General features: G+C 45.7%; 1 protein-coding gene across 5 annotated transcripts; it reads right to left on the reverse strand.

Annotated features, from left to right (window-relative positions):
* Positions 1 to 1438: 1438 nt before the first annotated feature.
* Positions 1439 to 55617, reverse strand: LOC121587897 (mucin-5AC-like). Of its 5 annotated transcripts, none has more exons than XM_041905210.1 (5): positions 54995 to 55616; positions 24184 to 24317; positions 8396 to 10669; positions 2586 to 8248; positions 1439 to 2518 (listed from the first exon to the last, which is right to left on the reverse strand). In XM_041905210.1, the coding sequence occupies exons 2-5, from the start codon at positions 24251 to 24253 to the stop codon at positions 2240 to 2242; spliced, it is 8286 nt and encodes a 2761-aa protein (XP_041761144.1). In that variant the 5' UTR covers positions 24254 to 24317; positions 54995 to 55616; the 3' UTR covers positions 1439 to 2239. The 5 variants fall into 5 exon arrangements, with proteins under 5 accessions (XP_041761144.1, XP_041761145.1, XP_041761142.1 ...); XM_041905211.1 differs by having other exon boundaries at positions 2586 to 3511; positions 4133 to 10669; XM_041905208.1 differs by having other exon boundaries at positions 2586 to 10669; positions 55064 to 55617.
* Between the last annotated feature and the right edge of the window lie 16472 nt (positions 55618 to 72089).

Genomic DNA, 72089 nt, shown 5'->3' on the forward strand with positions numbered 1-72089 from the left:
TCAGTGATAGTCCTGGTGTAGGTATGGGACCAGTGTGGGATAAGGTCCATGGGAGGTATGGGATGGCATATGTAACATATTGACCAACTCTAAAGGTCAGGTCATCAATAACTCGCTGAACATGCCAATATAATCCTCGAAAACCCTGTAATCATTCCCCAAGCTGTTTCATACAATAATTAGTTGAAAAAAACATATTTTTTTGAAAACCGTTTGTTTACCTTCTGATGAGAATGATCCAAGCTGCAGTCCAAGTGGTACGAAAGTGACAGCTCTACAGTATAACCGAACATGTCAACGCCTACTCCCGAACAATTCTATATCTCGCTGAAAGAGTCAATTATATGCTCGAACGAATCAACAACTCGCTGAACATGTCAATAATATCATTGAAAACCCTGTAATGAATGATGATTTGTCCAACAACAACAATTAACGGCCTACTTTGTTGCAGTTTATGGACGTTAATAAATATTTCAAACGGCGACCACGTAAACATGATGCACTGCTAAATGTCATAAAATTCAAACTAGATTTTATTTATCTACGGAATCCATGCCTACAATACCTTTAAGTAGTAAAATTACATCATCTTTCAACTGCTTGTTTATCATGAAACCGTTAAGTGTGTACGAATACGAATACGAATACGAATGAAGAAATTTATGAAGACATAAAACGATCATTTTGCGTGTTCAAAGTTACCTCCATGGCAATAAATTTTTTATCCAAAAATAATGTTGTGTTGTACCGGGGATACCCATTATCCTTCTTGAAAAATGCAACATTTCAAATGAAATTTTGTTACTGCCGGGGGGGGGGGGGAAGGGGTGGTTAGGGTTCGACTAGCACGGGATCCCAACGTCCATCGTCCACGGGGCCCTCCTTGCTAATACCATATTCCATACTGCCATATTCTATCAACTGTTATAGATAATGAACTAAAGATTCGCGGGGTCCCTCATTGACGGGGCTCCCGCAATTGCTTTCATTGCTTACCGTTAAAATCGCCACTGGTCTGCAGGAAATGTGAACGCTTCCTTTTTTCTTTTAAAGGTTATTCATGAAGTTTAAACAACATTTTTTTTGGTGAAATATTTCAATACACTTTCCCAACTAAGAAAATCGACATTCTTTCTCATTCTACCCAATTAATCAGTAAAACTGAGAGAGCGAGAAAGCATGTTAGTTTTGTCGCTTGGGTTGCTGAATACGAATTAAATTGACTGCCCCTGTATAAAGTGCGCATATGTGTATCGGCAGAAATATTTCATAATACCGTTAATGAAATATTTCAATTTAAATGTGAAGAATAGTGAAACAAAGACAAACCATTCACTGCTTTTATTAAAACAATAACAAAAACGACTGTAACATTGTTGTTTTATAGTTTCTTTCCAACTAGAAGTAATTTTGTAAAAAAGAAACGATACACAGATTACAATAAATTACAGCAGCTTTATTTCGATGTACCTGTTTCATTTGGGCTTGCATTGCTGTAAAAGCGCACTCGTCATATGCTAGTACAATCTTATTGGTCGTATGTGATTAAAAGAAAGTAGCTCACAAAAGCTCGATTGCTCAATGGTTCACCGTCATTTGCTTTGCGAAAACAATGGTACAAAATGTCAGTACAAACTCACGTGAAAGCTCATTTTCGCAAAGCGCTTGAAAGCTCAGCAGTTAGAACAGCATGAAATCGATTCTAGCTACACTCGCTCTCATGAACGACAGTGAACCGGAGAGAAATCCGGAGGCAAACAATTTTCTTGTCGGTTTTGTTTATCATCGAAATCGATCTTCATGCAAAATCCCCAAGCAAACGGTGAATTTTACGGAAGAAGGAATTATTTACACTTTCGTGCTGCATCCGACGCTCACTTAAAGCTAGACGTTAAATACTAGTTTTCCTAGCGTAGTTTGTATATCGTAGTTGGCGATCGAGACACCAAACTGCGCTCGATCGACGGCAGCTAGCTGTGGAGTGCTTTATGCCGCTCGCTCAGGGACATTTCTTGCTGACTAGAACTGGTTGTCGCAGCAGTGCAGTGAGTGAGCGGTATAGGTTTGTCCGAAAGAACCTGCACCAAGCGCAGTCCACACTGGCACCAGTTCACGTTGAGTAGGTTCAGTTGCGTTTCGGGAAAGAAAGGACAGCTGAAAGGGTTGTGCCGAAACACGATGAAGAACTATGGCAGATGGGGCTCGTTTGCTCCTTGGAGACGAATAGCAATCGTCTCTAGAACAAACTTCGGCGACGGTTACCGATGTTAATCCACTCGACCGGAAGTTCCGAGCGTTCTTGCATCGGTGTCGATTGGCACTCTGGGATCTTCTGAACACGCTCACAGCGGCGACTGACTCGCCAGTAAACGTAACCCTTCGGGCAACGGAACATGTTCGGCTGTAGACCTGATCGTCCTTGTGTACAGCGCAAGAAGGTAGAGCTGCATTTTTGATCGTCGATCGCGAAGTGACCATCAGTCGGGCAAAGTGGTTCCATCGAGCCAAGCTGCATCTGTAAGGGGAGATAATGTCATCAGCAAAGGAGACGGAATTTTTGTTTAAAGTATTAAGAAACTTACAACCGGCAGCTGCCGTGTACTACGTAGTTGCGATCGTAATTTAGCTGCCGTGCAGCGGTCATCACCCTCAGCAGGTGCTGTGCACTGTGTTCGGTCCTCCTGGTAGACGGTGTCGTTGGGACAGCTAAACACGACGATGCTGTAATCGTAGCTGTTGGGTTTCTCCGTACACTGATAGAATAGATTGCAGTTCTTGGGATGACGCTTGAAGCCGGTTGGACATACGAACCGATCCTGATCTTCGTCAACTGGTGGGCATGAGCTCATGCAACCGGCTGGACACTCCTGAGTAGCCGGTTCCGTGCTTGATTCCATACCTTCGGTTGTTTGCTCCTGACCGGCAGCTTCGGTGGTCATCTCGGACTGACCCATAGTGGTCATCTCCTGCTCTTCACTAGAAGACGTTGTGGTTTCCTGTTGAGAGGCTGTAGTTGTCTCCTGTTGGTTACTGCCGGTGGTAGATTCCTGAGCAGCCATAGTCGTTGTTTCCTGTGCGGCCATGGTTGTTGTTTCCTGTGCAGCCATGGTAGTTGTTTCCTGTGCAGCCATCGTGGTTGTCTCCTGAGCTGCCATCGTGGTCGATTCCTGAGCACCTATCGTCGTTGTCTCCTGTGCCGCCGTCGTGGTGGATTCCTGTGCAGCCATCGTTGTCGTTTCTTGGGCGGACATTGTTGTCGTTTCTTGAGATCCTTCAGTCGTAGCAGCAGCTTGGGTAGTTTCCTGACCAGCCATGGTGGTTGTTTCTTGAGCCGCTGTGGTCGTCATCATTTGCTGCTGTGTCGTGGTTTCTTCCTTCGGGGCAGCTGTTGTTTCGGTGCTCATCGAATCGGTAGTCGTTTCCTGCTGCCCACTGGCGGCAGTGGTCGCTTCTGTTTGCTGTGCAGTCGTCGTCATTTGTGCGCCTTCAGTCGTAGAACCTGGTTCTTCTGTAACAGAGGTGGTGGATTCAGCGTTCGATTCAGTAGTTTCCGGTGGGGCAGATTTGGAACAATTGCGGGGTGGTTGGACGCTGTCCTCATGATTGCAGGTATTTACAGCGGGATCCCATATGGTACCCTCGGGGCAGTCGAAGTGAAAGACGGAAAAGTTTTCACCCATACCGTCCCAGTCAACGCAACGGTAGAACTTGGTACAGTCGTCCGGATTCGGAAAGAAGCCAGCCTCCGTGCAGTTTACTGGCGTCGAGGAGGAGGAAGAAGCTTTCATGCGCTCAGTGGTGGTGGGTTCGGACGAGGATTGCATGCTTTGGGTAGTTGCGGATGATGATGATGACGATGATGTTGTTGATGGTTGTGCGGAGGAGGTGGTAGTGGAGGTTGTGCTTTGTGTAGTGGTGGATGGGGGTTGTGTTTGGGTAGTGGTAGTAGAAGCAGTTGTGGAGGGAGCTTTTGTGGTAGTAGTGGTAGTAGTAGATGTTGTGGAAGGTGCTTTAGTAGTAGTTGAAGTAGTAGTAGTAGTAGTGGTGGTACTTGAAGCAGTAGTAGATGTAGTTGTTGTTGATGATGTTGATGATGATTGTGTTTGGTTAGTGTTATTGCTAGTGTTACCTGTCTGTCCGCCGCACATTTCAACAACATTCTCATGATTGCACGTTTGAAGCGCTTGATCCCATGCGGTACCTTCGCCGCAAGTGAAATCATACTTATTGAATCCACCCTTGCCGTTGTCTACACATCGGTAGAACTTGCGGCAATCGTCTGGACTTCCCATGAAACCCTCTTCAGTACATTCACCCGACGAAGAACCCATTGCAGTTGTCTGTTGAGAGCTTTCTGTGGTCATTTCACTACCTGCTGCGGTCGTCTCACTACCAGTTGTGGTCGTTTCACCCCCAGCTGTGGTCATTTCCTGTCCCTGTACGGTCGTCATTTCGGATGCCATTTCATTGGAGGTGGTCTCCTGTGCTGTAGCACCAGTCGTAGTCGTTTCTTGGGCCGACGACGAGGCACTTGTAGTTGAATCGCTAGGAGCCGTTGTCGTTTCCTGGTTAGCTTGGTCCGTTGTAGTAGTTTGCTGATTCGCAGAGGTAGTGGTAGCTTCCTGTGCTGCTGTGGTTGTCGTCTCTTGTTTGGCGGTGGTAGTCTCCTGAGTGGAGGTTGTACCATCGGTGGCTGCATCGGTTGTTGCGGTACCTTCACTTGTTCCCGTCGTCATGTCCGTGCCGCTCGGCTCTGGTTCAGGCTCTGGTGGACGATCGGCGCCGCAGTTGGGAATCTCGTACTCGTAGTTACAGGCCTGCTTGCTTTCGTCCCAGCCAGTGCCTTCTGAGCACGTAAACTCGTACTTCGTGTATCCTCCCTTACCGTTATCGACACAGCGATAGAACATCTTGCAGTTGGTGGGATGGGGTTTGAATCCTTCGGAATCGCATCCTTCGGATGAAGGCATTGTCGAAGTTTCGGTAGCTCCTTCAGGAGTTGTTGACGAATATCCCGCCTCCGTAGTGGATGTCTGACTATGCGATTCAGTAGTCTGCTCCTGGGCATTAGAAGTTGCATCTTCTTTGGAAGCTTCAGTGGTTTGATTTTGAGTTTCGGTAGTTTGTTCTTGAGCGCTGGAAGAAGTTTCTGGTTTTGCTGCTTCAGTAGTTGATTGCTCCGTTTCTGGTTGGGCCGTTGTGCTAGTGCCGCTGGTCGTTTCCTGACTAGCAGCATCCGTGGCACCAGTGGTTAGAGACTCTGGTTCCAAGCTGCTCATTGTTTGCTCCGTCGTACTTGGCATGGATTCGGTAGACGATTGTGCCGGGGGCAAATATGTGTTGCCGGGGCCTGACGAACTTCCCGGATACTGGGAGGATGCAGTTTCACCTCCTGTGCCACACTTGGAATTTTGAACCGACGTCGGATGGTTACAGGCAAGAATGTCATTGTCCCAAACTGTTCCGGGCCCACAAGTAAACTCGTACCGATCATATCCACCGTTACCATTGTCGACGCATCGGTAGAATTTCTTGCAGTTTGAGGGATGTTCCATGAACCCTTCCTGTTCACATACACCATTACTTCCAGCGGGTACTGCGGGTGATTGTGTGGTGGTCGTAGTTTGCTGCTGACATGGGGGAACTGTGGTGGACTGTTGTCCAGGAGCAGTGGAATCTTCGGTTCCGTTCGAGCTGTTTGACTCATTTGGTCCTTCAGGTCCATTCGGCCCATTAGGTCCGTTAGGTCCGTTGGATCCTTCTGGTCCGTTGGGTCCGTTGGATCCTTCTGGTCCGTTAGGTCCGTTTGGTCCTTCAGGTCCACCAGGGCCATTTGGTCCATTAGGCCCGCTAGGTCCATTTGGTCCTTCTGGTCCGTTAGGTCCGTTTGGTCCTTCAGGTCCACCGGGTCCGTTTGGTCCATCCGGTCCGTTAGGTCCATTAGGTCCATTAGAAGACTCATTGGGTCCGTCAGGTCCATTTGGTCCATTGGGTCCATTGTTTGGTCCATCAGGCCCACTTGGTCCGTTGTTTGATCCGTTTGGTCCATTTGGTCCATTACTTGATCCATCAGGTCCATTAGGCCCATTGCTTGATCCATCAGGTCCATCAGGTCCATTTGGACCACTAGGTCCATTTGGACCACTAGGTCCATTTGGTCCGCTACCGTTACCTTCTGGTCGGTTGGGTCCACTACCGGTTGCATCAGGGCCATGCTGACCATTTGAAGACCCTTGTCCATTTGGTTTACCACATCGTCCATCCTGTACCGCCCAATCGTGGTTACAGCTACCGGCATTATCGTCCCATACCGTACCATCGCCGCAGCGGAATTCGTATCGCGTAAACTGTCCATTGCCATTCGAAACACAGCGATAGAACTTCTTACAATCATTTGGATCACCCATAAATCCATCCTCCGTACAGGCCGGGGCCATTCCCGATCCAGCTGGTTGACTAGTGCTGGAGCCGGAGCTGCCGCTACTTCCGGTAGTGGCCGCTGAGGTTGGTCGCTGTGTCGTACTTGATGGTTGTGCTGAAGGAGAAAGAGTGGTAGACTGAGTACTTTGCATAACAATCGTTGTGAGCATGGTGGTTGTTTGTGTGTTTGGAGTTGGTGTTGTGTTTGTGGTTGATGTTGGTGCGGTTGTTGTTTCTGTAGACGCAGATGGCGGCGCTGATTGTGTAGTGTGTACTGTTTGTGTAGTTGATGCATGTGAAACGGTTTGTTCCGAGCTAGAAATAGAAGCGGAGGACTCCGTTGTCTGTGGTGTTATGGGTTCGAGTGTAGTGGTGTGCTGTTGTGTAGTAGTGCTTGCTTCCGTAGAGGCTGGTTGTGTTGTGTTGGATTCCTCTGCCACAGGTGCCGGAGTAGTTGTTTCTTGTGTTGGTGTGTTAGGGGTGGTTGATTCTTCCGGCATCGTGGATTTTTCAGTGACTGTAGGTTCTTGTGTACTTGGTTCAATAGACGTTGTTACCTGCTGCTCAGTGCTTGAATGTGCCTGTGTACTAGATGATTGAGTAGTGAATTGTTGTGTAGTGGTTTCTTCTGTAGTGTGTTCACTGTGCGGTGTTGTTTCGGATGAAAGTGTGCTGGGTAGTGTTGTCGACTCATCGACCGTGGTTGTGGTTTGAACGGGTGCAGCGTTTGAGGGCGTAGGTTCACTCTCAGTAGAAGGTGTTTGTTGAGGTGTGGTAGATTGTGTGGGTAAGGGTGATGCGGTAGTTTCAACCGAGGAAGGTTGTGTACTAGTTTCTGTAGATGTGTTTATGGGAGATTGTGTGACGGATGGTTGTGATACTTGTGTTTGTGTGGTGTGTGAGGATGTGGTAGGTTCACCGGTGGTAGGTGACTGTGTGTTTTGTGCTTCCGTAGAAGTAGTTGGTAGTGTAGTAGAGCTTGCAGTAGCTGTTGTCACAGTTTCCTCCTTATTCAAACTCTGTGTAGTGGAAGGTTCCGCAGCGATGCTACTAGGTGTGAGTGTTGTTTGTGTAGTAGTGGTAAGTGTACTAATTGTAACGGTGCTTTGGCTAGTAGTGGACAATTCAGTGACTGGTAAAGCACTCGGGGAAGCCATTTCACTAGCAGGAGATTGTGTTGAGGATACAACCGCAGTAGACGATTGAGTACTGGCGGAAGAGGACGTTGTTGGTTCAGGTGAAGGCGTTTGTACGCTAGAGCTAGTAGTAGCAACAGTAGTAGTAGACGTAGTTGTTGTTGGCATGGTTGATGGTATGGTTGTTGTTTGTTCGACAGTCGTCGATGCTGTGGATGGAATTTCTGGAGCCATGGTTGTTGTTGTCGTACCGGAAGTTGTTTGTGGAGCAACAGTGGAAGTAGTAGTAGAGCTTTGATTGTCAATATTTTGACTCCCTGAAGATGGTTGGTTGCCTCCTGCATTCTGTTGGTTATTTTCATGGCTTTGGCTGGAACCAATAGATCCTGACTGATTGTTCTGATTGTTTTCATTATTGTTGGAGCTTTGATTTGAATTGTTATTGTTTGATTGATTATTTTGGCCATTGTTACTAGACCCTTGGTTTTCATTATTGCTGCTAGATCCTTGATTTTGATTAGTATTACCCTGCTGTTGGTTTGATTGATTTTGATTAGTGTTGGAGCTTTGGTTATTGCTGTTATTCTGATTATTGTTGCTAAATCCTTGGCCCTGGCTATTCGAGTGTTGACTTTCACCTTGATTATTGTTGCTCGATTGGTTGCTGCTGCTGCTGCTACTACTCTGACCTTGATTCTGATTGTTTGTTTGCTGATTTTGACCTTGGTTCTGATTGCTCCATTGGTTAGTACTACTTGAACCTTGATTCTGATTAGAAGATTGCTGACTTTGGCCTTGATTATTGTTACTTGATTGGTTGCTGCTGCTACTCTGACCTTGATTCTGATTGTTTGTTTGCTGATTTTGACCTTGGTTCTGATTGCTCCATTGGTTAGTACTACTTGAACCTTGACTCTGATTAGACGATTGCTGACTTTGGCCTTGATTATTGTTACTTGATTGGTTGCTACTATTTTGTCCTTGATTTTGATTGCTCGATTGATGACTTTGACCTTGATTCTGATTATTCGATTGATTGTTATTGTTTTGACCCTGATTTTGATTGCTCCACTGGTTGTTTTGTCCTTGGCCCTGATTGTTAAACTGATTATTACTGGTTGAATTGTGAGTTTGCATACTCGATTGCTGACTTTCACTGTGACTTTGGTTATTCCACTGAGTATTACTGTTAGATTGCTGATTCTGATTGTTCCACTGGTTATTTTGACCCTGGTTATTGCTATTCCACTGGTTATTGTTATTTTGCCCTTGTGATTGACTGCTTTGACCCTGATTTTGGTTGTTCCATTGGTTGTTAGTATTTTGAGCTTGGTTCTGATTGTTCCATTGATTATTTTGACCCTGATTCTGGTTGTTCCACTGGTTGTTATTATTTTGACCTTGATTTTGATTACTCCATTGGCTATTCTGACCCTGGTTGTTGTTATTCCATTGGTTATTACTACTCTGACCTTGATTCTGATTGCCCCATTGATTATTTTGTCCTTGATTTTCGTTACTCCATTGGTTGTTACTGTTTTGGCCCTGATTTTGATTGTTCCACTGGTTGTTTTGGCCTTGGTTTTGATTGTTCCATTGATTGTTACTGTTTTGACCTTGGTTCTGATTGTTCCATTGATTGTTTTGGCCTTGGTTGTTGTTATTCCATTGGTTATTACTACTCTGACCTTGATTCTGATTGCTCCATTGATTATTCTGACCTTGGCTCTGACCATTCCATTGGTTGTTACTACTCTGACCTTGATTGTTGTTGTTCCATTGCTGATTCTGACCTTGATTCTGATTGTTCCATTGATTGCTTCCTTCTGATCCTTGATTTTGATTTTGCCACTGGCCGTTAGACCCCTGATTTTGATTACTCCACTGATTGTTATTGTTTTGGCCCTGGTTCTGATTGTTCCACTGGTTATTTTGACCTTGGTTTTGGTTATTCCATTGACTGTTGCTGTTTTGTCCTTGATTATTGTTGTTCCACTGACTATTTTGCCCTTGATTCTGATTATTCCACTGATTACTACCGGATGAACCTTGATTTTGGTTTTGCCACTGGTTATTAGAGCCTTGATTGTTCCATTGATTATTACCATTCGAACCTTGGTTCTGGTTGCTCCACTGTCCACCTGATCCTTGATTATTCCATTGATTACTACCACCAGAACTGCTTGAACTGGAGCTGCTGCTACTACTACTACTGCTACTACTGCTGCTGCTGGAGCTGCTAGAGCTGCTAGAACTGCTCGAGCTGCTTGAACCCTGACCATTGTTTCCTTGTGTAAAAGTTGTCATGTTATTGTAGTTGCTCATCTGACTTGCTGCTGCCGTCTGGGAGCTAGTCGTGTTAGTTGTGATACCATTCTGCGTCATTGAACTACTGGCCTGGGTCATGTTTCTGTCCATCGAGGCATTCGATTGACTGAACGATTCTTGGTTCACAATGTAGTCGCTTTGCGATAACTGTGTACAGCGTTCGACGGCACTCGCATGGTTGCAGGAACTGATTCGATCATCCCATACCGTTCCATCACCGCAACGGAATGGAAGTTTATCAAAACTACCGTCCGCTCGAGCAATGCACCGGTAGAACACCTGACAATCATTCCTGTCGCCAACGAAACCGTCCTCTTCGCACGGCACTCCATCGTCTATGATTGGCTTTTTGTCCTCTTTTTCCGAATCCCCAGTACCTGGCTGTTCCTGTCCCGTTCCGGTGGGTGCATTACCTTCCGGATTTACACTGTTTTCAGCATCGCCATTCTGTTCGAGTTCTCCATTACCCATCGCCATCGGTTCCTGCTCGTTCTGCTCCATGGTTTGTGGTTCGGGTTCCGGCGCGGCAGGTTCCGGCTCTGGTGCCGCCGGTTCGGGTTCCGGCGCTGGTCCGTCGATTTCGTTACCAGTCTCCCGGCACTCCTCTCGCTCCGAGTCACGTGGATGTACACACACATTTTCGTTCATCGAAAAAACGGTTCCTGGTCCACAGCGGAACTTGTACGCCGTCAAACTATCACCTTCCTGAACGCAGCGATAGAACACGGCACAGTCGTTGGGATCGACGGCAAAGCCTTCCTCTTGACATTGGAATTTGGCAGCTGTAAGGAAAGAAAAATACAAAAAAATGTTAATTTCAAAATATAACAGCATTGCATTATTTTTCAAAAACTATCTTAAGCTGATAGTAAATCATTTACCATGCGTTAAATCATCCTTTAATGTCGCAGTGCAGTCAAGTGAACTACTCTCAGCACCACCACAAATAAACATGTTTAACGGATGAGTGAGTGTCCGTCATAAGTAATCATTTGCAATGCAATACACAGCACCTCATTGCATTAAAAGCTTGTGGCTTTGGGAAAATCATTAGCTTGAAGTTGTCCAATGGTTGGACCCAAAAGCTTTGCAAGTTTTCTCAATTAACGCTCAAGAAGTTCAATTAAAAGTAAATGAATGCAGTCGCTCGGTGTCTACGAAAGAGTTTTCTAATTGCGTTGGATCACAAGCAGGGATGAGTTAAAATAAAGAAGAAAAAGAAGAAAGAGCAGCAAAAGGATAAAAAAGACTCCCCTTTAAGAAAAGTTTGTCGCGCTCGTGCACGGCTCAAAAGGTCGCGTAAGCTCAGCTCACTAAGGATAGCTTCGGAGCGGTGCCGTGCAAAGCAAAAACACAGCTGATCGCACAATGAGATGGTGTCGATGAAAAGTGTAATTGATTTCCTCGCCCATTGCGCCATTGCCAGCGCTATCGTTTGTTCCAAGAAGTAGGTTTCGCATTTCGCTCGATCGATCTGTGCCCGGGCGCAAAAGTAATGATACGAATCAGGGGGAACCGATGCGGGAGCGGAGCGCTTGGTGCCCCGGAACGTTTCTGCGGCGAAGCGTGGATTTTATTTTACTCTGTGCCTCTCGTCTGGCTTCAGCTGTAGCATTTGATGCTAGATTCTGAAGGGTAAACGTAACGCAAACACCTATCTCAGGTGCTGTCAGCGCGAACAAGATTATCCCTTTATAACAGTCAATAAATCAGCAGTTGAAAAGGGACTCTCTTCCTCGGTTTGCAGGTCTTGAGTAGGTCTTCGTTTCGTTTTGCTTGTTTCTCCCTTCATTTTCCGCCCCGTTCGTTCAGCATCGAAACCATCGTGGTGGAAAAACGCAGAGCTCCTATACATTTCTTCCAGCCTGTTGCCGTGATGGAGCATTTTACTAGGCGCCACAAGCCGGGCCCACTCCCCCTGAACCAAGTCTAGCCATCGTTTATTTATGCGTTCGAAACACGATAAACCTAATTGGATGTCATCTTTGGATTTTCCATCACTGCGATAGCTGGGCTGATGTAGGCAATTCTAAACGGTTTCTCGAAACGGAGCAGCATCACTGCGGGTTTTGTTTTTGATACACTTCGCTCATGAAGTACTTGCCCAGTGATTTCGGACAGCTTTTTTTGCAGTAAAATCATCCACTTCTTGCTTGTTGAACTGAAACTACGCCTGATGAGTCAAACTTATTGAGTGGTAAGAACCACACCTTGCAGAGTGGTAAGAAAAATTCACCGATTGCCAACACCAGCCCAGCAGCAGGCAGGCTGCAGGGTAGAGAAGGGATACAAAAAAAAAATAATTCAACACTTGAAGCGACGGGACAGGACAACCGGTTCCGGTGGACAGTACTGACAGTGGTGCAGATTAGCGATTGATTAAAGCGTTTCAATCTGCATAAATTTACACCTCATTATGTGCAGCGAGCGCGGCAGAGCAGGATAGCAGTCCGGTAGCAGTAGAAGTTGTAAATCGAGCCTCATTTAGCGCGATAAGGTGTGACAAGGTGTTTAGATAATGACGGGTGTGCGTGGGTGTGCGAAGCGAAGTGTGCCCGACCGTATGCGCGCTTCGGGGGGAGGTAGTTTGATTGAGAGATTAGAATAATTGAACGCGCTTTCGTCTTAAGCCGACGCAAACTGTGTGTTTGTGTGTATGAGAATATTTTTGTATACGTCGTTCCACTTCACGCTTGTAGGTGATGGTGTGAAGATAGCAAACAATAGGCCACCTTTTTCATCTGACCGCGAAGTTGAATGACGCCGGTCCTTGAGCCTGTTTTGCATTTCAGCATTCTAGGGGTTTGAGGCCCTGACTCAAATGCCTCCCGTGTGGTAAAACGTTGGTGGTTAACAAAAAAAAATAGGCAACTTGCAAATACTGAAAGGTGGAATATAAAGCGTCCCACTGAATGGGCTAATTTAATCGAACGCGCACGGAGCGAAAGGCGGCAGAATAGGGAACACATTGAACGCATCGGCAGCTATTTGAATGTTGGGCCCCCTATTTGAAAGTGCGAGTGCATGAAATTGAATTTTCCACATGGTTGTGCGGCACTGGGGAAAGCAATTGTTGCTGAAGGTGGGCGACCGAACCATCGATTAGAAAGAAGAAAAAAAGCACTGGAAACCCTATTTGCTGCGTACGGCTTTGGGCGGAGCAGAAGGGCGGAAAATATGTCCTACTGGCTGGTTGGTTGTTGTAGCATTAGAGGAAATTGCTTTTTTCCCCTTCTGTTGTTGTGTACGCCAACTCTCCCCTCTAAGCGAAGTCGTTTGGTGTGATCATATCGTTTATGTTTGGATTCTGCTCGGTGCGCGAAGGTGGAAAAGTTTTAATTTGTACCCATCGGTGAAAGCACTGCCGCTTCTCGGGGAGAGCGATCTGAATCACCTTCTAAACATGGGAAGCGTTGAGCAGGTATTTCCAAAATTCAATTGCCTGCACTTGTTCTGATTCCCGGTGCTCTACACATATCTGGCTTATTTTGTGTGAAAGAAAAGCAACGGTAGGACAAAATTGGCGCATGTAATTTGATTTCCCGTTGTCTTCGTTTTGGCGAGTGCGCAAACAGAGTAGAAAAGTGTAAGTAGCGATCTTAACGTGGAGTTTTTCGGAATTGGAATTTGTGAATGCAATTTGACTTCCTTCCTTACCGAGGAAAACTCGCACGAAAACACATTTCTTACACCACAAACATGACGGAAAACAAACGACAAACGAGCGGCACCGCTGCACGCTCGACGAAACTGGGCGGAAGCGTATTTATCATTCCGCAAAAGTCGCTTAAAACTAAGGAGCCCCAAAGTTCTGCTCCGACGAAAAGCTCCAGAAGGCTTCACCGAAGTGGGAAAAATAAAAACATTTCATCATTTGTTTACGACAGCAGCAGCAGAAGCAGCAGTAGCAGCAGCAGCAGCAGCAGCAGTAGCAGTGATACTGACTCAACGAGCTGGCGCAAATTGTCTCGAGGGGGATGGCGGATGAAGAAGCTCACAGGACGCCAACGGCCGCACCGAACGCGTTCCAAAAACAAATAAATAAGAACATGAGCAAAACAATGAGCGATGTAAGAACAAATAAAGATGTTTCATTTCCAGACCCCCCGGGATTCTGGCACATCTGTCAAAAAGTTTGCTCCTTCTACCTCTTCCCATGGGTCGAGAGGTGCATGCTTAAGCGGGGACGAATCATTTCTCACCAGCATTAAATCATAATACTCAACTAAAGCTGCAGCCAGCTTATTGCTGGCTTAGTAAATCCCAGTCGGAAGGCACGACAATCAAACGCCGTGTACCGTGCTTCCGGAGGCGGCGGCACCAAGTTTCGTCCCGCATCCCGCACTCCGCTCCTCACCAATCTCGCAACCACCAGCAGCTGGTTGAATTTCGCACGAACCCCAAAACTTAGCGCCCGGTGCTTGTAATCCGTTCCGGCCGGGAGCATTTCCGCTTATTTCCAACGATTCTTAGGGTTGCGCGACAAACGACAAGCGCCTTCGTTTATGATCTCCCACGAGCATATATCCTTCAGCCGTTGCAGGCCACGGGGTCGGGAATGGCCGCGATAGATTGCAGCGATATTGCACCGAGCGAAATGAAATAAAAACACGATCGTGGCTGATGTTTGAGAATGGGGTTTTGTTCATTTTTTTGGGGGCTCCACGGTCCGGAATAGCGAGGAACTTTATCATTTAACGAAGCGAACTGCTCTGCGATGTCTCTTTCGTTTCGAGAAGGACAGGGGATTTCATCTTTTGGGAAATCCACTTTTTTGGGCAGAGAACATAAATAAGCTGTAAACTTGTTAGCAATTAAATGGTACGCATTTGGAATTTGAGTGCAAGGACACATTGTTGTCTAGTGTGATTACAGCAAAGTACCCAAAAACCCTGTTAATCCAAAGTATGCGCCCACAAGCAAACGGGACAGTAATGAAGATTATAATTATTAATTTCTTTCGAGCCCCAGCACCGGAGCATTGCCGAGACACGTGACACCGGTTCCCACAACTGAACCTGAAACAGTTCCTCGTGCGATTTTGTGTCCCAGCAGTATCAGTTGGGCCGGTAGTTTGTAATAAACCGTTCCACAGACTGGATAGGAATGAGAGTAAGTTATCACTTGCTTCTGCAGCTTCTGATGCTCCCAGTATATTGCTCCACACTGTACCGACCAACCATCCACTCAGGCCTTAGGGGCGAAAAAGGGGGGCACAAACACTCTATTTCGCGGGCGAAAGGGCATCACCCACCAGGCACAAGTATTTCAGCTTCAAACACATACAAACACACATACACATACCACGTACAAGGGCCGTGCGTGAACGTGCACTAATAACACGGGGCCATCACGCGCATTAGTCTCCCTTGCGCTCCGGTCCTTAGACTAGGTCTGCCGTTGGCGTTGCGCATCCGAGGGAATAAATTATTAAATCTGATTATTTATAATTGTATGATATTATTTATTAGCCCCGGTATCGTGTGACTCGTTCAGATTTATTCGCACACGGTACCGCCTCCGGCCTCCGTCGATGCAGCGGGTGGCGATGGCGACCGCTAGTTTCCCTTCTCCGAAGTCGAGATGAGCGGATGTTTGCGTTCTCAGGGTGTGAAAACTGGCGGAAAATTTACAAGCTTCACCGTTGCGCCTACGGTGCGCTTGAGCTAAGGGCGATCGGAAGGTCGGTTGCATCTTACCCAAGCACGTTGTTTGTTGGACGCGGGATGGGTTGCCAAGCGTGGTCGGCCCAGGGTTGGAACAGGTTTGGCTCAGCGCTAGGACTATGGTCAGCAAACGCTCGGCATGTCGGACGTCAGCCTTCGATGCGATTATGAGTGCACTTTGACTGCGAATAATTTTCACCCTGCCCTGGTGTCGTCGGGCAAGTTGTGCCGGTGCTGGTGCTGGATGTAGCTCCGTTTCCTCCCGTTACAGGAGATTTGGCACACCAGCTCACGCTGTTTAGGCTTGCCTGCCGTGCAACGGTGTTCGTTTCCCACACGCGGGAGTCCCATTCCCAGACACGAGAGACGAGCGCTGGTGTAAATGCATATCGATACATTTACAGCCCCAACCAAACCAGGCCCCGGAGAAACGGTCGAGCCGAGCAGAACCCACACACTGTAGCAGCAACTGTAGCATTTTCCGTTCGGTGGAAAAGCACCGCAAATCATAGCTACGGTCGACTGATGACTGGTGATTTATTTGCTGTTTGTTGGTCGGGGTGAAATGGTATTTTGATCCGCCAATGTGCATAATAAATCAGTGCATTTTGATGCAAAAGGGCAGCAGTCGGCATTGGTAGATCGATTTACCGAAAGCGCCCACAAAATGGCCCCCCGCGCTAGATGATTGTTTATTTTGCGATCATTGCGATCGGTGTGTGTGCGAGGTCGTGGTGAAGCATTGTTTAATGGTTGATGAAAATCAATAAAACGAGTATTAGTGTACGGGGAAAACGAGCTTTTTCGATTGCATAAACGTGATGGGTTGAGTGCTGATGAGTGCTGAGTGAGTGAGGTTATTTAACGCGCTGAAATGAAGGCTAATGGTGTAGGAACAGGTCGATTTATAACCACGTTAAATTAATTATGACATATTTAACTAAGCTCGCTTAGTTGAAACGGGAAAAAATTTACCACAAAGTAGCTACATTTTTTCTTATTACTGGGTTATGTTGAGAATGGGAGCATAATTGAAGCTTTTCATTGTTGTCTTATGACAAAAATTCCAATTCTACGTTCCTGTAAATAGACGTTTCGTTAGATGCTATTTATAGTACTAAGGATGAATTGCAAATCCTAAAAAGAGGATTTAATTCCTATTTTTTGCTACATGATGTATCACGAGAGTTTGAAACACGCGAAAGAAAAATCTGCCTTTCGGGCAAGGAATAAGTTTGCCAGCAAAGAGATGTGCCAATATGCGAACCGAAAACTCTTGGATCGGCGTAATAAAACGACAAGCATTTTCATAGGAGGCTGACGGGTAATGAAAAACTTTTTGGCGCAACCCGCTCCTTTCAGATTGAAAAAAGTACCGAAAAATAAAACTTCTCCACTTGCAGCTTTTCCCAGGCAGCCCAGGGGCGGGGTGGTGCGGGAAGCGAAAGCCCATAAATATTATCGGTTATAATTCATCGCTGTTGTCATATTTTGTTCACTGCTGTCACTCGGTGCCGTCTTCATCCGGTGGCAATAAAAAAGGATGTGATCCTCGACATGACCGTGTGAAACTTTTCTTCTTCTTTTTTTTTTTTAGTTTGGTACTCCGTTCCTTTCGACCAAACTTTCCACCGGTCAAAAGCTCCAGCACGAGCTTAACGACGAAGCGAAGAAAGAAGGGCGTGAAAATATGGACTCCTTAATTGCTTTTATACGCGACAGCTGCCGATGAGCTTCGTACCTGAATCTGCCACCTCGATCTCGACCTCGGCACCACCCCATCGTGATCCACCGGTGGGGCAAACCTATACGAGAAGGTACGAGCCGCGCCTTACCGGCAGCTATTGACATGATAGCTTCACACATACACACACAAAACACATACGAAAAAGGGTTTGGCTGAAGAGCCGTAAAAGTATTCCATACCAAAACTACCTTTCTCTCAGTTCCCCCCTCTCGCGCCATTTGATACTGACAAACGTCAAACGAAACAATGGGACGAAGCACATTCCTGCTGACACAATCTCGGCACCACTTTAGTGGCTGCTCGATGGTAAAAAGACAGTTTTTGGGGCGGATGTTGTCGGAGTTTTCGGATAGCATTTTTGGCACACTTGGTGTTTTAAAGGGTTTGAGGTGTGGCTGGAAGCATTAACTCCCCTCTCCCGCATCCCTGAACGTGGCAAGGCAGCCAATAATGGAGGATAGTTTACCTCCCGGGGCAATTGCCACAACTATGAGGTGCGTTACAACTGATGCCGTTACACCCATCTCCACCTAGCACTTGATAGCTTAATCAAGCGGTCCCGGGTTAATCTACGGGTGCCGGCAAAGTTGGCGATAAGATTGACACCTGAAGCCACGAACAGCCCGGGTGTAATGATCGTAAATGTTAATTCGCCGCGTATCGTAAGAAGCTGGGCGGTGTCGTATCATCGTAAAAAGCCGTACCGAGAGTGGTTGGGTAGCGCGTGTCGTAGCTTTAAAAACATAAACAGAACCATTTCCAGCGGCTGAAATGTCCGGAAGTGTCCGGGGGTGGGGAGAATTATGGGTGAAAGATAAAAAGGGAAAACGGGCTCGACGAAAAACGCAACCGCGACCGACCGATTCTAATCATGCAACTTTCAGCGAAGCGGGCGCTGTAGACAAGCGACGAGTAGACTTGGCGGCTGGGTCGATGTCCTTCGCCCGCAAGGGTGCCGACCCGCAAGGGCTGGGATTAATGTAATCGCAATAACAGTTACAAATGATAATAAACTCCAACGCGTCACGACCCTGCAGTCCGGCTGGGTACGCATGGGGTTGGGGGGTGGGGGGGGGGGGTTGGTAGTTGCCTCGGCGTTTTGCGTAAGTGCCGTCAAGGAATGGCTCGTCTCCAAATGTGCCTTCCAGGCGAATCTCTCGAAGATCCTCTCCTTCCCCTTCTTTTCTCCACAGACAGTAGTTTTCTGCCCAAGGACCTTTACGCATGACCCCGACCCCGTGCTCGAGGCTCGATGAGCTAAACGGTTGATAAAGGTCGAGGATACCTCGTCTTTTGCAGCCTGCCGGCCTGGAAAGTAGCACTAGCAGCAGCAGCACCAGTGCTGATAATGATAATGATCATCGTTTCGAAATTATACCCTCAATTGCCGGTGGAGTGGACTATTATTACAACCGCACACTAAGGTACACTACAGGCAGCAGCTGGGCGAGAAGATGTGCCGCGCCGTGCCGAGGTCTCGTTAGTAGCAACGCTGCGGACCGTTTATTTGTCCTGCCTTGCCCAGTATTTCCTTCCTTGGATTTACTCAGCCACGGAATGCACCGTGCTGTAGGGATGACGATGACGGGCCACCCCACCCGGCTATTCTCCCCGTTGCCGATTGATTGCCACCGAGCGTTGGAAAGCGTGGAAGAAGGTGTGTGATTTTTCACTTCATTTCTGCCGTCGTTTTTAATTTTCACTCAGTTAAACTGATCGTTGTTGACGTTTGATGGTCGGTTTGGAGTGTGTGCGTGCGTTGTGCGGTATTTTTTTTGCGCTTCCTTCGCTTAAACAGGTTTAATACTGAGCGGCAAGACACCGGCAAAAAAACGAGTAAATTGAAATCTCTGTTCGAGGAAGGGAGGGATAAAAACGAACAACAACACCGACGCATTGGTGGCTAATTGGGAAATTGATATCTCGGGAGCATCACGCATGAACTAACCGGAACGCTCATGTAATGTAATGCATCCGCTGATAGGCGTTGACAGAACGAGGGAGAGAGAGAGAGAGGGAGTAAGAGAATGAGAAAGGCGAGGGGAGTGGTGGAGCGATAGAGCGCTTTCGTGCTATGATCGTATTACGGATAATTTAGCTTTCATTTGCTTATTGTAGCGTAATTGATAGAGTCGAGGTTCATCATTATTAAGAAGTCCAGTTATTAAGATCATGGTGGGTCTGTTTGGACTCGCTGTGTGTCGTCGTAGAGCAAAAAGGGTTCAAGGAAGTTTGTTGTTTTTCGTTTTGTATCTCTGCTTTAGACTCGATTTTCCTCACAATACTTATTACAGAAATTGTATTATTGCAACAAAACATGCCAAGCAATTTAATTTAAAATGTGGCTTTTTTATTGAAAACAAACGCATTAATCATTATAATCGGATTATTTAGGGTTTGTATTCGATACTTTGATTCTATTTATTCTTAGAAATGTATGCTTGTAGACCATAATTGTGCGCTGGAAAACTACCAAATCGAGTATTTGAAATATTTCGATAACTTTAATTGGGTTTCTTTTGCAAAGGCTAGATGCTACAGGCTAGAGGTTTAAATGATTTTAATGTAAAAATGTACTAGCATTTGAAAAAGAGATGTATTACATTCTTTTTCTTATTTTTTGTTTTCTATTTACAGATTCCCTTTGCGAACGTGAGTTTTCCGGCATCTGAAAAAGGCGTCGAGCTTCCCATTTTATACATCCAGTCAACCTGTTCATACTTTTCTATTTGATGTTTTTGTAACAAATAATTAGGGAATATTGTATTGTCCTAAAACACTGAAGTAAAGTTTGAACAACAATAAAATTCTTGTTTTCTCATTCAATGTAGTAGCACTGCTTTTTAATTGATGATATAAGCTAAATTATGTTATAAGCTCACAAATAGAATTTTTGGCACATTCAACGATGGCAAACGTATTCAATATTTGTGATGGATTCGAACGCAAATAACATTTTTAAACTTTCTTCTTTACATGAACAACCGTCATCACTAGTGTACGCGTACACTAAATGGTCCCTTTCATCTTTGGCTTCAATTTTCGAACAACAAATCCAATATAACAAACATCCCGATTGGGTGAGTAAGCTTCTAAACATGAATCTCCCCTTACACTATCGCGTTCGTGCTTCCGCAGAGCTTCAACGTGCAACTAACAAGCAGCCAAACCAGACTCCAGAGTAATCGCCCCGAGGTGTTGTGTGCAAGTGGCCAGTCTACGATAGGAAGTTCCTTCCCGATGCGACATTAGCTACGCGCAAAGCCACAATGTGCGGTTTATACCAGCCCGGGCTCACCGTTATTTCAACCATCTGCACCCCAATCGTCATCCATCTGACTAATTGTATTGGCATCATCGATACTTAATCGTAGTCACAGTGCCACCCGATTCTGCCTTGACCTCGGTGTGACACGGCGCTCGATGCAATGGTCACAGTGGCCATAAGCTTCCCCTTCTCGTCTCCTCGTGCCGCTCCCATCAGACAGTCTCCGAAGCCCTGCGGCAATGCGTCGCGCGCTGTGCGGGTTGGTTGGCCCCGTCCCGACTTCATTAATGAACTGGTTTGACAGAAGTCATTTCTTGCCGCTACGCAAGAGGATGCACGTCCCTGCTCACCGGACGGCTGTGCTTCTAGGGCACTGTGAGTGCAACGACCCGAGCTACAGCGATGCAGATCGGGACACACTCAACCCGACCCGACCACCACTTGTTAGTGTATCGTTATGAGCAATTGCATTTGCATAAAACCGCAATAAATATCGGTTTTAATTGCACTTGGAAGACACGGTACGGTGTTGTTTTGCGTTGGAGAAATTGGCGTCGCCCAGGACCCAGCACCACCTTTGCCCGGTTCTGGTTTCTGTAGCTGGCAGAACGTACCGATGGGTGTGCGTGTAAGGCTGCGAGTGTTGGATGAATGATGGCCACCAAGATCGCGGGTCAGATCGATATCGAGCTGTGAAGGATGCGCATTTTCGCGGTTGGTATGGAAATTCGGCCCTCTCGAAGGCCACGGCTCCTGCTGCGTTTCGGATCGGTTTCGCTGCGCCGCCATTTCCGGTGTCCTACCCGATGGCCGATGGCAAATGGATAAATATTATTCCATACATAAACACGATCATCAATCACACCGTCGCGCAGTGCCACCATCGAACATTGTTGATGGCACTTTTTTTTCAAGTGTCCTCTCGCTCCCAAAGTTCTGTATAGTAACCGTTTTTTACTCCCTTTCATTCTCTCGGAAGATTACTCGCCATTTCAAGGATGGGACAAACAGGTAGCTATGTGGGAAAGGGAGAGGATCATTCCATAAGCAACATTGACTTTTTCCGCCCCACCCGTAGCGGTTGTTGGTAAGGTTTGTTTATTTTCATTCGCCATTGACTCGTAATATTTTTCTATCGACGTGGAAAACGCGCCTGCCAACGGTAACGGAAGCCCACTGCTTGGTGACATTCCCGTGATCGGGTAGGGGGGAGGGAGGGGGGGGGGGTAAAAGGATTGGCTGAGCATACGAACAAATTGAACTCACGCGAAACGTGTGCTTGTATGGCTCGTCCTGAACGTTTTGCTTTAGTGTGCCGATAGCCGTACGGTATAGGCCGACCATTGGAAAAGCCAGACAGGAAAGTAGCCTCTGTGTGTGTGTATGTGTATGTGTGACGTTCCCTCCGAGCAGAGTGCACACTCGAGATCGTTTTGCAGAGAATGGTTAATGGATTCGTCGGAACTTGGCTAGGAGGCGGCCCCTCGAAAGGATGGGTGGAAAAATGGGCTGCCGGTGGGAGGCAGATTTGAATCTAAAATGGATTCTGCAACAGAGATGCAATTTTCAATCGGTCAAAATCGATCACTGAAGTGAAGTGGGTTACGAGTCTTTCTCTGTGTGTGTGTGCGTCTGCATGCATTGGGGGAGGTTAAAGGGAGCCGAAAGGGTGGGTTAGAATCGCCCGGCTGGGCCAGTATTTCCGAGTGAACCTGCCGAATGTACCATGGAAAGGATATGATGGGTGTCATCGCATCGTCAGCGGTAGCTCGGTTAGGTTACGATCGGTTTTAGTCGTATATCGGAAGCAACGGAGGCAGGTTGGAGCGTACTCCCAACGTTGAATTGGAGCAACGCTGTCAACGTCGGTTTAGAAAATATTGCAAATGCTTTGCAAACACGGAGAAACCCACGTAAGGGAGGGAGAAGCATAAAAAATATCAATTTTTATATAGAACCCTAGGTTGTGCAGATGTGTATACTGTTTTCCTTTGGCTTTAACCTAGGTCCTAATAGAAAACCCATCAAATGCAGTATGTTAACGCTGCGGGCACTGGTGGGTGGTGGGGGCATTTTTGCCTCAATTCGACGAGGCGAGTGATGCGTGAATCTTTGCCCAGTAAAGTCACAACGGCGACCAAAGTAGCCACTTGTCAAACAGTACAAAAAAAAGAAAGAAGTAAAAAAGGCACGTTACGGCACCACTTGCACGGCAGCTGCTGGAAGTCATTTGGCCCGAATGCCGTGTATGACGTTTACGATGTGTATCTACAGGGTAGATGGCAACTGTGCGGCCTTCATCGATGCCAATGCGTCTGACAGAGCATAGACTCGGGGACTTGGGAGTTGATTGCATTTTGGAGCTTCACATTTTGACAGGTTAATTATTGCGTTGTTGTTGCACTATTTTTTTGTTTGTTGTAGAAAAGCATCACCATAGTGCAATGGCAGTTATGCAGGTAATTTGCTTCGAAATAAAAAGACATTTTGATTCAACTATCAACTGCACTACCAGGAATAGAAAACCATTGACAGACAATAAATGAAACTCGTAGCAAACTTATCCCCGCGAAGAAAACGAGGATGGAAAAAATCACCTTCTACTCGGTAACGCTTCAAATGATTATGTTTGCATTACACTTGCCACACATTGCTGCCTACACAGTCGCCCAAGTGGATGAGTACTCCAACTACAGATGGTTTGATTGTTTCAATTGATTCTCCTGTCACTCATTTCTCTTTCTCCCTGTTTGCTTCTTACACCTTTCATAAATGCACACGTCACACGATCCATCACCTGCGGTTTTGTTTTGTGCAGGCTCGAGAGTCCCCAGCAGGCAGTGGCACCCGGCAGAAAGGCCGGCAGCGCAAAAATCATCGCAAAAGACGATGAGCAGGCTAGGTAGGCGCAAAGAAACTGCCACGAAAAAGAAAAACAGGATAAAGCATAGTTTGCCTTTCAACGTGTCGGAGTGACGCCTGTCTTAAGCCTCGCACGTCGGCCGGGCTCGACACGACGTCTCATTTTCAACCGCGCGTGTGTGCGGTTGGGCCGCGCGGACGTGTTGCCGTTGGCGCTCCACACCGTACGAAGAGGCTCGACGTCCTCAGTGATAAATAGCTCTGAAGAGGCCTACCGCCCTTCGTTGGCGGGTTGCTGAACCGAGTCAGCGAGACACGCGGGCTTAGCGTCAAACGAACGATTATTTATGTTGGTTTCTTTGTGCCACTGCCACGGCCCTTCCCGCAGCACACTGGCTCGGGAAGGACTCACTGTCAAGGTCGTTTCTCTTGCTGTCTGTGCCCAGAAGGTGTTGCGAGCCACGATAATTGACATAACGGAGGCTGGCGTACAAACGGAGGCTGGCCCACAATAATCGGTTGCGCCGTAGAGACAGATGTCTTTGGGAAAGAAAATTGAACGATCTCCCTTCCCCTCCTCGCGAGAGCTAGTGAAAAGAATCCGCCCAGACGACGCACGACGACGACGAGGTGAGCATGAATTATGTAAGGCAGTTTGGACGGCAAACGTTCGCCTTTGAAAGAAAGCAGCCCACCCAGCTGATTTGATTTTTGCCATTACACCCACTACAATTAGTTGCTGGTTAATGTTACCTTCGGCCGTTGCCGCCAGTACTGCCAGCGTAAGCAGCATCGCGGACCAGACGATCCGCTTGTTCTCCATCGTGTTAGCCTGCTCTCGGCCCTGACTTCAGTAGATCGTCCGCTCGTACGATGATGAAGTTATTCTGGAAAGAGGGAAAAAATGGTAATAGTAAAAGGTTAATAAGAGCTTTGCAAAGTTTAACGCAATTAGTCGCCCTCAGATCACTTTCCGATACGATAATTTTAAACGCGATGCACTCAACAGGTAAACTTGGTAGCGTGCACAGCGAGTTGCTGTGCTAGTGTTTCGATTAGCTGCATTACATGATAATAAAATTAGTTATGTATCTTTGCACCCGGATCGGCACGTACAGCGTATACCGATTATTACAGTCGATTTATAAACAAAATAAGGTGAAACAAATATACTCGCGCGCGATCGTGGCATTCCGTGCGGAGGGGGACAAAAGAAAATGGGGAAGGCCAATTTGCATTGAATGCGTTCTTTATGGCCCCGTGTGATGTGCCCTACCAGTGGGAGTGCTGAATGCATTTCGCCTATGTGACGAACAGCTAATTAAATGTCATTTGAGTAAGCACCTGGTACGTCCACCGGCCGTGAGACCGCGGGTGCAAAGGGTGAGAGCCGTACAGGGACGGTTATGCAGAGTGATGTTGAAACACGCATTTTTCTCGCTTCCGCAACGAATCGCCTTTCGTTGCGCCTTTCTCACCTCCCACGAGAATGCAAATGCGATTTATGCAAGACGGAGTAGGCGAGTAGCAGCCATTGAGTGAGATAGAAAATACGCACAGGAAGCTGCACTTAATTGCATCGCACTCGGCGATGCTACGTGGGAAGGGCTGAACCGTTGCAGCCGTCGCGGGATGGGTGGTCAAAGGATGCGTCAATGTCAGGATGTGGTCAGTCAGGGGGGGGGGGGGGGGTTGCGATGGTTTGGAAAAAAAATATCGAAGCGAGATGGCGAGAGCCGGAGCAAAATGCAGTGAAAAAAGGGCGACTAGCTGGGGAAAATTAATAGCATCATGATGTGGGCGCCACGGGTAGGCGAGAAGGTAGATTAAAAAAAAACATAAATTAGAAGCAATTATTTTTTATGATTACAGCGCAAAATTACCATCCTTCTCGTTAATAATGTATCATCATTCTTGTGCCGGCTTCTCTCATCCTTTTTTGCATGGAGTGTGCATCTCCATCTCCTTTTTTCCTGTTTTTTTAACGCTTGTGTTTGCTCGTGTTTGTTCGTGGATATCCTTCGGACTTTGGCAAATAGACGCAAGCGGAGCGGGAAAAAAGAAAGAAGATATTCAAGGAAGCTGGAAGTGAGTAGTGGGAGCAGTCACGGATTGCCTCGTATGTACAAGCGACTGGAAGAGCAACCTTAAAACAAAAAAACCAAACTCAGAAATGAAAAACATCAGAAAGGATCCAGCGAAACACGATCCATAGGAAACTTCGGGACCCATGCAAACCCTCCAACACCAAGTTGCGGGAGTTGAGAGTTAGTTAATTAATAAAATCAGTACATTTCGCTTCTTGCACACTCCGTTTTCTCCGCTGGTATCTCATTTCGAGCTTGGTTCTTGGGCACCAATTAAAAGCAATACTACACCCCCACCACCGGTCGCTCCCGCTGCCAGGCCAAATCATAATGAGAAATGCTCCATTCTGCCCGCGTCCTCATTCATCGCTGATGCGCACAATCCTAGCTATTTATTTTGTTTGCTGGAATGGCGTTTTTTCCACTCCCCCCCCCCCCTCTCTGTCATTTTGCCGCCCGTCACTCAGTGTCCCACGAGGCAGCAAACGTACGCTACGCTTTGACAGATGATAATTTTCTTGTGAACTGTCAAATTAATCTTTCCCACTTGTTATCGTTTTGCAGGCGCATTTTCCTGCTGGGTTTATTTTTTTTCTTCCGTTTCTCTCTCTCTGCTCTCTGCTATTTTCATTCGACTCACTTAGTGTAACGGTGATGAAAAGCCACCGGGTATCGAGTGACTTGCGGGTGGGTGGGAAATAAAATTATGAAAAAAAATAATTAGAAGGATGCTTGTCTCATGCACTTAATTTATTTGCAGCCATCATCATGCTGTTATCTGATCGCAACCTTGGAAGCAATCGAGATAAAGACGTCATGCAGTGCGCGGGTAGCGTATGCCGAACGGCTGCGGTGTGCGTGGCGGCGGTGGCTATAGACATTTATCGTAAAACACCGACCCGAGCGATCTATTTCTGAGGCGGTCTGGTATGCTATGTGTTTTGTGGAAAATCATAAATTGCAGCACGGTGGAGAGAAAATTCCTTTCTCTTAGCCACCACCGCCTCCGTAAGATGCTTGGGAGAGGGGTCACGCTGGCTGTGTTATGCTGTGCACGGTTTATTGATTACGCTATTTATTGGCACTGGTGCCACGGTTCAGCGGCTGCAATTCTGGGGGAAATGCTCAAGTGCTTGCTCGTTCAGCAAACAGTTGTTTGGCGTATTAATGATCGGTTCTATCAGAGCAGTTGAACTGCTGTGGGTAACATCGGGAGGCAATGGATGGGTAGCTTCTGGTATGAATGGGAAAGCATTCGTTTGTTGTTTGTGTTTGTTTCGTTGGTACATTAATATTATTTTGATCGTTTTGCACAGCTTCACAGCTCAGACGGTGAGTGGTTTATAAGAAATTAAAGAATCCTCACGTACAATTTTCAACACAATGCGATAGAAGCTTGACCAAGCTGTATTTCACTAAAGGTGACTAAATTTATGTCGATAGGAGGAGTTGCAGTAATTAAAGATGCTCAGTTACAGTGAATCTCAACATAATGTAAAATAAGTAAAACAATATTAAGTGTCTGAATGAGTGCTGGTTGAAGGGATAGGATCGTCGGACTATATGAGCCAGTATTTGAATCGATTGGCAAAACCGTCTCCGTCTTTGATGACGTCCTAAAATGCGCTAGAAGGGCTTATACTTACCACGCTAGTACCCACGGAGAAGATGTGACAATGTGATGTATGAATTTAATGAACTATAGTGACATTATATTCTTCAGCTTAATTATTTTAATTCATGACGACCGTTTTTCTTCTTATTATCTGGCACAACAACCGTTGCTGGTCAAGGTCTGCCTGTACTCTCTAGTGAAGTGGGCTTGGCTTTCAGAGACTTTTTACTCTCTCTCGAGATATCTGAAGGTCTAGAGTCATATATACTGAAAAATGCCATGGTGACCATTATCGTACGTAATTGTATTAATAGAGGTGAAATTCTTAGAAATACAGTTATTGTTTTATGATTAAACTAGCCAATAAGGGACATGTAAGCATTTATCAATAAATTGCGATTGAAATACAACACGTTGTCTAGTGCGAAAATAATCGTTTTTTTATTATGAAATAAAACAAATTAAAGAAGAAAAAATCATATTTTTCTGACTGCTCCGCCACATCCACAATGGTAGCATTGGATTCGTACAGTCGCCAACTCGAACGACTTGACAAGATGTCCGTTATAACAAACAAAGTTATACAGCTTTTTATATGAATAATAAGGAAATTATATGAAATGCTGTCATAATATCGATTTTTTGCGTGATTGATCCGCGGGATGTTTATGATATCGATTGAATCAATTGTGGAATGTAGCATTGTAATAATACTGCAGTCAACTGTGCTTTGATATAATTTTTTCATTATGTTAAATTTCCACATTTGTTAAAAAAGAAATATGTTCATTTATGAACATAAAACATACTTCCATTACTTATTTTTTGTGAGAACAATACGAAGGAACAAAACTAGGCTGAACATTTTCCAAAATGAACTGTTTTTGCTAGTTTTATGAATATTTAACTAAACAAACATGTCTGTTCCCTGTACCTATAACGGTTACTATTACCAGTATTGCTACGTTTACTCTGTGTAAAATTATTTATGAACGCAAAATTGCATAATTAGTATGGCAAACAGGTGTGCCGATACATTATGAAAGGTAAATCGCGAATGCAATATGAATCGTCATAAAACTAATTATTTTTATTGCAAATATTCCGAGTTGAGTATGGGCGGGGATAGTCAAACAACAAATTATGTTGTTTTTCTTTGTTCGCAGTTACGCAGGACGCCGCATAAAGAAAACAAAACTAATGCATGGGATTGCAAGCGGCTAACAAGGAGACGGAGGGCTAATTTTCCCCTTTGCAATGATTGCAATCACATTCCGCTGGTAACCGTGATTGAACGATGGTTGGACAGGGAAATTTGTAACTTGCCATGTTTAGATAGTGATTGTACCGTCGGTTCCGATCGCTTCATTTGTCGCGGTAACGAACGAATGCATTCGCGCAAGCATTCACCCGATCGTCCATCTGGCCACGATGGAACGGTAGCGCGGGAACTTGTTTTGCCTTACGCCCCTGTCCGCTAGCCACTTGATAGAGACCCGTAATGCCACCGTGAGTCGGAGGGGGTGGGCAGAAGCTTTCCGCCGCCACACGGTAGCAACTTCATTCGGTGACGTTGCTTTCTGCGTTTCAAGCTGTTGATGATAGCTGCCGGGAGCATCTTCAAAGGCTGGCTACGGCTGGTAGCGATCTTCTAAGACGTATATTGGAGTGGAGGCTGATCTGAGGACAAAACCAGTCCATCCTCGAGCCCATTGGATTCAGTCGCAACGCTTGCTCCATATCGTAAATTCCTTCGGTTTGTCTGGCACAGCTGCCAGAACGGTACGCCCGTCGGCCAACGGTACGCCGTGCCCGGGAGTTCGTTCAACTCAGTGGCCAAGCCTTCCCGCATTGCGATTGAAATTAAAAGTAACGAGCCGATGTGGTCGCGATCGTACCATCCAGTTGTTCAGCCGGCGTTGGAACCCACGAAACCGGTAGACCTGTTATGGGCCGATCGTGGTCATGCTGCGCCCGCGGTTACATAAGCCCCCGCCGAGATGGTCCATCTACGCAATGTGGCGTAAATCATGCAACATTCTCATTACCCTCACCGAAGATCTTGCACTTCAGCAGGCGGACATCATTGAGCCGGTCGCCCTTGGTGTAAGCAATGCCATTGGAATCTACCTTCCTACTGGCTGGTTTTCCTACCCAGCGCAACTCGAAATGTTTCTGCTGCTGTGATGTTCCTGCTCAAGAACGTCCCCACGCCAATGGGCGTAGGACGGCAGCAGGGCGACTGGATTTTCATTAATTTATTCATGATTCCCGATGTCGGGTGGGGCAGAGCTGCACGATTGTGGCTCGTTTTGACGTCGACCTGTCAGGAGTTGCTGACCGGTGGCTCGTTTTCAAACGTACGCCCTTAAGCTTGGATAATGTTTTGCAAGGGAAAACGGCCTACGCGATCGGGCAGGACGCGGTGCAGCAGTAAATGCAACGGTTTCGATGCACTTGAAGCTGCTAGCCTGAGCGAAGAGGCGTGTTTTGTCTGAATTCACGGTGTTTTTTCTCTTTCTCTTGCGGTCTTTAAATCGTTTCAAGTTTTCGATGAATGAGCGGCTAATTAAAATGGGAAGCTCAACGTCACAATAGGTTGACAGCAGTGGGCAGCTATCAGATTTAATTATTTTTTAATGCAAATTAATGATGGAAATGAAACGATAAGAATCGTATTAAATAGTGTGTATAGTAACTTTAAGTATATTGCATGATAAGGTGTGAACAAAACAGCACATGCCGACAGTATTTCCTGTTTTTGTGAAATATGCCCGTTTTGAACATTTTTGAACTTGTTGGGAAATATAAAATAAATTTCGACTATATTTGTTCCTGTTCAATGATGTACAGGCGTGGAAAATGATTGTCTCCGTGCATCAAATAATTTGCCAATCAAATCAATCCTGCCCGTGATAAGGATCGCCCCAGTGATTCGGATGATATTTTTCACTTCCCTGCACTTTTCTTGAAGGCGCGTCGATCCAACATTAATCTCACAATTCAACACATTCATCCATTTGTTCCACATGGTCGAATCATTGTTCAACAGGACGCGTTCGCTACCGCCCGCATTGTGTCTGGAAAGACGAAGGCAACGCGTGGCAGTAAAAGAAAGGAGAAAAGCAAGAGCCCGAGAAATACCCCCTTGCGAGTCCTTATCATCAGCGGTTGGCTGACGTTGAATGGGTTTTGAATGAGCGGTGGGTATTAAATTAAGCAGGCTGATGAGATTTTGCAATAAACAACGTGTAGCAACCGTATTACCGGTTCGCTGGCATTTCTTTTGCTTCGGAATCATTCGCCCGAACCGTTTGTTTTCCCATTGCATCCTTTCCCTTGGTATTGTGGCTTTGGCTGTTGTTGCTGTTGTTGTTGTTGTTGGTTTTAGCAACACGCGCCGTCTCACTCTCCCATCGCATTTGGGATTTAGCCAGTAAGGTTTCCACATTCGCCCACGGCCAAATGCCTGCCGTTTTTCATCGAGATCAACCATTCGGAAGGAATGCGGAGAACGTGAAAGCACACAAACACACACACACACACGCTGAATGCCGAAAAAAGTAAAATAAACCACAGCAATCGCTACAGCTAATTTATTTTTATTGCGTTCTCTCCCGGTCGAGCGGGACTTTAAGATGGTGGCGTTGTGTGTGTGCGCGGTTTCCCTTTGGCTCGGCGGGTTGCCGCGAACCAGGCGTGGGGGGGGGGCAAGAAAGAGGGGAAAAGTTTGGGCCAACAGGCCCTTCGGTCCCGGTCGGCGTCAGCCAAGAGTTACGGCGTATGCGTGTTTCGATCGAGTCGATTTTCCGTGGAAATGGTGCAGGCTCGGCAGTGCGTAGGCGCCCACCAGGCAAACACACAAACTTCCTTCGCTGAAAAAGGAGCACCACGTGGCAAAGCAATGGTTGGCAAGGAGAGGGGGTGGGGGGAATGGGATGGTGGTATGCCGGGGAGAGCTTAATTTAATACTTCCCGAAAAATTGACTCCACAACTCGCCCAACTGCCGAAAGGTGTCTGAGGTGAGGAGTGCCGCCTGATAAAGTGGCATGCGAAGTGGGTACGTCGGAAGCATAAATCTGTAGCCGAATGGTTGGAGTTGGTTGCGTTTTTGTTTCCGTTTTTGTTTTGAAATCCTCCTTAAGGCGCTATTGGTAGCGATAATTCCAGCACTTCCCTCACGTAAAAGGTGACAATTTGCCCAGCCGCCACCAGCCTTCAATTAGCTCGGCACTTAAGGGGCACGAAAATTATGGGATTACGCTAAAGCTTACGGTGCAGCATGTCTAGTGGAATATGTTTGACTGTCTTGTTCTTTCTAGCCCTGTCGGTGAAAAGTAAATTCCGTGCCCGGGCTTCGCTAACGCGCGGTCGGTCACGAGCAATCCTACTGTGCCATCATTCCACGACAGTGATAGATATCATCAGGAGAATAGATAAGATTGAAATCGATTTTTCTTGTTACTCTAGCTAGCTAACAACGTCGGAATGGTCCAGTGTCAGTTGCAGACAGATAGACGGTAGACGAGCAGTCATGATGGATTTAATTTCACTGATCATAAATTTTATTTCCCTCTTCTTAGCGCTGGCGGACGGTTTACCCTCCCCAAGGACAAGGAATGGGCTCGATTTGATTTTTGATGGAATTGTACAGAATTGACAGCATCGTTTGTGTTCCTGCTGGAGCATCACAGTACATTCATTCGCTGAAGATGTTTGTGCAAGTTATCCCGATGCATTTGCTGCAAACAGGTTAGCATCAAGCGGAAAGGGGGGGTATAGTAAATGGGTGCAATCCACTGTCCACCTCTCGTCCCTTATAAGGAATACATCTTATCGTTTGTTTGCCCACGGTCTGGGATGGAGTGGGGTGGAACGGAGGGTGTGTGGGGGTGGAAATTGAGACACACAGCATTAACAGCCCGGAACACTCAGCACTGTGCTAACCGAGCGGGCAGAGCTTGTGAGCAACGATTTAATGAGTTTGTACTATAAGGGAGGATCAACGGGCAAATGGGTATCCTTTCGCGCCCGCACTTTCCGGATCCTGGCAGTCTTTTACGATGGCAATCTTTGGAATGGACTTTTTATGGCTGGATGTGTCCATCCCCGGTCGGATGCTGGACCAGGGATGGCTCCGCTACAAAGCATCGTTCCGTATTCTATTGAGCGTGAATGATGAGTTGCCGGTCGAAAGAGAATGATTGATAATGATGGTTGAACCGGTTAGAGGCACAATTTCCGTTTGACCCCTTCGGATGGCGTCGGTGTCCTTCAACAGCAGAGTTAGTGCCGAGATTGTGTTGTTGTTTTTGGTGTTGTTATGTGTGCGTTTGTTTGTGGGATAAGTTCCATTCGTGAGGTCCGTTTTAATTGTGCAGAATTTAATTTCGCGTTGTTTATGTATTTTTTTTTGTTTGGTTCATGTCAAGATGGTAGTATAGGATTTAATTCGAAGAATTTGGATCTCGTAAGTCGTTGAAGCTTAAGGGTGGTATGATAATGCAAATTTTGTTTAGGTGCTAGCTAACTCGAAGGTGCTGGAGATTCTTTTTTTTAATCATATTAACATGATGTTATATGGATTAGTCAGAGTCTGAATAAACTATTGAGATAAGTGGTTAGATAATGAAGACGACAAGTCAATTCAATCCTTATAGGTAAACTAAAATGTACTCGGTGTTGAATCTTTTAATGTTCTTTAAAATCGTTCAAAGTTGATTGATCATCCGATTGTCATAAGGTTGAAACTTGACTACAGGATGAACGAAAAGCCCTTGAGCCGCACCATAAAAGCAAACAGGCAAAAGGTTGATAATCACTTCCTACTCATTTTCGATCAGCAGGTTCAGTTAGTTTTGTTGACCTACATCGGACCCACGGTATGTTCTGAAAGCTAGGAAAACGGGTTGCAAGATGTAATCGAATACATGAATACATAGTAGTGCAAGAAGCGGAGTATTGGAGAAAACTAGAACCATTTGCCACTCCTTCCCACTGGATTCCTTCCTAAGCAATGGCCGTTATTCACAAACTTTAACACGACAATATCGAGTCCATGGAGTTCCAGTGTCGCATTCGAAAGTTACCGTTAAGGTGCAAAATTTATGGCACAAAGCTCGCAGGGATCGCGTGTTCAGTTTTGCCCGTCTGTGCGGTGTCCCTGTTGTTTCGAAAACTCCATGAATAATCGCATGTGTCAACGAAATTGATCACAGTGGTTGCTCCGGCGCAGTGAAATGGCGGTGAATCAGCATCCTGATAGAAAGGATGGGGGTTAGTACAATGGGCTTAAAATATCTCCACTGTTGCCATGGCCAACGGGATAAAACAAAGCGATTGCTGTGGTGGAGGATACAAGGCGGGTAGGGTGGAACAGTGGCCGGAAAATAAAAATTATGACCTACCCCTTGTCAATGTCGATTATCTTAAATCAATTTTGTTGTTAATAATTTGTCGACAATTGGCGATGCATGGCCCTGTGGACCTGATTTACATAGGGCCCAGGTGCAACCCATCGGAGAGGTTACCGGGGGCGATGATTTAATTTGTATTTAATTTTATTCATCGTTTATTAATATCCGTATTTTGGCCCCGAGCCTGCGAGGTGATGGGCACAAAGAAACGTGCGCGAGTGAGAAGAAAATAATTACAAAAACAAAAAAAACAACACATACACCCTTTAACGCTTTGCAGCACGCTGTTGCCCGGAACTTTAAGCACATTGCAAACGCTGACCTCAATAATTGGGACGAGACGGTTGAATGCAACCTTCAGTCAAGGGTAAATAACACGTTCGCTGATGGAAAAATATTGATTTTAGGTTCTGGATCTTGCCGTTAGCCTTCTTCCCATACCCATCCCTTGAGAACGGTCAGAACAGTAGCGGGGATACATGGAAGTACTTTGATCACTGTCAGACTACGGTTACGGGTTTGCAAATTGCCAAACTGTGGCCAGTGAAGCGCTTAACCGAAAAGCAAGCGAAAATCACGATCACAGCGTTCGATGGCGTAAACGCGTCCTAATCGCATTATAACACATCGGTGCCATTAAGCATTACCACATACTTCATAATGGGCAACGGGATGACCGAGAGCTCTAATGAGTACGCGGCGCGAGTCAACGCAGCAGCCAGTGAGCCTGACCGAACCCTGAACAGGCGTGATTATTCTTCCGACGCGAATCTCTCGCCCAAGCGAGGCTCTCGTCGATTGCTGGCAAAGGGAATCGATAGCAATAATTATGGGCTCCCCATTACCATCTGCAAACTGTGCGGTCGCCCGGACGCGGTAACTGCTGCTGAGGGCCGCGTGAGTGCAGTTCGGCAAAAGTGCATCGATAATGCGAAAATGATTTGTACACGGCTCCAGCTGTGCGGTGCGCGGTCCAGCTGACCGAGTCTCACATGCATCCTAATGATGTTCGTTTCTAACAAGCACGCTCCGGCACGTCCAGAGTGCTGCTGCGATGATGACGATCTGAAGAGCATCATTATCATCATCATTCTCGTCATCATTTACACTTTTTGAGCCGGTGGAGTTGTGGACTGCTAACGTCGACACGCTTCGACACTTGACTAGCCGACTGCCAATTCTGTCCAGGGAGCTTGGACACATATGCACATTCCCGTGAGCTAACGGTACTACGCAAAATCGAAAGAGCGAGTAGAAATTTACATATGATTCATGAAAATAAAATCTCGCCAAATGTACGGAGCGATACAGGCGTGAGGGTACCCGGAGCTAAAACGGGAGAACGCCGTGAATCGCACCTTTTTTGATCGGAATGAAGAAACTGGTTCTTCGGCGACAAGAAAATCACAAGAAGGACCACAAGAAGGTGTGATTGGAGCGGGGGACTCATCGGACATTCACATCATCCGGACCGAACGCTACAGTCTCCAATATGAGCGGCGTCATCGTGTAGTTCACAGGTTTACGAGCGTAACGGTCTGGGAGGAAAAAAACACGATCGCCTTGATCTAGTGATGTAAAGCAGCCAACAACCGCACCGCCAACAACCGCGCCGACAACAACCGTTGGCGTGCGTGACGTTCAAGTTCAAGTGTGACATGATGGTCGTGTTGCAAACCGAACTGTTGCAGGGTTGGATCAATGTCACGACGTTGCAAAACCTATGCCGTGCAACGTGGCCAGAAGAAAGATTTTTGGAAAGATGCTATTGGCCGTGTTTTGTTTATTTTAACAATTTGTTCTCAACGAAAGCGCGTTGAATTGATGGTTTGCTCAAGAGCGAGGGAAGGATTTATAGTTGCCTTATTGTGGTTGTTTGCGGGCGGCTTATTTATAGGTTCATTGGCTGAGGACGGGACAGTTAGGCTAACAGACGAATTTGAACCGAGAAAAAGATCATTATCCGAGCTGTTTGTTCCAACGCTCACGATTACTTGGAATAGAGCAAGACGATTTACCGATCGCCTTTTGGGTCCAAAGAGTGACTCGTCATTCGTTTCAAACTCATTATTCGTTTCAAATTCAATACTAGGATTGTTTTTAAAACTATTTTAATTATTTAAACAAAAAGTAGACTAAGGCAAAGAAAACAAGACAGTGATTTTATTGAAATTTTTACTAGATCATTTATTATAAAAGTTCATGATTTTGCTGTCAGGTGTGTAGGCTAGTGACCTAAACGGATTGATGTACGATAAAACAATGAAGCATACATGGGATTTTGTTTAAGTAAATTTAATTCAATAACTAACCAAATTTTGCCTTTCTGAATGTGCTATACATTATTGCACAACGGTATTAAAATTTTCAGATTGTCAAAGAAAAAATCTATGCAGGAAATGGTCCATCGTTCTACTAAAAGTACCTACAAAATATCAAAAATGGTCACGTGCGGCTTGCAACAATATTATTTTAGGTAAAGATTATATCAACATTAGGTCGTTGATTAGGTTGAGCTAAAGTGTACCCCAACCGCAACTAATACTAGCTTAATATACAGAATGTAATGGAAGATTGGAATTCTTTCTCTGTTTCATTAATTTGCAAAGTGAATCTGTGGGCCATAGTCGTTCAATGAAGTTTATCACGATCACGATAGTGTCGTTATCGAGCCGGGGAAGTATCGGGACCATCTCGTATTGCACTTCGCGTTAATGATCAGAATGCGCCAATCTCGACTTGCCAATCTTCGATGCAAGTTGGGTGTGAAATCTGCACGAAACGGTGCTGAAAACTTCACCCACTAATGAGGCAATAAGGCCGATAATTGGAAAATCCGCGACGTAATTGACCAAAAGTTCCGATATTTTCGTTGGAAGGGCTGGAGAAAATTGCATAGCGAAGCGACGGTCAACAATGAAGTTAGGGCGTACCACTTGAGTAGGTTTGAGAGGTTATTTGGACGCCAAGGAGCCGAAGAAGAGATGCAGTACAAAAATAGTCAGTGAAATAGGTATGAGGTAAGAGCATAAACGCTTTAGATTACAGTTAGATACTGTGGCTATATTGGAACCCTTCGCCTTGCAATTCTCCCTTTTACTCCAGCACAAGAGCTTAAACAATGGGGACATAAAATTTCTCACCGATCGTGATCGTTATGCTCCCGTTCGAAGGAAATTGGTTGACTCTTTCCTACAGCTATGCCGAACAGCCAGCCAGGGAGAGTATCCGAAAAAGGAGGTTAAATGATGGCCGAGTCCTGGGGAGTTCCCTTATCCTGATGTAACCGGATGGACGTTGCATTCAGTGTCACCGGAAAAGGGCAAACGGTGTTTTGAATGGCTTTGCCCGCGGGCTAACGAAGGCAGCTTGCAGTGAGGCGCTCGGGAAAAGGCGTACGAAATACACTGGACGGTGACGGTGCACGGTGTAGAACATCCGGGCCGACAAGTAGCAGCAGAACCAATTGCACAAATCGTTAGAACCTAATTTGATTCACCGTTCTTCGCACGCCGTTACCGTGTCGAGTGCTTTGTGTTCTGGAGGGATTTTCCATTCGCGGGGTGACACAGGAGTTGATAAATATTTGTGCACTCCTGCTGCACTTCTGCCTCAATTAGTCAGCGAGGCTCAATGACAAAGCAGTGGTAGCAGGTCGATGTATCATTCTTGGAAGAGACGAGAGGGTGACGGTCAAAGGGGATGGTAAGAGTCTAACTGTGACAAACGGCACGGCGGGCGATCTCGTTATGCTAGACCGTGTTCCAGAGCATTTGCTTCGTACTTGGGCAGCTTTGTCTGTGTAAACTGTTGATGCGATAATCGCAACGGTAAACACGAGCAGGAGATGGTGTGTGAGTGGGATTTTTTCTTCGCGCAACTGCAAGTACCGTAGAGATCATTGATCTCTCACCCATACGTTCGTGGAGCGATGCACCACCGCGATGCACAGAAGTGTGATGACAATTTGCAATCGGATTGATCCGTCTGCGAGTCAAGCCGGAATGAAAAAGGAGAAGGGGTTGATTCGGATTTTATGACTTTTTTATGGCGTACTCTTAGCGCGTGTCTGTGTGTTTTATCTTAAGAGTGTAGTGCAGCAAGAATGTGTGTGTGTGTGTTAATTAATTTGCATATCTTTCGAGCTTGTAGAACCTGCAAGATCACTGGCATGATGCAATCGTGCAACAGTTGGCACAGTTTTTGGAATTGCTTGAATGTATCTGTGTGTGTGTTTAAGGTAGAGGATGGTGGCGCTAGGGTCGTTAAAAAGTTGTTTACCCCTCAGCAGTAAACCATGGACCATTTTTACCCTTGCTATCAATTTGGGGTTTTACATACAAGGATCAGAGATTCACTCGAAGGACGCCCAGAAAGAATGTGTAATGATCGAGGAAAAGAGTGTGATACATAGAGAATGAGAGAGAGAGAGAGAGAGAGAGGGAGAGGGAAAGAGGGAGTTAGCACGAAGGATGAGCCACAGGAATGGTCAAATAGAGTATAAAAAAGGCACACCGAACGGCAACAAAACCGCCACCCCAAATGGGCCCTGTTGCGGGCCAGAAGGTTTCGATGGGAAAGGGAGGAATTATTTTACATATTTTACAGCTATCTTTGGGATTCCTCCCTCGTGCCATCGTCACCTTCGTTCTGATCCTCGCGGTGGAGCATTTTTCCTATCCCAGCCACTCACCTCGGCTCTCGTCACCTATTCGAGTGATAGGTTTTAACGGGTGTTGCTGGACACGCCGTTGGTTTCCTCCCTACAGCCGGCCATTTCTTTATGGAGTGGAAAATATTTTGATCCAAACCCTCGCGCTCGGCTCGAGCGGGACCAGGCTGTGGGGCTGTGTTGTTATGGTGCGCTGTTTAATAATTTATATAAACGCTTACCGGATCGGAATCTTCCCCTCTGCTCTCCAGTATAGGAGATGGACGCGTCTTACGTGGAGCACAGAAACCCGCAGTCACCGTCTTTCTGCAATTGGCGCTACTACACGTTGTTGGGCCCGTTTGTGATGGGCAGTAAAAGCCAAAAGACGTTGGATCCCTTTAGAGAAATGGGATGGGCGGCACCACCACCATAACGAGGAGACAAGGACTGCTGCTGTGCTTTTGGAATGCAGCTAGACTGTTTATGGAGACTTTAACTTATCGAGGATTACATTTTGTCTGTGATGTCAATTATTTGTTAATTGTGTCTCTTGCGATAGGCAGGCTGCACCGCAGGCGTAGAGGATCAACGTTTACTGTAGATGCAGCAAGGGTACTGCAGGCCAGGCCAGAGAAGAGAAGCGATAAGAAAGAGGGGGAGCGAATTTTCTGGATTCTTCAGAGGTACAGTTTTAAAAAAAATATGCGGTAGAATCGTTCAACTAACGAATAAAACCAGCTAAAGACTCATTAGATTCGAAATCTTTCAGGCTTTCTGAGTGAGTCATTCGCAAAGCCAGCTTAAAACTCACTAGATTCGAAATCTTTCAGGCTTTCTGAATGAGTCATTCGCTGCTATTTCAAATGTTTATGCCTGTTAGTTATAAGCAGTGTTGTTAGCGGTGACGTTCTTCGACATGAAATTGTCTACTTTGACACGATTTGAAGCTTCGCATTCAGTTTTCACTCTTTCATTCTACAGTCATGTCAAAAAATGTCATTTGATTCGACGACATTTTTTGGCGACATTAATTTGACTTTCATTTTCGAGTTCACTACATCGCCTTCTCCTTTGTAACATTTTTTCTTTTAAATTCGTGTACTCCAGCAAGAAGACACTGATTTTCGCACTGGCCAAGTGAAAATATTCAATTTTTCTGTCACTTACGATCGGTAAAGGCACCAGGCAGTTCTGGATTCACAAGATGAATGTCAATTGACATTCAAACTACATTTTTAACAGTCATGTCATTGCAAAGACACTGACGGTAACTACAGAAATGAATGTCGTTCTTCAACAGTCGTGTCATGGCAACAGTGAATGTGATGTACGAAAAATGATTTTGACCAGTAGCCTACTGCGAATGTCAAAAAAAATTTCAACAGTTTACAACACTGGTTATAAGTAGTATTTGTATACACAATGAGTTTATATTAAATGAGTTTAATTATGTAATTCTAACTTCTATAACTGTATTATGTGAAGATAGGATATTAGTTTGCCTAATATATGAGTAGGTTAGCGGCTACGTTTAGCTGTATTTATGTCATAAAATAACGGTGCAATGCACCTTGTATAACAGTTAAAATTATGTAGAAGATTTTAATACTGAAGTACTTCGATGAAGCTACATGAAAGACCCCATAAAAGAGCTGTTGAAAATGTGCAATTTGCTTGCGTCACGAGTTATTCCACTGCACATTCAAACTAGATGCCGCATAAACATCTTTTGTACTGCATGTATTAAAATTACATTTGCAATGCTAAACAAATGGCAAACAACCCAACCCATTGCATTCGAACGAAACTGCTACACCCAAACCGCTCTGTTAGCGATGCGCCAAACCGAGCCCACCAGTTGTTGATTGATTCGAAACTGTCGGAAAGGATGTGTAACCGTACGCATATCCCAGCTTTCCCACGACTGCCGCTAGCCCTATCGATTGGATCTAATAGCCGTTTTCCAAACCCATTTTACAAACCCGGAATATTCCATCACACCATTCCGAATCGAGCCCGTCGCTCAACCCATCCTTAAACCATGAAACATTAACGAAACGCACTGCCCAAGGACCCTGGGACTACCCGGGAAGGCCAGCAAACAAACGCAGGGTGAGCGTAAATGTGGGATAAATTTTTACTGCCAGCCATTTGTTTCGACAGCAGCGAGCTTCCCAGCGTAACTTCATGGGCGCATTGGGCGGGACGGCAAGCTACCACACATGCGAATCGTCAAAGTCTTTCCACACACAGCGGAGGAACTCTCGCGGGCATGGGGCACGCTAATCGAAATATTAAGGCACCTCACGTATTCCTCATCTGTAAAAATAGCCATTGCAGTTTCGGCCGGCTGGGAGGTGAAATATTCCACATTTTGAGAACAAAGAATCAAACGGCAGTGAGCGATGGATGGCGGGAGGAACGGTTCGGCTAAACGGGGCTACCGTAAATACTTCCCGACTCCACTCCGTCTACTCCTCCACCCCTTACCCCACGATTAGTGGTAAATGGTTTGGGAATGGAGGTGGCAGCGACGCTACGGGTTTCAAGGATCCTACCTGCCGGATCCTGCGCACGGTAGCTGCGTTCGGTCAACACTTTGGGGAGGTTCGTTTGATTGAAGCAAATGGTACGGCACCTATCATCAAGTTGCCGAGACACGTACATGGCTAAGCAAACGCAACCGTGCCGTGTTAGCTGGCCCACGTGTTCCTCCCACCGCCGGCGCACTACAGTAGATATTGGATCGTTTGGGTGGACGGGACAGGGCGGTCGAGATAGGGTTTGTGGGCGAGGCTGCGGGTGCCGGTTCATGGTGGGATCGTTTGAAATCTATTACGCATTCGGGCTTCCCTTCCCTAGCGCTTGTGTGGCGTTCTGGCGCTAGCTCCCGTTTCTCGAAACGGAGTCAAATTCTCATTTCCACTGGACACGTGTGCTGAGCAAATTGATTTGACAATTTCTGTTTGCAATAAACAACATGGCCCGAGGGTGGCCCGCGAGTCGCGGAAGGTGTGTTTGATGTAAAACTAGCTGAAGCGAATTATGCCACCTCATGGATAGGTTAACATGAGAATTGGCGGTTTCGTGAAGCGAACTCCCATTGCGGCGTTGTTGGTGCCGGAAAAGACGAGTCAGGGCAGGCAAAAGTTTGAACCGGCGAACCCCTTTTCTAAACCCTGAATGGAACTGAACGATTGTTAGCGATCAATCAAGTTCGGGCTTTAAGAAGAGGAATAAAAATAGCACGAGATGGCAGTGCTGGATGGGCTAAATGGTGGATCGATCCCGAAACCGACACTGAAACCGGATGCTAAGGTAATTTATAACCCATCCTGGTCCGTTTTGTTGCGCCGCCGCCACCGCATAAAACCACCGCGGCTGGTGAATGTGAGCAGTTAGCAATAACAAAATAAAAATATCGGGATGTGTTCGTGCAGGGGAAAATCAATCCACCTCCCTAACATGGTGAAGTTGTGCGAGAGTGATCTCATGGGGAGTTAAAATTGGCTACGAGCATCCAAGTTCGGTATGCCTTAATGGTAAGCTGGTGCCGCGGCTGCTTGACGAAGGGATGATACCCATGCTTCCCGGCCGAGGACAGCCAGAGAAGCACACGAGCGATGTTTATACCGCGGGTTGCGATTTTTCGCACAGGCTTCAAAGCCCCAGATGCGGACCAAAGCACGAGACTATTGGTGGTGGCGATGACGATGATGATGATATGATGATAAAGTTCAATGACTAAAGTGTGCCTGTTCGAAATGATTCATCAAATATTTCCCGTCTGCAATCAATCATTCCCGTTCCCCGGGGGGAATAGGGAGAAGGTTACGGATGCGTGGAAGATGAGAACTCCGCACCACGGAGCGTAGTTCACATCTGTTCGTCTGTGTGATGATTTAAATGCTGTGAATTCTTGAAGAGAGATTCAAGCACAAAGCAGAAGAAAAAGCAAACGAGCTTTGATCGGCTAGTTTAGCACAATGTACGACATGACAGGAGCAATTGTCAGATGAGATGGATCGCGAGCAGAACTAATGCGGTGCAATGTGGCGTTGAAAAAAAATGCACCTTGTCTACTAGCGATGTGTCGCGTTTTCTCAGCCTCAGACATGGGCATTATAGATCAGCCCCTAATCTTCTAATGCACACTGCAAAACACGACCGCGTGCAACAAACTTTCGAGGTTGTCTATGCAGGGTTTAGTTTGGTTGTGTTGCGCTTACAACCCTTTCAGGTTGGTGATTGGCGATAAACTTGCTGTGCCCAGGCACTAATTAATGGCTCCGTTTTTGCTGACGTGAGTGTGTCGTCTTTGCTGCCGGTTGACGTTTGGAATGTTGTGATTGGATAAGATGGATGAATGGATAGATAGGCAAGAGCGGTGGATGGTTGGATCGATGATGAGCATTCGTAGAGCAAGAACAAAGCTGGCAAAAGATGCTACTTTGACGGATGACAAGCATATGTGTTGTCGCTGGCTGGCACTACTTTGATGGAGTGCTTCACTTGGCTTAGCAAAAAGTTGTTCATTGAGGTCGGTGAGTCTTTTTTTTTGTGCTCCTGTGTGGTTGTTTCCAAGTGTGTCGGTGAATCAGGGTACCCTATCGGTTTATATTAAAAGTTTCGCCGTTCATGCGCGTATGTGCAGCTTTTAATAATAGCTTATCAGTGTGCATGTATCCCCGTGTTTGCTGAACCGGGTTCTGGCAGCGACGGTAACGATGATACTGATAGACACACAAAAACGGCAGCTTCAGTGTGAAACCTTTGCTGAGGTTTCGGATTCGCGGTTCGCGATAGAGAAGAATCTTTCCCCATCAGGTTACGGTAGGGACCAGGAGAAAGGTTTAAAAAAGAAGCGAGAAAAAAGAACACCCGAGAACGATGCAGACGGTACGTGAACCATCACGATTTGCGCTAAATTATGGTCGCCCTGGTCCACGGATGCACACACATGCGGTGCATCGGGTGGACGGGTAAGGTAAGACGCAGGGTAAGGACACAAAATTCCGCTAGATCTTGCCGTAGCAGCGGGCGAGCTTCTTGCCAGAGCGGCCAATCGAACTGGCACATCACCTGAACTTTTGTCGTTCTAATGGTGGTTCGCGTGGTTCTCGTGGTTGGTGCACTTGCACTTGCAGCGGTGTACGCCAGGATATCGTCGACGGAGCAACCAACCACAAGCACCCACGGAAAAGGGGGACGAACACGAAGCTCGCGATCGCTTCCACGTAGGATGCTTGGGTGCCGCGAAAAGCGGGACACAGTGAAATAACAACAACTACAACAACAAAAAAGGGAGAAACAATCAAAACTCCAACAGCTACAAAATAAATAGGTGAGGACATGAGTTTGGGATGATCTTTATCGAACCGGTTTCACGGTACGTCGCGAAATGGGTCAACGGGGTGGTGTTGTCGCCACTCGCAGTTCCAGCCCTCGCTTTATCGTCATCCTCCCCAGTTGCCTCGCGGTGGGTACGTGGGGAGAATATTTCAAACCACGAAGCCAGGAGGATGCTCATATTTCTACGTTTCGGTAATTCAATAAGCTCGCGTCTCGCGACACGGGCACTGGAGATTTGTTGCAATTTTTGCGCAAACAAGCGCACACGAGATGAAGCCGTGGTCCAAACCGGTGGTGGTGATGCAGAATCTCAGCAAACCCTCGGCGCGCGGTGCCAAGATGCGCCCTCCGCAAAGAACAAGGAGTAAATGGGGTGTGCATGCGAAGGTGTCCCCATTTGCGTACGCGCTGATGTCACGTGCCGGCACGTTCGAAGGAAAGCAAGCGTCGGTGGATTAAGCCGGTGGCTCGATTTCGGGGCCTTTGTAGGTCACTGAAATTGTGACGCACCCGAAGGTTCCGCCGTACAGCTACCGCAACAATGGAGTTGAGTCATTAGACAAACGTTTGACAAATAAAATACCATCATCATCGACGATTGGTGGGAATGGGAAGACTAAAACGGAAGACCGGGATGTGTGTGTATTGTGAAATGGAGTCGATTCTTTCGTTAATGGGTTTGCATTGTGCTTTAATCGGATAAAAATTTGACGCGTAGCTATGTCATTGTTGAACTGCTCTCGGGTAGAATGCAAAAATTTTATGGCGTTTTAATCCGTGCTGGTTTTACGAACTTTTAACGCTTTGGGGCGATAAGAGAGTTGGAAAGACAACATAGAACGGTGAAGATGGGGCTCGTTTTATGGAGTTTTTGGTGTGGAGGGACATAAACATTCCTAAGCCGGGTACTGTAGCTCGTAACGTGTTTAAAGCTACCAGTTTCGACCGGTTGCTCGTGAAGCTGACGGTCTGATTTGACTCATTCCTAAAGAATCTTTGCTCATTTGCTGCATTCTAAACGGTAGCTTGGGGAGTTTTATTCAAGTGTTTGGTTCGAATATCACAGTCGATATGAACATTTTATGTAAAACGTTGATTTAACGAAACTACTCACACTATTACAATCTCGGTCTTCTCGTTATCGACGGTATTGATTCCAAGTGTTTTCTAAATTTTCTACAAATAGCTTACCTGAAAGAAAAAAGATGAACAAAAGATTAAAGAATATTCCATAACCTGTATAAGGGCGGCGAAATCGCGTACACAGTACGGTTGGCCCGATGTCGTAGAAACACTTTCGCTAATTGCACGGTGGTAATCAGAATCGATTGGCGTCTAATTAGAACTGATCCTTCCGCCTCGGTCCGGCGACGATAGGGCATGGCGCCAGCCAGGCCATCAGTGTCGAGTGCCGACCGAAATACATCATCGGTGGCCAAACACGGGCACGAGTTGGACGAGTCGGGCTTTTCCAAACCAAAGGCAAAGGTAGCACGATGTTTGGTGGAAAATTGATCGTAATCCTTTCCGGGCCCGGACGTGTTGGACTTTTTGGTGTTGCGGTTCCAAGGCCTGCCGGGAAAGGGAGGACTTTCAACGAGCCAAAGCCATAAATCAATTAGAGTTGGCCAACGCGACGCCCTGGGTGACCGGGCTGTGGGCCCCATGCAGAAGCGCTGTTGGCGCAAATTTAGCCATTTGAAGGGCGTCCTCGGCGGGATGCTTTCATCTCAAGCATGTGAGGATTGCACACGGGTGGCCACGCGTGCGAATATATTTTCACCTTCCGGCAAGCGGTAATAATTGCACGAATGGCATGCAATAATTATCTTTCTGGTGCAGTGCAAAGTTGCCCGCGAGGCGACGGGCAGCCATACATTCATATATATTGGCGAGCGACAGTTGTTGATGGCGGACAAGTCAAGAGAGTGGAAAATCATTTCTCCGGGGGTCATTATTCACGCACGATTCCAATCGAAGCGTAAGCTTTTAAGCACCTGTCTGCGCAACGCGGCACGTTCAATTCATGTTTGGAGGCGAGCGTCTAGCCGGGAATCGGCATTTGCATTTCGCCATCAGTAATGATGATCGGGTAATGCGTGAACCAGATAACACATGCCAACGAGGTGTACATTTGGCTGTAGAATAATGGGGAAATTACACATTTCGAACATCGAACGAAAAGATCAAACATAAAGGGTTATTAAGCTTTCATGTTCAAAATACTTGACATTTTTAGTCAAATAGTGACCAAATTCCAATGCATTGCACAGAAATTGTATTGGATTGTTCGCCTCAAACCTCATGTGAGTTGTAGCGAATGTGTGTAGCATTATCGATGCTTCACTTTAATGCTAACATGGCATAACGCGGGATTTAGAGGCAACGAAACATGTCAAAAAAACAAAAATCACTAAATCTCAAAAGGAAAACGAATGTTGGCGTAAGCGAGGTACAGTATATTCCGGCACAAACTGTCTAGAAATAAATAAATCAGGCCCACCAGCACCATCACCAGCCCAGCCCGCCCATATTGCTGTTGTTTGTTCGGCTAGCAAACATTCAGATGTGCGGTTCGGTCATTTTGATAGAAGACCGGAAAGTACGGTGAATTGCAAAAATACTAAAAGCGCAAATATTCCCGGCACGTAAAAAATGCAATTTTCAACCGAATGTCCCGGCCCGTTTTTGGTCAGACCTGAGGGAAAGGATCGAGCGCGAGGGACCGGTGCGAAAATTAACCGACCGATATTGAGCTGCTAAATAATAACGCTCCAATTGAGGGCAAAGGGTGGAGACATAAACATCACCGTTGCTGGGACAATACGAGAGGTAAGGGGAGGCGGGGTTGGTATAAAAATGTGTGCTCATTTTTTTTGGGTTGCTACCATGCAACGGGAGAGAACGATTTTTCATCCCCAGTACCACTTGCCAACCATTCTTTTGGGACGATGTTGATTTTTCCCACCTCTCCGCTACCGAAAGGCCGCATGCAGAGTGAACTGGACAGAGCGGAGAAAGGTTTTGCCATTTCCATTTCCTGTGCCTGGTCTGGAGGAAAGGAAGGGAAAGGAAGATGTGGATTCATCCATCGATTCCAGTTTATCGGTCGATTTTTCAAAGCGTGTTCCGTTACTTGGTCTCAACCCATCGGCAATCGTGAGCGTGTTTATTAAAGGACGCGAACGTGTATATGTTTGTGTTGCCGTTCAGGGTTGGAATGCCTGTGCTTTTTTTTTCGGTGGAAAGCATTCTTTTGTACCATTTTCAACTTTATCCACCGTGTGGGATTGGTGCGCGATTGGTGCATTCGCTCAGAAATGCAATCGATTACGATTGCTTGGTTTGTGTGACGGGTGTGCATCGGATTGGTGGTAGTTTCGCGGTGGTGATGGTGGTAGCGATTGTGGTTGTCGGTTGAGGTTTGCGGCATGCAGTGTGCACTCCTTTCGAAGGGTAATGGTAGTGATGAGAATTTATGAATGGTTCGTTAAGTTCCCCATCCTGAGATGCCAAATGGAACCCAAAAAAGAGGGGGAGCAACCGAGGCATGCATGTGCATGTGCGAAATAGAGATGTAAAAAAGTGACCAAAAAAAGAAAAACGGATAACACGACCCGGAACGAAAATTGGCAACAGAATGGAAAACTGTTTGCGGTTGCATTTTGGAAATGCGAGCGTGCCCGCGCGTCTGATGGGAAACGGTAAAAACAAAAGCAGGATAAAAACCCGCCCCAAAGCAAATACACAAACGGGCCGAAACAACAATGCGTGCGTATTAACGCTTGCGTTCAATTATTTGTTCTGCGGCGCTTTGTTGCTGATGAGTTTATTAAACGGGGGCCTTGGTGCAAGCTTGGTGCAGGTTCACTTCACACTCTTGCTGAAAATTGCCACGCCACGGTTGTGCCCGGTGGATGGAGAGCTGTTTTTGTGTGTGCGTTTGTGTGGCTGTGCATCTCCATTCAAAATCAGTTCTGAAGTGTGACACTCCTGTGTTGCCGGTGGCTGCATTGCAATTGAGTGACGTAAGGCGCCTGGCCTGGATGCAACCGTAGGGAGGAGGAATGCATCCACGGGGACCATTCGGAAAGATGCGCACGGCATATTAAACAAGCAAAAGGCGCGACCTCGGCTAAAGTAAGACAGCGTTCGCACACAACAAGGTCATACGAAGGAGGGTTCCCGGATGACTGAAAAGGGAGAAAGGGGATAAATTATGAACCAACTTCAGTGGATTAGAGGAGCTTGCATGTAAAAACGCGAACAAGGTGCAAGAAATTCTGAACGCAAAGCAGCTCCGCAACATCCCACGGGCAGGCGGGCACAGTGAGTGGATGATGTTCTTTTAAATAAAATATTATTACAACCATTGGTCTCATTTCAGCTTAAGCAGGATTATCCTTGTTCGGACTTTCTCTGCCGTGTTTCGCTGGTTCCGGTACAACCTTCATTGCCACTGGCTCCCGCTTCAGGGAGGTTAATTTATTGATTCCGTACGATCGAATACGGGGGCATTAGGGCACGGTCTCCGGGTTTCACGGGTCCGTGCGCTTGCCTTTCTTCCTTCCAGTCCCGATTTCGTATTGCGATCTCGTCCCACCGATACGTTGTACAAGCCGCAGATTGATCAATCTGCTCACCCAAAGAGGGAAAATGGGAATTGATCCTATCGGAGGCGAAGTGGGGGCGGGTGTTTGTTTGTTTTGTCTTTGCTTTGCTACTCGGCCAAGACGCCAACCAGAGTCTCTCCATCCCCCACTTGCGATACGTTTCTGTGGTTTTACATCGTTACGTGCGATCGCGGTGCATGCTTAAAGGTCGTTCCTGCCAATCTGGGACCATCACCCTCTTCCCCTTTAATGCGCTTCGTATGAATAATTCAAGCGGCTCCAACCCCCTTTTCGCGATCAGTATCACGCCCGTGCATCTCATTGAGCGCGAATTTAGCCCACCACCGCGCTAATCCTAGTTCGGCAAAGACTTGTCAGATTTAGATGTCGCTTGTGCATGCTTGCGGCATGTTAGTAGCTGCATGCTTTTCTTTTTGTTGCTGTTCCCGGCGCTGCCCTGCCGAAAGAAGTAGGCAAAGAGGGAAGCGAAACCAGAACGAACCACCTGTTTGTGGCTGTTCGCGTGAGGTTGCGGCGAACTGACATTTGGTCTAATTTTCAGTCTTATTAGCACCGTTTTTGGTCGCGATAGGTACGTGAGAGCGAACGGAAGAAAGAAGTTCGTTCGCAACGAAAGGAGGACGAGGAGGAGGAGGAGGACACAACTTTCCACAACCACAAATACGCTCTGCTGTGGCTGCAGATTTTATGTGGGAGCTAGCAGCAAACAAAAAAAGCCAGTCACTATTTGCCATTTATAAGAGCGGTAGTTGTCCTCATGTGCAGTTTTTGACCGGTTGGGAGCAGGGGTTTGTTGTTTGGGATTTTTGTTGTTGTACGATTTGTTGTACGTCTCTTGAAGGAATCGGTTTTCGGCTTCACAGCCGGTGCTGGCGCTGTACTGTAGCTGTCGCCAAGTTTGTTGCCCATCCAGCCCAGGAGAATTCGTTGAAATGTTGCCATTTTCAAAAGGCAAAGCAAGAAAGAGCAAAGAAAGAGATATTTACACTCACAACAAAATAAACTGGTTTTATCCACTATGCATATGCGACCACGGTCCCTTCGGTGGCCTTATTTTTAGCGCATATTTTGTTTATCAAAGTTCTACAGAGCGTGCGGATTCTTATTTTTACTGGCCGTATTTTCATGCTTAACGCCCTTGTTTGGATTGATCGTGGAGGACGTAAGGCCGAAGAGATATCGGTACAAAAGTATGTCGTGCCACCCATTTCTCTTAATCCGGCGTTGGAATACACCGGAGCAGGTTAATGTGTTTGTTGAGCGGCGGTGTGATGGGAAGAACGAAAAATTATCTTCTTTCCGGTCCGATGGCTCAAGTTTGCGAAGCTCATCCGCCACTGCGTCGCAATCTTGGCATTCACAGTTGTTATGTTTCGAGCGTCGAACAAAAGACAGAACAGGATGCGAAAGGTTTTAAGGCTTGTTTGGTATGTGTGTTTGTGTGTGCGTGTTTGCGTGTGGCAGAAAAATTGTCACCAACCGGTGGCCCAATTTTTGGTCAGTTTCAGACTTTCACATCGATAGAGGTGAACGATCTTTCGCTTCGACTTTTTTTTCAATCTGCAGCATGTGGGCAGGGAATATAATATAGCAAAACGCGCCTTAAAAACGCCAACCCAAGCAAGACCCAAAGCCTGTCTATGTGTGTTTGTGTGTGTGGTGCGCCCTGTTAGGGGTTTCCCTAATGTTTCTTCGGCTCGTGTTCTTGGGCGAACGAAGAATCAAGAACCTAATGGAAGAGGCAGCACCATGACGACGGCAAGGAAGATCATGAAATGATGATGATGCCATAGGCCTTGAACTTGCGACTTGTGTCGGCACTACACGCTGACTACATGCGGGTGACCCGCGCGGATGTCGGTAGTTAATGCAGCCGTACCGAGCTAATGATTCGCCATGGTGTTAGGTCGAATCGTTCGGTTACTCGTCTCCAGTTTGTATGGTGAGGCGTCCTGGCCGTCTTTATGTCATTCGGTACCTAGCGTCGATTGGACCGTTTGCCGAGGCGAACCTTCATACCCGTGCCGGTGTACACGCGAGAGCGTTTATTATTTTATATGACGAAATTATGCAAATTCCTGGAGCATGTCGTAAATGGTCGGTAACCGTTGAGATTCGCAGAAGAAGGTTCACACACTAGCAGTGGTTGGTGCGGTTTAAGATGAAAACTACACCAAAAGATTCACGCCGTGCCAAGCTTAACAACAGCAAGACGCACCGACAGCAAGGGAAGCGATAAGAGCAGGTTGAAAAAGGGACGAATGGAGATCGTAAAAGTTTAGCGAACGATGTCTGCAAAAGTTTGATGATGTCGAGCGTACTTGTGAAGGTGAGAATGTTAAAGTCGCTGTGTAGAAAAGTCTATCCTCACTATTGACATTCGATAGTTGCAAAGCTATAAACAAAATCAGGTTTTTAGCACTGTTTGAGTTTCACAAAAATGATCAATAGATAGAGCAAACAAATTATTTCTGTTTGTGTTTGAGTGAATTTTGCGCCTGCACACAATGCGAGGTGTTTTGTTCCAAATCACAGGTTGGTTAGCGCAGGTCGTTCGCTCATGACGCCTGGCCAGCCACGGGATTGAAGTTGGCGATGTGCGTTGTTTGATGTTCATTAGAATGGGGAACAAAATCACCATGATTATCAGCCAATTTGATGGGATTTAAATATGACTCAAAAGGCGATAAGTGAATGTGTCAGCGGAACAATGGAATAAGGCATCTTTACATCATTAATAATCAGCAACAGCTGGAGCACGCTGTGCACAAAGAAAGACGCAATCTATTAACCGATTAGGGTTTTTTACATTAACTAGCGGCCAATGAACAAAGCTGTCGGGTTTGTGGATAGCAAGAAGCAGATACAATGCGTCGGGGATCTTCCGGTTCGTCACTTGTTGTACTGTTAGAGTCTTTTGTACCGGGATGCGTGAATCAGCTTAGCGTACGTTCACTTACGATCGCTTTGTTTTTGAATCTGTTTCCAGAATATGATTGGGACAAGATTTCAAAAAACATTCCTTAGTTTCATAAAAAATGTTAATTGAGATAAAAATGAAATTCAACCTAGAATGATAATGTAATTTTTGTGCATCGATCGAGTTTTTTCGATAACAGAAAAGTTACAAGTGCTTTACACTAACACAACCCAACAAAAAACAAAGAACTCAATTGATTTGGCCAAAATAAGTGGCAAGAAAGGGAAATCGTATTCTACATATGGTTCCACTTTCCTGATCAGTATTCATTCGTCTGTCCCAGATAAACGGCGCTGTCGTCATTGCAAGTGAAATTCTCCTTCGTTTCTGGCAGGCTTTTTTAAGCGCGGCTCGCAACGATAGCTGGAAGAAAATGGCTAAACCGCCAAGCAAATTCATAACTGCGAATGCTCAAATCGTTCGCCACCCATGCGGAATACTGATCAATGTCGATTTTGGGACCGATCCTATAGTAATCTTTTGACTGGTGAGTTCGCACCATACCGGGTAGCATCCCGGGCGCACGTCGTCTTTTCAGGGTGAACGAGGACATTCTGCTTCTGCTACGCTGTCAGTATTCATGGTGGCGTAGAGAAGCGTGTCATCAAATTAAAATTCGGTAATTGATCAAGCAGGCCAACGGCATGAGTAGACACATACACACACATATTCACACAAACACAATCAGTTAAACTCCGACACGTTTTCGGCAGAAGATCCACAGTTACTGGCAAATTGGTTGGAATGCATTGAATAGCGTTGTGTATATTTTAGATGGCTTGATGCGAGACGTGTGTTAGGTGAGGTGGATAGGATGGAAGAAATAAAAAAAATGTAATAAAAAACATTGAACTTGCGAGGTTGCGGCTTTAAATGCAGTGATCATCATTGCCAAAATCTAGGGCTGATTATGGTGTAGAATACGCAACGTAACGCTTACATTGCAGAAGCGGGTTGTTCTTATCATTAAATTGGACAATTGACAGTTACCGTGTTACCAGTGTTCCGGGTGACGATTGCACCAACCAAACATGCAACGTGATTGTGCGGCTCATGCCTGTTAAGGTTAATTAAACTGTCTTCATGGACAAGCATGCCGAAGCGCTCGATTACGTCGCTTTTGGTAGTAGGTTTGGTAACAGGCAACGATTCACAGCAAGTGCTAGTTGGGTGGAAGCTTTGCGGCGTCATTGGGGTAGTGAATTTTCTGTATGTGTGTATAGACTGTGTGGGAAAAATGAAAATGAGCTACTCGTACAGTTGTGCGGAAAATCCAATGACCAAACCTGAAGCAGAACGAATGTCAAGGTCATTCACCATATCGCGTGATTGAATGAATGGGTGTTCGTTTACTTTTTGGAAGAAGTTTGAGCAAAGATAAAATGCTCTTGGGAACGCGACAGTAAAGAATTACATGAGGGTAGAAATAGCTAAAAGATTTGATTAAAATAACTTGATTGGATACTGATAAATAAATATTTTCCATACGGCTTTAGCTCTTCTTATCGCTTTGCCTAGAGGCTCTTTAACTGGTCTATCGGTAGGTTAATTGGAATGAACCCTATTTTGACCAATGAGCGAACTCCTCATCGTATCGTGGAATCGAAGCGCGAAAGGAAATCATCAATCTTTTCGAAAACATGACTTCAGTAACGATGCTGGGTGCAATAAAACCAAAGACATAACACATCATTGCTGCCACATCCGATCGGTTCTAGACGTTTAGCTAAGGGTAGCACCAGTCGCTGGAGCTGTTGTGGCGATACGTTGACCGCGCAGTTGAAGGTAATGTGGCAAAATTAATTAGTCGCTTCGTGAGCGCAAAGATGCGCCAAGAGCGACGCTTAGATCGCCTGCCTATTAATTATCGGTGTGTGAGCTTGAGTGCGATAATTTGGAATATGTTTATTCACGTGACATGGCGTGCGATTCAGCGAACTCAAATGGCGACCTCCACCATGATGAGCAATGATTAAAAGGGCTTTGCGATGTTTGGATTTGTTTTTATTCTACTACTCCTCAACTGCACGCTGGGCGATGATTAGGTCGCGTCGGAATGTGACGGATGCTTCCCGGGTGACCTCGCGGGTCAGCGTTGATGAGTCCATTACGGAGCCGCAGGAACAGCAAAAACATCCGCCGTCAGTTGAAGGTATGATCGATTCTAATGAAGAATGATCATGGCATCGTGATTTTGTCAGAATGGTTCCGGTTGTGTGATCTCTTTGACGCCGCGCGCATCTTCTTTGGCGATCAAGTGCTCCAAATTGGTCGGTTCGACAAGCTACTACCGGTACACCATCTGACCGGACGATGATTAGCATAATCGTGAGAAGTACAACCCAGCACCAACAGGTCATCCGTTGCTGTCGAATGGCATGTTGAACAGCGATTGTTACGAGCCAGTTTCGTGGTGGCGTAAAGTATGTGTGTGTGTGTAAGGTGAATTTGGCAGCTCACCCTTGTTTTCTTCCGGAACAACCACGGCGAACGACGAAATGTCACACTCATTTGGTTAATGTCATTGAGCAAAACGGCTCCAAAGTACACAACTTAATAACAACCATTTCGTTATGTCCTTCCGAGCGAAAGCCGTTGCGGCGAGTAAGCGTTCAGAATCGATTATTGTCAAAAATTAAATGGACTGCAACGTGCCGTTTTCTTTACACCGGTTTCGCGCTACCGCAAAGGTTCCGATGCGTGACGCTTGTTTGACGTTCTTGTCGGATCCATAATCATATACAACATAATTGGGAGCAAAACGTCCAGCAAATGGACCGATGAGGAAAAAAGGAAGATCAATCATAATTACATTATTCTCTCTTTCTTTGTCTTCTTTTGATGAGGTACGTCACCAGAAGGAACATGTTCCAGAGGTGATTGCCAAAGGACGGATGCATTCCACGCGTGACCAGCTTCGTTGTCCTTCGCGATCAGATGTGCAACCTGAGCCGAAGAGGAGTAAGTTTTAATGTAGAACTCGTTCCGAATGTGGTTCACGAGTTCATTATGAAATACCAATTGAACATGGGTGTAATAAAGCAAAACTGGCCGCCGCGCTATTTTTATTCGCCTGTTTGATTTAAATGGAAAAGTGTTCCCATCTTTTGCGTGATTTACGCACTTGCCATCGGGCAATCGAGGGGCATAAATTTAAATTAACATAAATGGAAAATTGATTTTATCCCGCAAAGGTATTTTTAAACTTTTTACAAACCGAGCGAAAAGCCAATCGCACAACGTAGCTATATCGGCATACGCGCAAGTTGGGCGAACAGGATGACCCGAGGAACCTAACATGCTCGAGCAACTTTCACCAATGAAGAATATTACATTAGCAAAATAAAAAGAACGCTATGCATCGGTTTTTTCCTTTTTTTACATTATAAACACGACAAGTACTGTTCGTATAATGATAGCCTGTTCTTAAGGCCAATCGGTTCGATTTCGTCTCGTTTCGCCAAAAGTACCGGTTTTGCGGTGGCAAAGTGCAGATAGGAATGGATTCTTCAGCCACCACACTATCGGTGGTGAATCTGGGTGAATGGAGTGAGAAATTTATGACCAAATCCACTTGGCACCCTCGGCGCTACTTCGTCATGAGAGCTGGGGTCACGAACCATACTCCGTACCCGTATGAGAGTTGATAATTTGCATGACATCAAGATGATTATCACTTACACGGCTCGTAAATCTTTGGCCACAAATTTTGGGCGGGTTAGGTAAAAAACAACCTCACATTGCTGTATACGAAACATAAATTTGGGCAGTTGAGGTTTAGAACAAATTTAAACTAACAATAACACAAAGAATATCACAACATACCTTCGACCAGAGTTAAAGGAACTAGCACTAACTGGATTGCGGTTAGACACACAAATAAAAAAAACTCACACACTGCTATATGTTCCCTGCAGCTTCTTCACTTTGTTGAGATCACTGGTCCGTCCATTCCACTATTATTCCTTGACAAGAAACACACTCGCTCGGAGCAAGAACGATATGAACTTTCACCAATTTTTCCGTTCCTGTACCCTGCCACTAACACAACAAGATCGTTTCGCGATCCTGTAGGACTAAGTTGCGAGATTGGCAGTATTTATAAATTTAATTTTCTGTTATTCCGTTTTGCGCTCGGATGCAGAACGGCGTGGAAAGTTTTTTCCAAGCTTAAGGGTCAATGAATCAGGAGCAAAGTTCGCACTATTTGGGTTTGGTAGATCGATTATTGTGTTGCACTGATACGGAACTGGCTCTTTGTCGGGATCTCTAGAGGTAATGATCCTCCTGCGGAAACGCTCATTTACAGACACGTAACTAGCTACACCTACACGGACAAAACGGCCTGACTGCGCCTGTGACCGCGGCCAGTCGCGGACGGATACAAAGTATTGCTCCAGTGCTGATTACAGCGGTTACTTATATACCTTCATCGGGATCGCGGTTTGCGGAACGCGCGGATCGTTTGTTCTGCCGTCCACCCCGGTTCGGCCACCGTTCGCGATCATTCTCCGACGGTTCTACTTCCTTTTCCTACCCTTCGCACAAACAGTGCCGGTCATCCACAGGAGGGAGCCGAAAGCTTGGCGTGAGCGAGAGCGCATTTGAAGCCGCATCTTCGGGAAGTTCATGCGATCGAGTACGCAAAAAAAACCCATCATTCTACAATCGAGCAAGCGAGCGAGATAGAAACACAACGATAGAGGGAGAATGGCTGGGAACTGTGAGCGAGAAGACAACGCTCTTTCCGAAGACATCCCACAGGAAGCACTTCTTCAATCGGGGCTCGCGACAGCCAACCCGAAGCTACAACCGGGATACGAATCGAGTTCAACCCCCCAAAAGGAGCAGGGTGAGTAGGTGGCAAAGGGAGGTTGGTGCGCGCTAGTTTTCACTAGCATGGGATGAGGGGAGGAGCAGAGGAACGACTGGAGCTGGCCGCTAGAGGCAATGCCGACTGTTGCTTCTTAGTGGTACGCGGTCGCAAACGATCCGACGGTAAACAAACACGTACAATTGAAGCGAGACGCCTGCTTCCCACCGCAGCCGAAGCGAGAAGGAAGACAAACACGCCAAACACGCCGCCCAGCATGCTGAAGACTGGCCTCAGCATTGAACTTGAACGCGCGTGCTCGTTTGTGATCGTGACGATGACGCCACTAAAGCTCCCAGTGGGGTTGGTTGGTGGCTGACGATGGGGGATGATCAGTGGAAGGGATGAAAGATGTGACGTAAGCGCCCGATCGAGCGGTGTGCAGCGTCGGGTTCGGTTCGTGTATCACCAGAGTTGATGGACCTCCGTGCGACAGTTGTGTGCTGTGCAGCATCCAGCTCGTTCGTCACGCGACATGATCAAAGTTGCTGTACGATCAGGAGACGGTGCGTGTCGATCATAGGCTCTATTGCGCCTCCATAATCTAATATAGATCGAGTGTTGGTTTTTCCCTGCACACGCAAGGGACGCATAAAAATTTACCTTACTGCCAGCAATGAGCCCACCGTGCGTTACATTAACATATAACGGATGTCAAGTATCTGTTGATGAAGAGCGAACCCATATCCGATCCCTGCCAGCCCCGATCAATGCCGGTGCATCCATCTATCATCACCCAATCAGGGCAGGCCAGTCGAAAGCGTATAACATTGTCGTAAAAAATAACAGTCGATTTCCTCACGGCTTTTTCGTGCTGCACCGACCGGCATAGCTTCCTCGGTTGCAACTAGCGCGAAAGGAGCACTAAACATGGTCATTTTCGTAATAAATTATGCTCACTAGCGAAGCGGTGCCGTAAGCGTCGTTTCTTTTGTTTTGTGTAGCTCTTCAATGCAGCTTTTTTTTCGTTTCGTTTTTGCTAGCCGTAACAGCTATTCCACTGATAATTATGCGTTTTAACTGAATGAAAAGGTTCGTAAGCATGCAACCGGTCGTGCTAGGAGTCAGGTGGCTTTGTGTACCGCTGCTTGATGACCAGTGATCCATTATGAACTATGCTTGAACTTGAACTTGACGTCAAAGGATGATTTATCTTGTATTTCGTGGTATTACCGAGTTATTAAAGTATTTTGAAAAGCCCTCTTCTGGTCGATCGATCGTGAATTATTGCGTGTTTAATTATATTGAAGTGAAATTGAAGCATGTTCAAATGAAATATTTTTTACTAGTAAAGCATCGTGGAGAAAATGTACCCGGAAGCAACGATTTGAGTCTGTAATTCAGTAATACGTTACGAGAAATTTTCCACACAAATTGCTTTGGTTATTTGAACATTCTTCTCAAGACCCGGAATACACGGTAGTCATGCTAGTAAAAACAAATTTAAGGCATCCCAAAACATAAATCGTGTGTTTAAATCATTGATTGTTTTATTACACCATCCATTATTATTTGTCAACCATTATTTCATAAAAATATCACGTTTTTTCCTTTCTTTCTTGTTAATAATATATATTAGTGCTATCTCAAATTTCAAATAGATTACAAGGTTTTTCGGTAGAAGTTAATTTGTTTGTTTTGCGAATAACTCATTAATAGGGCTCCTCGTTATCAAAGAACCCAATATGATTATAACAGAAAGATACACAAAAGAAATATAATTGAAAGATGTAAAATGTTTCAACTTTATTTTATTTTTTTCCCATGAACAAATAAAACTAAAATAGCTTATTAAAAATGTTAGCAAAACCTAAAATTACTATTAAGGTTAAAGAGATTCTCAATGTTGCTTTGTTTAAGATATTATTGTAATTCAATGCATTAGTGTTCTACCAATAAGAGTGTAAAACATTAGGTTCTTGTTGTTTTCGAAAAAATAATCAAGTCTAAACATAGTTTTTACTAGCGTATACCAAAAGTCTTGCTCAGAGTTTGAACGAAAAACAAAAAAACAGATTTACATCAAAACTCAGCTAAGACCCAAAAAACCAGAAATCCAAGTTGATGCGAATATTCTAACAACATACATAGTCTAATACTTCAGTTGGTCTAATGAAACAACCCAAGCATATGAACTGCAACAAGTTTTCGATTTTTGAATCCCACATTCCCACATCGTTCGTCTGCTTAGAAGGCAAGATGCGTTGACCAAGCACGACACGATAAAATCGTTCTTAACAGCACTTTCTAGAAGTGGTAATGCAATCCATTTCATCGGAAAAGCATGACTAACGACGGGATACCGAACCAGTGTACGCCAGTGACTGTAGCCGCTAGGACTTTTACTTAGAAAGCATGTAAGGGCTGCATCAAAGAGGTTGACATCGTTTTTTTTTTCACTAGCACTCCCCTCGTGTCGTTCAGCCTCGGAGTCGTCTTTCTGGGAAAGCACAAATCGCCTTGGTAGATCTTGGTAGAATTTCGGGAAAAGCAAATGTCTGAAGCAAACGATGGAGTAATTTATTAAGATATCATTGTCTCACGTTGCCAGCCTCGTACGCATCCGCATCCTGTCCAATCCTAGTCCTGGATGAGTCTGTAAAATATTGGAGCGTACCCATCACACCACGCAGTGTGGCTGGTCTCGGTGGTACGCTGAATCGTTTTTTTGCTCCTCCAACTGGGTGCTGGAAAGTGTCCTGTTCATTTTGTTCCTGTCAACCAAGCCTGCCAGGCTGCCATGTTCGGGTGAAAAACTAGGCAGTATCAGTAGAAGCAGAAGCTCAGGCAACACGTCAAGCGAGAGATTGCTTTTCTGCTGGCGGGCGTAATTTTTGCTGACTCAAGCGTGCAGCTGGTTTGTTCCGAAACGAAAGCTCATCTACAATTGGCTGATGGTGGTGGTGCTTTGAGTTTGGTTTCCGTTTTCCCTTCGAAAAAGAAAAACTGCTTCTGCAGTAACTCTTAGTACAGTTAACTTTGCTTTCAAATTATAGTGTTTGGATTAACTCGAAGATAAGTATCGATTATATGATCATTCGTTTAGGAAAAAAATGCTTGACTTTTCTTTATATCTCGGATCATAAGTGAACGTGAGCAATATGTGAAGCAAAACATTAAAACAAACAAAAAATTATAGTGTAGTGTTATGAATGTGATGGTGTTAGAAGAATGTGTTGGAAATTGCATTCTGATACAGATATGTTTAACTCAATAGGTATTAGCTGTCAATTTAATTAAATTAGCTACATCTATTCCCTGCCTACACTTGTATCGATTGAACCAATAAACGAGCTGCTCTCTGCTCGAATCCTGGTTGGTAAATATTTATTTTCCAATTGAGTAACTGACCCGATTGTTTCCCCATACCGGCGCACTAGTACCATTCCTTTCTTTTCCATTACATCATCAACCGTAATGAGTTGCTTATGGATGTAAATCATTAAAGCCGATGTGTTGCAAAATATTTATCCCCGCTTCCATTAGTCCCGTCATGCTGGCGAGTGATTGATTGTGTTGTTCCAGCAATCGTTATTTTGTTTCGGACACACGGAAATTTTCAATTCTACTGTACTATTCTCGCCTCCCATCGGGACGAGGTCCTGTTGTGTTGCTCAATCCGCATCGCTTGAATGCACTGGAAAACGACATCGGTACACACACGGTAATTTGCTTAATTGATTGTCAAACTTTAACGCCAATGTGGGACGCTTCTCGTTATTTACCGTGAGCCCGAGAGCTTTGTGAAACGAGCGGGCATTAAGTGCAGCAGGTTCAGTTGGATCAGTTGCTCGAGGGCGGTGTAGATAGAAGCGAACGATCAATCGTAGCATAATTGTACATGAAGAAAACATGCGTGTCCGTACGCGTCAAACAAGCCGTCAGACAGCGTAACAAGCACGAAAAATGTCTCTCAGGCGTAGGGGAGGCGTAGGGGTGACTAGCAAGGCTCGGGGGCAGACTGGCTTGGTTCTGGCTGGCGTGCGTTGAATTCCATAGCGAAAAGTCAGTGCTCTGGCCGTGCGACTATTTATAGCCCGTTCGTAGCGACGGAGGAATTGGTCGGACGGTGCAGTTTATCAGTCCCAGTCAATAGTTTAAACATCCCAAACCGTTTAGCTCGCGTTGCAACAGTGGATCGAATTGAATTTGGCCCGCGGGAGCAATGAAACGAGCTTGCGGGAATCTGCTTATGTAGCTGCACCTACACTGTACGGCGTAGCATTTGACTGTTAGGCAACTCGTGCAATACATAGGACGAAGCCAATCTGTCGAATCGGTAGACGCTTCTTTTCCCCATTATAGTCGCTGCTCGTACGAAAACACGAAGCGGGCAAAAGGGCGCTGGGATCGGGAACAACATCTGTTTGTTGGGGCACCGTTGGTTTGGAAGGACGCGGCGATGCAGGGAAACAAGCGCCATAGTGCGCATCTCGCAGCCATCCTGACTACATTTGCATAATGAGGCAGTCCGCGTCGTAAAGGGGAGATTCTTTAATAAATTTGTATGCTTTAAAAATTCATGAGCAACACTCGGCGGTTGTGCCGCCGTTGCGGGAGTGTTAAACGAGGTGTCTTATAAAACAATCTAAAAGGATGAAGGGATTCGGCAGCTGAAATCTGGTGGCCACTCGGGGGGGTCTAGTCGAGAGAAATAGTATTCCTTGGGGATCGGTTATAAAGCAATTCCTTTTATGATAATTTTAGTGGATTTGTGAAGGAAACGTTGCCTGCAGTTTGCACTGGAAAAGCATAGAAAATTGCATCTGAGCAGAGTATTTTGTGAGATTGTTGAATTTTTAATTGCTTTTGTTCATACAATATTTAAATGAAACCACATGATTCCATTCTCATCATGTCATCGGTGTTTATTTATGCTATAGAGCTAATATAGAATACTCACGCAAAAAAAAAATCAGAAATATTAACTTGTCATCCTTTATTTAAAAGCTTAAGAAAATGCTAGAAGAAAACATTGTTTGTTTTGAAAATTGTGTAAGGAGATGTTGATGTGGCGGCAGAATTGTGTATGACGGAACGCACAATTTACGTAACTTAATCAAAATATGGCTACTTCATAATGAACTTTAGCAAATAGTTTGAAAGATGTGTTCCGGAAGAACACAGGACCTACAGAAGAGCAAGTTGAAATCGTAGAGAAGCTTTTAGCCTGACTGAAATCAGCGCTTGTCGCAAGCTTAATCTCGGCAAGAGCAGATGCCACAGGAGGAGAGCACTCCGTGTTTACAGGTTTCCGCGACCATAACGAGTTAGGGCAGGTTTAGCGAATTTGAATAAAATTATAATCAGCCCAGTTTGTTCGCTCCCCCGGAGTGGAGCGCGGCGTTGGTGTTAAAGGGCGACAATTGATAAACAGTGGACCGTGGAATTGGAGCGCAATTTGCATAAACGTAATTACCGCTCTAAAGACGCGTGCCGGGCAAACAAAGTGCGTACCCAGTTGTGGAACTTTTTGTGCGCTCGTGCTGGTGGAATCCCGCTCGTTACCGTTTCAGTCAGCCAGTTTGACGTGATGATGATATCAAGCAGACTCATGACAAGATGGAACGGAAACCAAAGGTTGAGTGAAGCTGGACGAAAGAGCAACGGATGAAGCAAGACACCCGAGGCGGTTCTTGATAATCCACGCATTGCAACAGGTTGGTGAATCATTTGGGAAAGTCTGTAAAATTAGGCCTCAAAATGAGCATCAACTACAAACGCGAGCCTAAAAAAGGTGAACCAGCACTCGGAGCTTTGCTCGATCGCTTGGTGTCGGCATGGCAACGACCTGGAGAGATGACAATCGTAGGACATACTTTGACAAACGGCAACAAACCTGCCAGACGGCCCAGCGTGCTTTCTGCGTGGTGGTGGTTGTGGTGGTGGTTCACGCGCTTTGACCGCTGCCGGCCATCGTTCGGGGTAACGATCGCAAAGGTTTAATTGGTCTTGGCCAGGTGGGTTGACCTTGACATTACCAGAACAGCTGGAATCGAAGGCTGCTTGCGAAGGGCGAACGATGTGATGCGTTTGAGTGCATACAATGTGGAGTGCATTGGGCAGGACGGACTGCCACGCTTGGTTTCAGATATGTAAGTAAAGTTCTTTCTTGTAATACAAAGGTAGTCTACGACGATTGAGTTAAGTTCAACTAACCAGCGAAATTTAATAATTAGGTATAAGAATATAAGAGTGAATAATCACAAGATTTATTAAAAGCATAATGATGAGGAGTTCACTATTGCTGGGTAGAATTGAATTGAAGTATGCTTTCTTTCTACAGTTTTTTGGTTACAATTATTTAATAAAACTATGACTAATATTATTAATATTAGGGTTCAATGGCTCATTAAATTATAAAAAAAATCAGTGCGAAGAGTAATATGAAAAAAAAATCAGATTAATAAGATAATAAATAATGAAGAACTAGTTTGCAAAGCAAATATAGATTTTCACAGTACGATATGCGCTTGTCTCAGAAAAAAGGCCATCCATCCAAGTACCTTCGGTAGCACTTTTTCCAGTCGCTTACTCGAGCAAGGCAGCTTAACACATTTGTCGCCGTCCACCTTTCACCTAATTGTGGCGTATTAATCGTGTCCTTCCGATTGCTTGATACAGTCTCCAGTCTACGCCCGCGCGGGCCCAAACTGTGCAACAATCAATCATGTCGACGGAATATCTTTCCAGTGGTGTCATGGCGCCGGTTGTGCACGATGTGTGGCGGGCGTTACCTGATGCGAAAACCATCAGGGAGCCACCATTTGTTTCGTGCGCTGAGTTCATTTTTCGTACCCGTGCCTGATTTTTTGTTGATTTTATCAAGATGTCCTGTATATTTGGGCCCGGTTGGGCTCGGGGTGCCGTGTTCGAGTTTCTCTTGCCATCGTCGTTGGCGTTTGGGGTTTGTTGTCGCTCATCAGCAGGACGTTGGGAGGGCGAGATTTCACCAGAAGGGCACGATTTAGTAGGATGTCACTTAATCGCTGCAGTCTGTTATTTTTCTGAGTCACACCTTGTGTTCCGGGCGTTGCTTTGGCTACTTTTTGTTTTTGGCAGAAGAAACTAGCACAACGATCTCGTTCAGAACAGGTTCAACGGTAAAGGCAACACAAGCTGGGATCGTTGGTTAATCGCATCAGGTGACATGCAGCTAACCTCCTAGTGATGGTCGTCACTCTTGCGTGGAACGTGGTTTCAGCTGTTATGGGTTCCTTATATCAGGCTGGGGGCAGTCTGCCCCCACCAGAGATTTCTCCCGATACCTCCAGGGGACGTGATGTGCAAAGTCTTGTGACAAATGACACCGTATGTACGAGCTAGTCATTAAGTTTCGTTCAAGCTGATCGAACGGTACGACCGAGCTCTAATCGATTGCTTTTTGGTACTGTTTGAGTTCCAGGATGGATGGCAGGAATTTGCGGGCCTCTTGTGTTTACGAGCTCGTTTTCGGTTATGTAAAGCTAACAGTCGCTTCAGAAAGTAATGGTCTACCTAGCCGTGTTGCAACGTGCTTCCAGGTAGTTGGCAAGAATTCCACAAAATGAAAGAACAAACTATCGAATTATCCTGTTCTTGGTAGGGTAAGAACCGCTTTCCTGCTTTGATGCCTGTGCCAAAAAGCAAATCTTTGCACCTGGACGAAAAGTTGCATCCCAACAGCAGCAGACGACGGATAATGAACTCAATTTACAATCTGGTCAAGCACTTGGGCAGGTGTAGAGTGCTCTCCGGTTGAATGCTGCAACATCGAGCAGTAGCGCCAGCATCAATTTAGCACGTCCGCACTTGCAGCATTTGTTTAGCGTTGCTGTCGGTATCAACTAGCAAGCGTAATAAATAAAGATAAAATGGGGCTTGTTTCCAAATGTCGCTGCAAATGCCCTTAAATCTGTCCCTTGTTATCGTCAGTGCCATTCGAATAAAGTACGCGGGCATATTTCGGACACCATCACCCAGCCTTACGAGTTCTATGTTTTCAGTGCGTACTGGACGGGGTCCGGTCTCGTGCGCTCACGTAAGAGTTTTCCAATAAATTTAACCCTAATCTCTTTTCGGGCACAGTTTCTGACTATTTGGAAATGCAGTTTAATTGCTAATTTCAATTCTTCGCCCTTTACCTTTGCTTTATCGGCTCCAGCTGTACTTTCATTTTCTCCTGCAGAATTCACTGTTTGCGACGATTACTGCACGTGGCTCCCGTTTGCTTAAGTTAATGAAAATAAAGGAATGCGAAAAGATAGAGAGAGAGAGAAAGAGAGAGAGAAGAGAGAAAGAGAGAGAGAGAGAGAGCGAGAGAGAGAGAGAGAGAGAGAGAGAGAGCGAGAGAAAGAGTGAAACAAAGGTCGCAAACAGATAAGCACCGTTGCATGGAACCACCATTGTCATCGCCGTTTGGACAATGGTGGTTAGACGCTGTCGTATTGTTTGCTGAATTAAATTAATTCGTCCAATCTCTTATTGCACTGTTTCGGTACCATCGAGTTCACGCTCTGGATCGGTGTCTGAAAAAATCTGAACGTATGAATGGTGTTGGATTGGGAGCTTTTATTCGAAAGCAAATACTAGCCAAACCTAAAAGTAAGATTGCTATAAGTGCGACGAGGTTTTCCACCACACGTCACTGTATCGGCAACGATGCTACGGCGGGTGTGTGTTTGAGTGTGTGTGAGTGGAGAGCGAGTTGAGGTGGATTCTGTTTCTTGGAGCGTGTTTGCCCAACTAGTGTTGACTGAACGTTTATTGGTTGATTCTCACGTTTAGCTAGTGGCAAATGGGAAAAATCCATCCACGGTCGAATGACCAAATCGAACCGAAATTCCGCCAGAATCGCTTTCATCCGGCGGTGGGCCACGGAAAAAATGTCACTCGAAGGGCGCCAGGAGTAGGTGTAATCGAATTTTGCTCCCCGTTTGCTACATCCCTCTTGAGGTTAAGCTCGCAGGACCTGACTCGTACACGTATCGCAAACCAAGCCGTCCCACATAAAGGCACTGCGTGGACCGTGTCTCCAAACCCTTTGCCAAACTATGACTGTGGATTGAGATGCTGTGGATTGGTTTTTATCGTCATCGTTCGCTGATCGATGCTGGCACACTGATGAAACTGAACGGAAGAATCGAAAATACAAAGTAACATAAAAGAGGTAAGTAGAAGACGAACGAAAAAAAAACCGACCAAACATTGGTTCTCGAGAAAATCCCCACGGGGCAAAGCTGTGATGGCATAGAAGCTGGTTGATTAAATCATCTCAAACAACGCGTTACGATCCACGGTCGAGATCGCGGTGGTGCGGCCAATAAGACAAGCAGAGGAGAGTGAAATTTTCATAATTTTTCAATCAGCCCGAAAGCTTCACCCCTGCCACGCTTCCTACGCGCCATCGGAGCCAGTGGTGAAAGCTTTCCGCTCACACTCGAGGTAATCATTTAGCGGGGCCTCCGCTCGCCCAGCGGAAGGTTAGATCGTTAGGATGTGAATTATCTGCTGCCGGGTGTTTGCATCAATTGCCGAGAACGCCCCGACGACAACGCCATCGCCCGCGTCCTGAAAAGGGAAAACAGGGTCTAGCATCTCCATCGCCCGGGAGATGCAGTAATTACGCGCCATTTTTCACAGTAGACGACGCAGCGTCACTTGCCGATCGAGGTGGTGGTGACGTAAAGGAAATTGCTCACGGTGTGCTCATCCATGCGACGAGCGATTTTTTTGTCCTTTTCTATCCGTTTTTTTCCCTCCAGCCACTCATTCTCTTTCAACTACGGCTTATAAGCCCCTGCTGCCCGCTGAAACGTATACGTCGGATGCTGCCACTGGTGCTACTGCTGCTGCTACTGCTACTGGTATCCATTACCTAAATGCCTTTCCAATGTTTTTTGCTCTTTTTCCCGTGCTCGGAATAATTTGTTTTAAATTGATGCACTTAAAAATGCATTGCACCGCTTCGAGAGGGTGCATCGCACCGGTAGCCAAGCCCACCGGCGGCAGGATCGGCGCTCTTGCTCTGCCTGCAAAGCTGGCGAATGTTGGCTGGGTGGAGATGATCGAAACAAAAGTACCTTCTTTGCGATGAGCAAACAAGAGTTTTTTGTGTTATTTTCGCTTCTTGCTATGGCTTATCGTGCTTTATCTCGCATGAAGAACGTTGAACATGCACCTGGTCGATATGCATTCGACGGGGGCAAGACGAAGACATTCTCAGCCTTGGGTTGAGAAATGGAGTGACAACAAATAAGGTCTGCTACATAATTACAATAATTAATTCGTGCGCGGCAGTGTCTGAATGTTGGCGAAGATATTGTTTCCCAGCCATACTCGAGTGAGTGTCTACTAATCCTAATTGATGCTGCAAATGGCTTAATGCGTTTAATGAATTCTCTATTAATCCGTCGGTCTGAAGATGGTCTAGAGAGCCACTTCCGGGGGTGGCAGTGTGTTTGTTTCGAATATTGTTCGCTTGAAGAGAAATAGCCATCTAGAAATAAGATCCTTTTGAGCAGTTGAACCCTTGAGGAATTAAAAAATAATAATTTAATATCATATAGTTTTTAGAATCTCTAGTGTTGTATCGCTTTATATAAAAAGAGACAAATTAATTTGTTTGCAATTATATTTATGTTTGGTTTAACCTTTAAATCCTCGCATCGGCTCATACACTTTCTTATCCCTGGAACCGCAACATGAACTCAATACATACAATGTCACTGATAAATGGCAATTGGATGGAAAATAAATAGGTTCTATTTATATTTGACGCGTTCTGTTTGCCATCAAACATTAATTGCTTCTATTAGTACAACACGTACAGTTTGACACCTTTGCTTGGTTTTTTTAATCACATGATACGCTTTAATTGCATAGTTTATGTGTTCCAAGTATTGCAGAGCACGATCAATAAAAACAAATGCCCCATTTCAACAGCCTGAGTGGGAGTAACGATTTAGAAATTAAAATTTTATGACAATGTTTGGATGGTGGTGCAAAATATGTCGAAAAAAGAAAAACGCACATATTGTGGTTTAGTAGACGCAACAGGTGAAATATTTGTCCTATACCATAGTGCAAGCCTTCATAGTGGGAAGGTAATAGAGTATCTACCCCCCGTCTCGTTATACATGCTTGGATCGATAAATAAACAATAACAATTTATTAAAACCTACCAGACCGCCACCGATCATCGGGCCTTCTCCTGGTAGAAAGCTGCAGAGAAGCCGCCTGCCTTCGATATGCCCTGGCGTCAATGCTGCCGATGTTGGTGCGGCTGTCACAGTGGTCTGTACGTTACACAAAGGCCAGAAGTGCACCATGGTGCAGGGAAAAGAACGGTAAGATATGAAATAATGCGATGTAGCGAACGCATCTTCACTTTTTATCATCCACCGGACGGGTGGCAAGGCGGTTGTTTGCGCACCTTGTTGAAGAGTCATGTTGGAGCATTGCTGTGACGCACAAAAAACACACACACACACACACACACACACACACACACACACACACACACACACACACACACACACACACACACACACACACACACACACACACACACACACACACACACATGTATGCGAATCTAAAGACCCGCGGGCAATGCGTGTCGTTGGGGATGGCGATCGATGCCATGCGGTGCAAAACCATGTTTAACTCGCTTTTTTGCTGTTCTATCTACATTTCGCCTCGAATCCCTTTTCTACCCTTTTTACCCTTCGCTTTTAATGCTTCCCGTTGTTGTGGTGCACAACCATACCCTCGGTCGTACTTGCGTATTGCACGCCCCATCCTAGATGAATCTCGCATCTCGAACAAGGACGGTCGGGATCGATAGTCCGATGGCCGCAGGGAAGACTGCAACGAAGAAGAAAGCGGACAAAAGCACTCTGAGACGATCCGACACACGCACGCACAAACACTCGTCGATCTATCCGGATTCGGCAAGGCTAAGGTTGGCAGCGGATGGTCCAGGTCCCCGGTATTCTTTTGTACCTCTTTTCGCTATCGATTATTGCAGTTCGTCGGAATCAATTTGTAGCCGGTTTGCTAGTTTGCCTTTTTTTGTGCAATTGCCCTTCCAACCCTTCCGATCCGTTTGGCCGGGTTCCAAGCACGCTGCACAAGCCCCGAACCTGGCGGTGGTGTAGAGTAAGAATAGAGAACCGTACCGGGCGGTACCGCAGAGACCGGGAGCCTTGCTAGCCGACGGTACGATTGGAGCAGCGGCGAAGCGCAGTGATGTCAAAACTGAAAGTGAGCCGAAGGAGTAGCAGGGCCAGTGTGGCCGGTTATTGCTGGGGTTAAAGAACGCATCAGTTTCAGCTTCGATGACGATAATGATGATGGGGAAGTATTCCGCTCGCTTTCAATCCCAGTGGTGTAGAAAAGATGCATCGAAGTACGGGAGGAGTACCAGTACGGGAGGAGGGGTAGAGGGCCTGTGCCCGGTGGCGAGGGTTCAATTGCATTTTCAAGTGTCGATTAGGATAGGTGGAATTGCATTGAAGTACCGTTAAGCAAGAGCTGCACCGGGGAGCGCTTAAGTGTGTGCCGTTTACGTCCCTTTGCTTTCCGATTAACACATCAAGCAGTGATCAGACTGGCAGAACTGGTATTGTCCTGGATGTTAGGATGTTCAAGTGTGGTAAAAGTAAAATCAACACCTCAAACTGCAGAAGAAATGATGATGCGATGATGAGCAAGCTAGATGTCTGTCTTTTAAAGCTGGATTTTTTTTAAATTTAAGTATCAATATAGTGCTCTTGCCTTTGCTCAGGGTTTTTACATTTATTGCGTAGCATAGTTTATGGATGGTTCCTAATACTGTTTAAAGCACAATACTTAATTGAGTTTAAAGCTTATGTTTATGTTAAACAATAAATTTGTTTGTTTGCATATATGTTTCTATTAAGCCTAGAAACCTGGAAAAGGCAACAGCGGCGGAATAACCCAGCCTGCTTTAAAAGAATTTTACTAATGTCCTTTCAGCCCGTAATGAGTAAATGAATCATGCAATTGAATATTCCATAGGATTGTTTCACTGATTATTTGCTCGGTAGGTGTCATGGTGGGTATCTTACTTCGTTATTTATAAATGCACAAACGGTATGATTAAACGTAAAAATAAATGTATGCACAAATGGTTTGTAGCAACAGAACCAAAAAAATCTTCATTCTCACAGATTCCTGGAAACAAATAAATATTACTCACACACCGATACACGGAACGCCGTGGTCGAAACACGAGGGAAACAAATAAATTTATGACCGCAATTAGTGTAAACATTGTTTGGCTCTGCTGGCCATCGCACTGGATGAGATCGGTGGGGAGAGGGAACGATGCGTGATGCCCCGTTGCAAGCACACTTGTGCACCGGCAGTACGATGCCAACCATTGCGATGGTCGTACACGGTAGCACCCGTGGTGACTGCGTGTGCCTTGTGAACACGATGTTTGCCACTTCGTTAAGGGTTTTGCAATCGGCCACCTCAACAGCGAGTGTAAACGCAAGTGAGATCCGCATTTGGTCAGCTTCAGGACACACGTACATGCACGTACTTGCAGGTTGCTTTGTAGGGACGTTCGTTGAAGTCTCAGGACGCACTGAAGTAGAGCGTGCTGCTTGTCCCCGTTCTAGCTCTAGCCAGAACGTTAACATTGTGATCCTGTAGCTCCATCCGACCAACGACTTCTCTGTGTTGCGCTTTACATGGGATACCACTTTTTCCTGGGCCCGCATTCGTCACCATCCTTCAGGGAACAATTTGGAGTGCTATGGACGAGCGGAAGCCTTCCCTCGGCCTAGAACCGTTGACGGTAGCGTAATAGCGAATAATAAACGTTCATTTACTTATCATAAACTTTATTAACAATGTTAATCAATATTTTATAAACACAATTACATGCGCGATGAGTGCGAGGCATTGGCATCGGTTTTGTCGCCGTAACGATGCGCTCCTGGTAGCATTGGCATCGTGTCGACAATTCCCTCGGTCGGCTTCACCAATGGGTAAAGTGTTTGCATCGGTTGCCATGTTGCCACTGTTCCTATTCATGATCGCTAGGTGGACCATGCTGGAAGCATTGGAAAGGTAGAACCATTTTTAGCCTAGTGTGCCGGTCGGGATGGGAACTCTGTTCCGACGACAGCAAAAATAATAGGCGAGGTAATTGGTTTTCGGAGCCACGTAAAACTAATTTCGGTAAATCAATAGGCCTGCAGACGGGCGTGTGGTCTCGTAAGGATGATTGATTTTCGGGCTCGTTAAGAGGCCTGCTTTTCGGTCGGTTGGTTCTTCGCAGCGGCGGTTGATTGTAAGTCGTAAGGTGTACACACGATCGAGAGCGTTGATGCCTCTAACTGCATTATTTACTTACGATGTATCTTTTCAGTCCGGGGGATGAAGTCTGGGCTGCTGGCTGTTGGTTAGGTTCAAGTTTATGAAGCAGTAAATTGGAAAAAGGGTCGTGTGTGGAATCGGCACCATTGCGAAGGTATGAATGGGTTTGCTGATATTCACGCATGTTTGTTCACTGTTGAAGTGAAACAGAGCATTTGATAGGTATCATTGTACGTGTGGGAACTTCAAAATATACATTTCTACGGTTTATATGCTTGAAGAAAATAATTGTTGCAACAAAGTAAAAAAATTCAATTTGAGAATTCTTAAACAAATCGTGGGGCATGTTAAAGTGGGAGTAATGGATTAGTTTTGATTTAGCAATTCAAACTTGATGCTTCCAATCGACCATTAATCATTAGAATCATGTTGTCTTAAGTAATATGGGCTGGTAATAATAATAAGGTAATAAGTAATATGGTCATAACTAAAAGTAATGTGGACGATTGAATAAATGTAAGAGGTAATCTTCAAAAATACGCAACTTTTGCAAGAAAAAATATGGATATCTTCCAGCGTTATGATTTGTAGAAAATTGCACCGGGTGTGAAAATGGGAGGAAAACTGTGATATTTGGGAATAGGAGAAATAATGTGTAGTAATGTTGAACTTTCACTTTGCTAATTTGTATTCATTTGTCCTTTTGGGTTCATTTTCACATGCTATAATTCACTTGCCTGTACCCATTTGTTGGCTTGGCTTTCCGTGACTTTTTGATTTCCCCCAATAGCAGCATAGTCAGTCGTAAGTATGGCGGTACGATTCATTCGGAGCTTGAACCCATAACGGGCATGTTGCAGTACCACGAGCCCGGCTGGATAATTCATTATATAACTATAACATTCTAAAACTCTCTTATAAGGAATAGCACTAACATTCCTTGGCAAAATGCAGGCCATTAATGTAGGTAAATCAGATGCAGGCAAATAAATATAACGCTAAGACTGGTCGCTATCGTGACATGCAAGCGCAATGATCCTCAGTGTTCCCGCTTTATTGCTCTAGTCGGGATGTAGTGTGGCTTTGATCTATTCAGCATAGGGTGGTTGTCGCAATAAACGGTAAAATCGAATTGATAATCCGAATATCCACTTCGACACGTCGACATGCGAACTCTCGCCTAGGAGAATGCTTTTCTCCTACGCACCAGCTCGACCAATCATAGGCCGACACGTTATCTTTCGGCACGTGGCAACGGGAGAGTGCGCTATCCTGGTTCCTGCGAGAAGCTTTAATAAAGCGATCGATAGGCGGATCGATCGCGCTCTTATCATATCTCAACGCAAACGGAGATCGCCGTAGGTATATTACGAATATATACGATATATACGAATAAACTTTATCTGTAAAAAACTTCGCGTACAACTTCTTTTACCTAAAGCAATACGAGTTTGTGCATCAACATAGGGTAATCTGCTTTGCGCTCTGTTCCTGGGATTACGATATTGACCATCCGGTAGTTGTTGTGCTAAAGAAGAAGGAGGGGAAGGAGTGATATAACTATTGTCATAACGAAATTTATTATTACGTAAAAATATATATTTCTTGCATAATTTAATTTAAAAATCACGTAAAACGTGTCGAAATTATAAACAACTAACAAACTTGTCTCGTGGTACAGCCGTCAGCTCGTACGATTTGACAACATGCCCG

This window comes from Anopheles merus, chromosome 2R (genome assembly GCF_017562075.2).
Source record: "Anopheles merus strain MAF chromosome 2R, AmerM5.1, whole genome shotgun sequence".
Taxonomy (NCBI): domain Eukaryota; kingdom Metazoa; phylum Arthropoda; class Insecta; order Diptera; family Culicidae; genus Anopheles; species Anopheles merus.

Bases quoted from the DNA above. Each gene is read 5' to 3' on its own strand.
- LOC121587897 (XM_041905208.1), bottom strand. From the start codon at position 24,253: ATGGAGAACAAGCGGATCGTCTGGTCCGCGATGCTGCTTACGCTGGCA. The intron at 10,670-24,183 runs GTAACATTAACC...CTTTCCTTACAG, and splicing joins ACTGGCGGCAACGGCCGAAG to CTGCCAAATTCCAATGTCAA. The intron at 2,519-2,585 runs GTAAGTTTCTTA...CTCCCCTTACAG, and splicing joins GTACACGGCAGCTGCCGGTT to ATGCAGCTTGGCTCGATGGA.